Source organism: Gossypium hirsutum, chromosome A10 (genome assembly GCF_007990345.1).
Source record: "Gossypium hirsutum isolate 1008001.06 chromosome A10, Gossypium_hirsutum_v2.1, whole genome shotgun sequence".
Classification (NCBI taxonomy): domain Eukaryota; kingdom Viridiplantae; phylum Streptophyta; class Magnoliopsida; order Malvales; family Malvaceae; genus Gossypium; species Gossypium hirsutum.
The window spans coordinates 19,057,515-19,129,603 of record NC_053433.1 but is presented as its reverse complement, the minus strand read 5'-3'; the positions used below and the strand labels follow the sequence as shown (position 1 = coordinate 19,129,603).

General features: G+C 34.7%; 4 protein-coding genes and 2 pseudogenes across 4 annotated transcripts; 4 read left to right on the top strand and 2 right to left on the bottom strand.

Annotated features, from left to right (window-relative positions):
* Positions 1–14,545: 14,545 nt before the first annotated feature.
* On the top strand, positions 14,546–19,507 carry LOC107900632 (U1 small nuclear ribonucleoprotein 70 kDa). The gene is made up of 10 exons (XM_016826302.2): positions 14,546–14,771; positions 15,044–15,158; positions 15,235–15,314; positions 16,194–16,269; positions 16,383–16,447; positions 16,536–16,598; positions 17,846–17,927; positions 18,012–18,162; positions 18,387–18,455; positions 18,666–19,507. Exons 1-10 carry the CDS (start codon positions 14,664–14,666, stop codon positions 19,282–19,284), a joined length of 1,428 nt encoding a protein of 475 aa, XP_016681791.1. The 5' UTR covers positions 14,546–14,663; the 3' UTR covers positions 19,285–19,507.
* A 499-nt stretch (positions 19,508–20,006) lies between these two features.
* LOC107900633 (protein LIKE COV 3-like) lies at positions 20,007–22,440 on the bottom strand (annotated as a pseudogene).
* An 11,869-nt stretch (positions 22,441–34,309) lies between these two features.
* Positions 34,310–36,821, top strand: LOC107900635 (uncharacterized). Its single transcript, XM_041078948.1, has 2 exons — positions 34,310–34,780; positions 36,144–36,821. Exons 1-2 carry the CDS (start codon positions 34,671–34,673, stop codon positions 36,346–36,348), a joined length of 315 nt encoding a protein of 104 aa, XP_040934882.1. The 5' UTR covers positions 34,310–34,670; the 3' UTR covers positions 36,349–36,821.
* A 1,474-nt stretch (positions 36,822–38,295) lies between these two features.
* Positions 38,296–39,339, top strand: LOC107900238 (uncharacterized). The gene is made up of 3 exons (XM_016825925.2): positions 38,296–38,675; positions 38,771–38,904; positions 38,997–39,339. The coding sequence occupies exons 1-3, from the start codon at positions 38,500–38,502 to the stop codon at positions 39,068–39,070; spliced, it is 384 nt and encodes a 127-aa protein (XP_016681414.1). The 5' UTR covers positions 38,296–38,499; the 3' UTR covers positions 39,071–39,339.
* A 1,119-nt stretch (positions 39,340–40,458) lies between these two features.
* LOC107900636 (splicing factor 3B subunit 4) lies at positions 40,459–43,255 on the bottom strand. The gene is given in 12 exon segments (XM_041078947.1): positions 40,459–40,670; positions 40,673–40,867; positions 40,870–41,034; positions 41,037–41,123; positions 41,230–41,323; positions 41,497–41,583; positions 42,210–42,275; positions 42,372–42,434; positions 42,531–42,587; positions 42,676–42,764; positions 42,888–42,936; positions 43,019–43,255. Coding segments are annotated over 12 exon segments (1,080 nt in total). The 5' UTR covers positions 43,124–43,255; the 3' UTR covers positions 40,459–40,647.
* Positions 43,256–66,373: 23,118 nt separating this feature from the next.
* Positions 66,374–68,395, top strand: LOC107897531 (scarecrow-like protein 15; annotated as a pseudogene).
* Positions 68,396–72,089: the final 3,694 nt, after the last annotated feature.

The window sequence follows — 72,089 nt, the reverse complement described above, 5'->3', positions numbered from 1 at the left end:
CTAGGTCTTGGGAAACCCAAAAAAACTAGGATGAGTATTCAATTAGCCGATAAAACAATCAGATTTCCTAGGGGGATTATTGAGATGTACTCGTTAAATTTGACAAATTTATATTCCCAGTTGATTTCATTGTTCTAGACATAGAGGAGGATAGTAACGTTCCGTTAATTCTAAGGAGGCCCTTTTTAGCAACCGCAAGAACGATAATTGATGTGGGTACAGGTGAACTCACACTTCGAGTGGGTGATGAAACAATCACTCTTCAAGCTCGTAATTCGAGTAACACATTGAAAATTGAAGGTGGTTGTATTAACCATTCTACTAAAACTAACCATGTGGTGCAACCTATTTTGCAGGAAATAAGTTCGAAGAACCTACATGAGCCATGTTCAAGCAATAACAAAGGACCTATCTATGAAGAATGATGGCTACAAATCGAGGAACTAGATGAGTGGCGGATACAGAAACCGAGAACACCCGATAAGCCAAAACCAAGCCAAGAGAAGTTCAATACATCACCAAATCAACTTAAGGTTGGAGACAAAGTACTACTAGATGCAACAGATCCTCGCATTACCACTTCTGAACCTAATGAAGAAATTCCTCTCATGGTACTCAGTATTTTCCTATATGGTACAGTCAAGGTAATTCAACCCAAATTCAAAACTTTTAAGGTAAACAATACTCGTCTTAAACCTTATATTGATAAAGTTGATAGCAGGGATGAGGAGTGTAAACTCCTCGAGCCACCATGATCACACACCAGAGAGGTAAGTCAAGCTTAGACTATAATAAGCGCTTCTCGGGAGGCAACCCGAGCACTAACAGTAATGATTTATTTAAATTCTAGTTTTTCACATATAACCTACTAACAGAGTCTTGAAAAATAGGGTTTTCCCATCCACACGGCCAGGTACACGGGCGTGCCTTAGGCCGTGCTCACACCATAAGAGGAGACACGACCGTGTGATACGGTCGTGTGAAAACAGGGTAAAAAGTTTTCCCCAACAAGGGATGCGATAAGTCACTACGGCCATGTGATAAGGCCGTGGGCGAAACTGCCAAACCAGCACGTGCGTGCGGCACACCTGTGTTTTGAAATCGTGGGTAAACTTGTCAATTTAGCACGAGCGTTTGACACGCTAGTACCCAGCCCCCGTGGTCGACACTATCAAACTAACACGGGCATGGGCTATCATACACAGGCGTGAGAGAAGTAAACGAAACAAGACACGGCCGTGCGACATGGCCGTGTGCACCTACACACCCAAGGAACACGGGCATGGGGCGAATGTCAAATGCGCCTAAATTTAAAAATCGTGAAACTCACGGGCAAAAATTAGGGCACACGGGCGTGCCCCATGGCCGTGTGCCCCAAAATCTATATAAACCCCTCACTATTCATCGTCTCCCTCCCCAAAAATCCCTAAACCTAGCTGCTGCAACTCCACACACCCTACTTGCCACTCCCTTACGCCGCCTACAACACTGTTTTCAATGACCCAAGCTTCTCCCTTTTGCGTTTGTTTACTTTTTTCACTCTATTTTCTTTAAATATTTCGCCTATTTCATGATTTCTCTGATCCATTTGACTTTCTTAAGTGAATATTCATACTAGAATAATAATATTCATGCTTGTCATTAAAGAATATTACCATTTTTCATACTACATTCATCCATTTTTCTCATTTCCATGGATTTTATACTTACCCACATGCACTCATGCATTAGATATTCCTGTAGCATTATTCTCATAGTCCTATTTTAATAACTTAATATATTTGCTTTAGTTATTTTAGTTTTATTTACTTCACCTAGTACATAAGTCTCATGAAATATTCCTATTTAGTTTTGTTTTTTCATCCTATTCTTGGGACATATTGGTTGAACTTTGACTTTTCAATACAGATATACAATGTTATCCTCACATGGTAAGAAGACCGCTGTCCCCACCTCGAAGAAGATGAAAGGAGCAGTGTCATCCTCGGGTCCTACTGCTGAGATCCGTGACCCTTTCCTCGAGTTCCCCTTGAGACCCTAGAAGGAGCTATTTCAGATATTACGGGCCTAACCCCTAGGTGTGGGCCGCTGCATCGACTGGGCTGCACTTGAACAAATTCAAATGGCTGACACGGTCTGAGCCCTCCTGACGATGGAACCATGGAGGCCCTTCTTTGAGATAATCAAGTCGACATACCTCGAGCTCACCATGGAACTATGCTTGACCTTCCATCTCTAAGTCGTCATGACAAACTTCGACGATCATAGAACGGTCCAGTTTTGCATTGGTGGTCTAATGCACCAGTTGATCGCACCGAAGTTTGGAATTGCACTAGGGCTGTACACGGAGGAGTTCATGGACGACAATGAACTCGACACCCTCCACCGGCACATCCACTACTCCCCTTCAAAGTGTTGGCAGGACCTCGTCCTTACCTCAGCCTCCTATGATCCTAGCCGCTCTAAGGCATCGGCCCTCGCCCCATCCCTGCGATACCTGCAAGCCATCTTGGTCCGCACTCTGACGGGACGACGAGAGAGCATCAGCGTCGTCAACACTCAGGATGCCTATTTCCTTTGGAGCATGGCGAACAGGCATGTCATTGACCTTGCCTACTTCATTGCCCTCGCCATCCGCCATCAGACGAAGCGACATAGGAGATGGGTCACTCTATCGGGCCCTATGTGACTCGATTGGCATGACACTTCGGGCTCCTCAATATAGAGGCACAATTATCCTCCCCACTCTCATCGGCCAGATGTCCCCATAGGGCATCTCAAGCATGCTAAACATGAGGATTATCTAGAAACAACGTGGCACCTACCCTTCTCAGTACCGCCTCGTCCAGTCCGCCGAAGAGGAGAACCCAGAGGACATTACTGATGATGTCCCTCCACGTCATGAGGACCCACCGTCTCACCCACCATCCATCCATTGTCTAGTTCATGTGGCAGCTTCATACTCTAACATCTCTGAGCACCTTACTCGATTTGAGCAGCAGTGTTTTCAGCGTTCTGATCACATTGATGTTGCACTTCATCAGATTTGTCAGCACCTTCACATCTCATCGCCACCACCACCTCGCAAACCATCCGGCGATGAAAATGTTTAAAAACTTTTTATTTATTATTTTTATTCACTTTTCTCTTTATTTATCTTATTTAAGTACTTTTATTTCATTTTCCTTTATTATTATTTTAATTTTAGTTTTTATAATTTTTATTGAATAATTTATAGTTTCAGCTATTTCAATACGAGTAATTATGCTTCCTTATATTTCCTAAAAAGTTCCTAATTCTATCACAGTTATAAAGAGCTCTAAAGCTCATCATCGCATAGGAACTAAAAACTCTACTGGCAAAGGTTCTCCATGACTGCCATGTCCTGCTCGACCACGACGATAGTTACCACCAGATATAATATTCTTTTGGTGCAGGACTTATGGACTAATGAACCTCTACCACCACCGGAGTATCCTCCTCCAGTCTCATCATTGCCTTAGCCGATTATTCTCCATAACTCCAAATCAAGGAGTTCATTCATCATTCAGGAAGTTTCACTTTTCTCTCTATCTTATGAATATTTATCTATATTTTTCAATATATCTATCTTTGTACATTGAGGGCAATGTACATCTTAAGTGTGGGAGGTCTTTCATATCATCATTAGAAATCCCTAAATTTTGTCTTATTCTCATGTGAATCACTCATATCACTATTAGAATGAATTTTAATTAATTTATGATTTTTATTGATATGTCTTGAATTAAAACATAGACATTTATGCATTGATTGTTAAACTTTAAGACATTAGGGAATCAAGCATGATAAGTTGATTTTTGAAGAATTATAAACTTTTAGGTTGTTTGCCTAAGTTTAGGTATTATTGTGAGTTGAAATTTACAAGTTTAAACATCAAAAAGCCATAATTTTTATGAGATCTTGAGCCTTTAGAGTATATTTTATTTCTTTCATGCTTACTTTTATTATAAGTGCGTCAGTATTGATTTGTTATTCTAAAACTTGCTTGATTATGCATGTCAATACTACACCATTTCATTTGATATGTCAAGATGATAAAGGCACTTAGGTTTAACCCATTCACTCCACGAAAGCCTACCTTCATAATTAACCCTTAGTGAACTCTTTTGAGCCTAACAAACAGTTAATTGATTTACCCTCAATATTAACCCATAACTCATTATTGTTGAAATCCCCTAATTTGATCCCTATTTTTGTCAAGATTTGATTTGAACTAATTGCTTAGCTAGGTTTTGCTCTTCTATGTATTTGACTTGTTCTTAAAAAAAATACGTCAACACATATTTGTAGTAATTTGTCATTTTTTAGCATGAGTGTTAATTTTATATTCTGAGAAGAAGCTCACTTGTATTCAACTGATGACTGGTTATTTTTCTAGCTAGGTAATTTTTAAATTCAATCTCGATTCTAACCTTTTCTTTCAGCTTGTGACATAACCCCAACCAAAGCCACATTACAACCCTCTAAAAACCCTTTTTGATTGATGTATCAGCTCAATTTATAGTGGTGGAGATTTGATTTTCAAGCAAGCCTATGGCAATAGCTTTTCATATTGACTAATGAATGCTTTAATTGATGTTCTTAAACACCTTAAGTGATTTGAGTGAATCTTCAGTGAGGATGTTAAACTCTGTGATATTTTGATCAAAGGTAATCACTTAGATAAGGGGAGACACCTATGTTTTCATGATAAAATACTCAACTTGGAATGTTTGAAACTTTGATGTACCTTTAGTTGAATTTTTAATGTATGAATACTTATGGATTATTTTGATATATTATTGATAGGGATTATAAATTGAGAATAATTTATGTTGATTGTGAGTTGAGGATTTTGCTTGAGGACAAGCAAACGCTTAAGAGTGGGGGTATTTGATAAACCGTAATTTATACATATTTTTATCCCATGCTCAGCACATTTATAGATGGTTTCTCCTTAAATTTGGTGAATTCGGTGCTCCTAATCCTTTAAATTCATGTTTTATACTTAGGTGAGTACAAAAGAGTAAAAAGAGCGAGAAACGGGCCAAAAATGGAGAAAATGGACCCACATGGGAAATCAACACAGCCTGGACTTCCTCACACGGCCGTGTCACACGACCGTGGCTCTTTGGCAAGATCGAAGCACGACTTACACGGGTAGACTACACGCCCGTACCTATTCAACAGCCTTGACCACGGGCTGGAGTAATACCACACGGGCGTGTCCCTGCCGAGCCTAAGTATAACCCTATTCGGAAAAGGCCAATTTTGAGGGCTTTTAGGCTTTCTTTATGTTTATTCTTCCATTCAAATTTATATTATTTATTAGATTCATGAGGAACTAATTCTCCTGTGGGGGATTAGCAAGTGGAGGTATGAATAATTAACTGTTTTGTAAGGATTTCTTAACGGATTAGCTATTCAGGAAAGGAATAATCTAAACCCTAAGCCTGAAAACCTTAGGAAGTCATCAAGGTGGGAATTAACCTAAATTTGGTATAGCCTATCAGTGAACATCTTAACCCTCAATCGGTCTGGACTGTGAGGTAAGAAGATCGGTAGTTCTTAATGACCTAGTAACTACCAAAGCAAGCTAATCACCCATGTCCAGAGTTGAAAACTTTATTATTGAAAACAATTATGTGCATAATGAATAATGAAGAAGCCTTTATATATGCTAGCTAAATAAATCTAAACAAATCTCTTAAGTATACTAAAACTCTAATTAACCTAAACAAGAAGTAGTTTTAAACTAGACTTTCTTGTTGATATAAAACTCCTAAATAACTTAAAATACTTAATAATTATAAAAAATTCAAAATAATAAAATAATAAGAGCTAATAAATACAATATTGGGCTCATATATAATAACAATTAAGCCTAAAACCCGAACCCAATATGATCTAAACTCGAATTAAAAGCCCGAATCTCGTAATTCTCATTATAATCCTGTCCAAAAATTCTGCTCACGTAGTCTTCACTAAAACGATCATAACTTGAGCTCCCGAACTCAAAATCAAGTGATTCAAAGTGCGTTTCGAATCTAAGAGATAGGTTTTCAAATGCCATAAGACATACTAAACAAGAAATGCCTAAATCCCATCCAAAAAGTCATTGCAAGTCTGATGATTTTCCAAACTTGAAAATTGGCGGCTTCGGTGAATGGAATTTAATAAATTTCACCCCATCCGTACATGTATCACAAACAGTGCCTTAAGTTATCTTTAGGTACCTCAATATTCACAACTTTAGTCAACCAAATAATCACAAATTCAATAATTTATCATTCATATTAGCATGCTCATTTCCTTATGTTCTCTATATCATTTGGTACATTTGATTGCTTAATACATATTTACAATGTAATATGTAGAACTTATTTGTCTAATAATCAAAAATTTTAAAATCATCTATCTTCATGCCAAATTTACTATAAATACAATCAACCTATGTACATACTCCTAACCAATCACTTATATTTCTACAAGCTCAAACACACAAATGACAAGAAAAATTAAAGAAAAGCATTAAAAATTAAAAAAAAATTCTATGTTATCCCCCCACACTTTAGATAACTCATTGTCCTCAATGTGTAGCCTTGTGGAAGATAAATAAAAAATTACTTGATTGATCGTGATAGTTTCGTGAGCTATTGGTGGGTACCTCCTCCTTTGATCATTGATAGCTCAAAATCATTGTGCTACTTCCATGTGGAGTTCCTACACAGAAAATTTAAACAAAAATAAAACAACTATTAGTTTACTATTTACTCTTAGTCTTAACAATTTAAATAAATGAAAAATCATCTAAAAATCAGTACAATCTTTAAAAGAAAAAACTAATATTTCAGTCATCCTCCTCAAAATCCATCTCATCATCTTCCTCCCCCTCCTCATCTCTTTCTTCTTCTTCAGTCTCCTATTCCACTTCTTCTTGCTTTGGATGTGTCGGCCCAAACATATCTAGTGTATAATTAGAAACCATAATATTATTTTATTGTGCGAATTCCTGAAAAATCGGGCCTGACTCCTACATCCAGTGTATGATCCAGTCTAGCTTGGGATAACTGCTCTCACCAATTTCCTGTTAAGAGGTCAATTTTATTTTTCTATGGACGAAGTCAAAGTGGCCATCATCTATTGCTGGCATTTATTCCACTCTTTAATTTGTTTAGTTCACAGCTCAGTGTACTGTGTATATAAAGTGTCGCCAATTATGCTTCGAGATGGCTTCATTGATTACTCTATAGATGCCACCGGAATGCCTACTCTCTTATATAGGGTCGTCACAAAATAAGGAAAGAAGGCTCCCACTCTCTGGCCACTAACACATCCTTCATATTTTGGTATATCTACGTTCCGATGCATAATTGTTTTTTCTACAAAAAGCGTAAAGCAAAACCACTCAAAAAGTATTAACATTAGAAACATTCAAAGCATGATCTCTTCTAGTGCATAAAAATTGGATCCACATTTTTGCTTCAGGAAACATTATTTCTTGATTAAAGGTTGGAATATCAGTATCTGGGCGACATTTCCATTCACCTCTTTCCAATTGTTAGAAAGTTTATAATGTTATCCATATTTATGTCTCAAAAATATTCCAGATCAATTTCTTCTATAAAATCTTTTAAATAAAATGGAGCATTACAAAATTCGCAAATAACCTGAGGGGTAACTCATACATCTTTCCTTCGTAGAGGTATTGTTTCTAATGTATGACCTTCAATTTTTTTCTAGACTCATCGTCCCGTAAAAATGCTTAGAGACCACGGCAGGTTCTTTTAGGATCGTACAAAAATGTTCCCATCTGTGATATCTAACTAAAGGTCATATCTCCTGATAGAGAACCATCGATGGTTCAAATCCTCTCTCTTGAATAAACAATTTTCATTGAAGTTCTACAAAATATTTTTCAACGTTTGGACTAAAAAAATTAGAGGGGTTCGAAACCATTGAAGGTTCTGGTTCATTAGTTCTTTTAACCTTTTGTGAAGGCATTTTGAATATTGTTTTAATTCAAAAACTAATAAACTAGCAAGCAAAGTTTCCAATGGAACAGTAAAAAGTAGAAATTTAGGAACCCTTAATCTTGGAAAAAGATATATTGAATTTCTTGTAATATTTGTTTGTGGTTGCTCCTTTTAGTGCTCCGTTTTCCACCGGTTGTGGTTGCATTTAACTAATAGCAAAAAAGAGTTGTAAATTTAGGGTTTTAATGCAAAAGGGATTTTGGATTTGAGAGAGTTTTGAGGTGTTTTGAATGTTAAAAACTAAGTTAAAATGTAAATTTAGGGTATTTTTAAGTTTTAAAATAATGATTTTAAGGTTTAAAACTAGGTATAATGGAGATTAACCCGCTAGGTTGAGCAAATAGATTAGGTCAACCCTGCAGAAAATTGCAGCGATGTCACAACATAGGGGTTTCGTGTCGCGACATCCCTGACAAGTTGTCATTGTAACAACATCGGAGTTCGATGTTGTGACACACTATATAATTTTAGATTTACGGGTAAACTGGCCTTGGAATCGCGACATACAAATTTTGCGTTGTGGTGTCAAGTTAATTTTTTCAATTCTACTAATTCTGGTTATAGCATTTCAACGCGGGACTACCGCGTTGCGACCTTGGTTCTGTTTCTACCCAAATTTCCAATTTTCAAAGTGTCACAGTTCCTCTACAACATAAATTTAATAAAGATTAAATTCTAGACTAGTTAGTTAAATATATAATAATTTATAAATATTTAAATATTAATTAAAATAATCAAGTTTTATTGTCGAATTCATCCGACAGCACCATTAATTCATTACAATGTTTGTCGTGCCACTACACCTTCTTCCTTTTATCTCTTTCCCTGAACATGTTCTTTTGACCCGTATGGATTAAAAGAAGTACGTCCCTTGATTCGAGATTATTAGGGTTAAAAGTAGATAATTCATTACAATGTTCCCCTAAGTCCTTTTTGTTTTCCCCACTCTGTTGGTAGCCACATTTAAAAACTTCTGTTTCACCATTAATCTTCATTATTAATTTATTATTTTCCAGATCAATGGTGGATTCTGAAGTGGCTAGAAAATGTCTACCTAACAGGATTGGTATCTCTCGATCTTCTACAAGGTCTAGAACTACAAAGTCTACCGGGATGATAAAGCTGCGCACTTTGACTAACACATCTTCTAATACTCTTTTCAGATGAACTGAATATCTGTCAGCCAACTGTAATGTTATTTGGGTGTTCTTGATGTCCCCTAACCCGAGTTCTTCACATATAGATAGAGGCATTAAATTGATACTAGCTCCTAAATCACATAGGGCTCTATTGAAATGAATGCTCCCTATCTCTATGGGAATTGTAAAACTTCTCGAGTCTTTCAACTTTTGAGGAGCTTGTCTAGAAATAATAGCACTACAAGAAGCACTCATGTTAACTTATTCTTCTACGTAAATTTTCCTACACCTAGACATGATTTCCTTTAGAAATTTGACATACTCAAGAACTTTCTCAATTAATTCAATCAAAGGTAGGTTGACATTTAATGTTTTGAACAAGTTTAGAAAACTTACAAACTCGCCTTCATCCGTTTTTGCTTTTCTTCTAGCCTTGAAGGGAGCGGTATCTTTACCATGACAGGGTCTTTAATTGTCCCTTTCTCCGATTTAATTGTTAGTGCAACTACTTCCTCTAACTCTGGTTCATCATCAGCTTCTAAGGGTTCTTCTTGAAGATCATCAGTGTTCTCCTTATTCATCTCTTGAGTTGGGTTCTCTGGGCTACTCAGTACTTTACTAAATCAGAGCGCTATTACTTTCACATGTTCCTTCCCTTCTCTACGAGGATTATTTTTGGTGTTACTAGGAATACTTATGCCAATTTGTCTTTTTATATCACCCATCATGCTCATCAATTGGCTCATCTAATCTTCAAGCTTAGTCAATGTTCTTGTTGTATTGGTGCACTTAAACTACACCTACTTCACGTTTGTTCTCATTGACTACATCCCCTGTCAATTGTATCCAGATGTTGACTACATATAGTATGGCCATTTAGGTTGGCCCTTTCCTAAGGTTTCTATAAATAAGGAGGTTGATAGTTATTATTTTTAACTTGGTTAGAGTTATTGCCTCCTTCTTGGTTTCCTCCCCATCTCAGATTCAGGTGATCTCTCCATTCGGAATTGTATGATTCGATTAAGGATTTCACCCCTATTTTTGATGTAATTCACATCTTCGATGAGATTATTAAGGCAGTGGAAAAGCATTTTGTCTCCTCCATAGACAACCAGTGCATTCTTATCAGCCTCTATTCGATTGATTCTATCCATTAATTGCTGATATTTGTCATCCTTCTAGACAGTTGACCGCCTCTGGACGTACTAACATCCAGAGTGTGAATACTGCAGCAAAATATATATATAAATGAAGCGGTGTCCGCAAGTGTACGAGTCAGGTTGTACTATAGTTACAATGAAGTAGATGAGTACTCCGAGGATCGTACCCAAGGCAGGCTAGTACTAGATCAATTTCAACCTAAACACCAAAAGATCTAATTAGTACTTAAAATAGGTTATATTACAAAAATATAAATAATAAGGATTTTTGGGGTTTTTATAATAATAGTAATAATCATAAGAAAAAAAATAATATTGGGAATTTGAAAAGTAGGATTGATTAGATCTGATTATGGGTGATTAGCTCACTTCGGTAATCTTGATCAACTATCACTTCAGGCTCCATGTTAATCAACTAGTTGACACCCTAGCAGGAACTTCCAATACGTTCACTAAAATAACGAGTCTGCAAAGACTACTTATCTTTTGACCTCATAGTCTAAACCGGTTTCGGGTTAAGGTGTTTACAGATAGTCCATATCAATTTTGGGTTAATTCTTACCTTAATAACTTTCTAGGGTCATCAAGCCTAGAGTTTAGGTTCTCCATTTCCCGAATAGATGATCTATTGAGTAACCCTGCAAAATAATCGTTCCATCATATCTCCACTCATTAATCCCCCATAGAGGGATTAGTTCCTCATGGTTTTAGTAAACAATATAAAATTGATGTAAAACATAAACATAATAAACAAATTGAAAGTATAAAGTTTAGGAAAAAGCCTTATTTGTATTAAGAACAAAAGTGAATCTACAAAGTTTGATCACATCCACAGACCAGATTTCCCGAGATAAAATAAAGAACAAACTAAAATAAATCTAAAACCTAAGAAAAGAGAAAAACTAAACTAAAAAATGACAGAATCTAAGCTAAAGTAATTGGTGTTCATAACATGTGCCAAATGAGCCTATTTATAGACTTGATGTGGTCGTCGTCCTTAACCCTATGTTAGCTAATGTTCTCGAGCTTTAGGTTGGATTCTACAGACCAAAACGCACATTGGCTCAATTAATTCCCATCCAGAGCTAATGTTGTGGCACATCAGGACCTATGCCGCTACATAAAAGTCAGTATACTCTTCTTTAGGATGTCTTCAGAGGTATGTCATCACAACCTTAGGCTATGTCACGACATCAAAGGCATTCTTGGAATTCCTCTATTCTACTCCTTATGTTGTGACATCAATTCCTCCATATTGCGACATAGTGACCAATATCAGTTTAGCACGCCTTTTAATGGCCTCCTACAAAATCACAAGGTTCATTAGCTCACCCTTAGGCCTCATTCGGCCCCTAAGGTCAATAAAAGACTCAATTTGCACACTTTATTGAATTTAATTAAACTTACTAAAACATCATTAAAAACTAATGTTAATGTTAATTTTCAAGCTCCTAAAGTGCAAAAATTAATTTAGTCTACTACATCAAATTACAGCAGATCAATAGCCTTTACTGTAAATGGTCTTTGGTCGTATGTATATCATTCAGTTGACCATAGGCAGGAATTTATTATCATACTTTCTATTAATTTGTACGCATCCTCGTACATTCTATTCATTAGGGCACCTTCTATTACTCCATCTAATCTTGACCTTGAATAAACATCCAACCCATTGTAGAAAATCTGCAGTTGTAACAACTCAGGCAATTCGTGGTGTAGGCATTTCAAAATCAACTTTTTAAAATATTCACATGTTTCATGAAAACTTTCCCCCTCAAACTATTTGAACATCAAAATTTCCCTTATTAGCTAGATTGTCTTGCTAATATGGAAGAACTTTTATAGGAATTTCCCTACGAGTTCGTCCCATGTCGTGATTGATTTTAGTGTCTGCGAATCTAGCTAAAAAAATGTTTAACTGAATTAATGAAAAGGGGAACAACCAAAGAAGAATAGCGTCATCGGTGACCTCATTGTATTTGAAGGTATCACAAAGTTAAAAAAACCATTTCAGATGCTGACTCGAATCTTCTATCATTGTTCCTTAAAACTACCAATTATTCTGGATCATAGCTGGCTTAATCTTGAAATTATTGACTGTGATAACTAACCTTGTTATACTCTTTTAAACCATATCCAAATTTGGTAGCACATATTCCCTTAGAGTCCTATCGTTATGCGTCATGTTTATATTTGCAAGTAGCTGTAGTGGTGGTGGTGGTGGATCTTCTAGATTGTTATTGTTAGCCTCGTCGAACAGGAATTCTCACGTTATGGTAAATTGCCCATAACAGGTAGTGGATTCTGTATTGGCTATTATTGTTACTGTCGACGATTCCTTCGGATTATTCTTTCTAGATCTATGATTGGCTCTATAGGTGTTCCCCTACTCCGAGTCATACACTAAACCCAAAAAGACAATATTAGTAGAAAATAAGAAAAAAATCGTAGTTATAACCTAAAAATTTCTTAATTATTCTATTAATATGAAAAATTTAAAATCAATATAATGATATTGCCTCCCCGGCAATGGCGCCAACAAATTGACCACCTCTAAACGTACCACTGTCCAGAGTAGAAATCTTGCACAAAAGATATAAAAGACGGTATCCACAAGTATACGAGTCAAGTTGTAATATAGTTACAGCAGAGTAGGTGAGTATTCTAACGATTGTACCCAAGGAAGGCGAACACTAAATTAATTCTAGTCTAAACATAAATAGATCTAATTAGTACTTTAATTGGATTATATTACGATAAATAAAAAGAAGGTTTCGGTGATCTATACTAATAACAATAATAAAAGAAAACAAAGAAATAAATAAAACACAATAGATCAAAGAGCAAAATATATCAAATATGGTCGTGGATTATTAGCTTGCTTCTATAATCATAACCAACTGTCGCTTTTGAGTTTTCTTGTTCAATCAACTAGTCAATACCCCAGTAGGATCTTCCGATCTTCCACTTACATATTGAGTCGACAAAAACTACTTATCTCTCGACTTTAAAGTCCAAATCGGTTCGGGGTTAAAGTGTTCACAGATAAGCTATACCAAATTTGAGTTAGTTCCCACCTTAATGACTTCTTAGGGTTTCCAAGCCTAGGGTTTAGTTTCTTCCTCTCTTGAACAGTTGATCCACTTAAAAACCCCTAAAAATAGTTAATTAATCGTATCTCTACTTGCTAATCCCCCACAGGAGGATTAGTTCCTTATGGATATAATAAACAATATAAACTTGATAGAAAGAATAAATATAAAGAACAATTCAAGAGAAAACTAGTTTAATCTGCTACACCGAATTACGACAAATCAGTAGTCTCTCGAACCGTACCGGCTCGCAACCAAAGTGTGACAAAATTACTCACATAGGTTCCATAGGCATAGGGAAACCGAATTACATAAATATATCATTTGTGTTATTTGTTTTTTTGTTTGCATAGTTTTCGTAGTGCCGAACCGTAATAATCATTACAGTCTAGTACGTCCATTGCAGTTTTCATCTTAATCAAACAAACAACTTAAGGAAGCAACAAAAATTATTTCTTTAAATATGTAAAATTGAATCAAAATTAAAGCTTCAAATATACATAAATTCAAGTTTCATGTGTATAATTGCACCAAATTGAAATTTATGTATCAAATTACACATTAGACCAAAGTTGATATATATATATTTGATAAGCATGATAAAGTAAGTCTTTATGTAGAACAAAAAAAAATAGATTAGGTAAAAATATGCTTTAGGTTCCTACACTCTTTATAATTTGTAATCCAATTCCCTAGTTTTATTTATAATAATTTAGTATTCATACTTTTCAAATTTTAAAATTCAAGTCTAATTATTAATATTGTTAATAGTATTTTTTTATGTGTGACATTTTAAAACTAAAAAAATTACTTATTTCGTAGTTATGTAATAAAAATATATTTTATGATGATGAATAATTTTAATTGTATTAATAATTTTAATTTTTTGAAAAATAAAAGTATTAAAATCCTTGCAATTTAAAAATAAGGAAACTAAATAGTAACAAGAATTCAACTATTAGATAATTAATCTAAGTATCTAAAACTAATATAAATAACTTAATTTAAAATTTGAAAAGTTAATTCATATATTTTGAATGAAATCGAATTTTGCACATCATTAATACCACCTTACCCTCGTTAAGCTGACCCGACCCGACCCTATGTAAGAGCTATTTAATAGATGTTTCTTTACCATTTTCTTTCATTAATCCCTCGATTTGTTTGGGAAAAGAAAAAAGACCCTAGCTAAGCCTCCTGTGATCCTTCTTCAACATGGGAGATTACAACGATGCCTTCATGCGCAACCAAAACGCCGCCGCCGCCGTTCAGGCTCGCGTTAAACCCCCTCAGAACCGCGCCAATATTCAGCAGCTCAAGCTGGTTCGTTGTTTTAGGGTTCTTTTTTGGTTTGAAGAGTGTGATAAGATGACTTTTAATCTCGACTCGTTAGATTAAGATTATTGTATATTCTTATTTTCTGTTCACTACTTTCTATTTTCAAAACTTTTGATGAATTTAGTTTTCTTTTTTGTTCTTCTAAATGAAGATTTGCTGGGATTTTTGGAAAATTAGATGCGACTAAAAAAATATATGGTGATTTTGATTTGTTTTTGGGTAAAAGATGGTAAAATACAAATTTGTTTACTTTGCAGATTGGCCAAAGCCATCCTACTGGTTTAACAGCTAACCTTTTGAAGCTTTTTGAACCACGACCTCCGTTGGAGTTTAAACCGCCTCCTGAGAAGAGAAAATGCCCTCCGTATACAGGTCTTTTTCGTGCATTTGGAGTTTTAATTTAAATTTGACATTTACTGACTTGTTTTGCTTCGTTTGTCTTTGTTAGGAATGGCACAATTTGTGAGTCACTTTGCTGAGCCAGGAGATCCTGAGTATGCCCCGCCTGTTCAGGAAGCAGAAACACCTGTAGGATACTTGTTCTTAAGGAGAAGTTGCTGTGTTTTTGTTTCTGTGAAATGCTTTGCATGATAAAATTTGTTTTGATGGTGTTATGTTTTCTTTTGTGCTTTTATCAAATTTGGAATTATTTTTTGAGTAGTATGATGTCATTGAGATTTGAGATGTTTATGGCACGGCCTCTATACTGAGATCACTCAGTTAATTTTCTCCTGTTTGTAACTAAACCGCCCATATGGTGAGAACACTGTAGTTATGTTCTCATGTTTGTGTGTGTTCCATGCGTTGTTTAAACGATGACCTTAGTTGGGCTTCGCACTATTCAGTGAAAACGGATTTAGCTTGCCTAGACCTAAACCAATTTAGTTATTCAGTTGGTTATGATGTTTTTGGTTATTGATTAATTCAATATGTCGTTGAACAATAACTGAATTACTCGAATTACCCAAAATATATGACATATATTTTAATCTTTGTCAGATGTTCACTTATTTTTGGCATTTTAATTTTTTTGGATGATTATACTTATTTGAATTATGAAAAATTAGGATTTTAAGATGCATTACTTAACTGGCCTAGTTATGAAATATTTTGGCTGGTCAAAGTCTATTTTCTTAATAATTTGGTATGGTTAACTGAAATAAAAAAAAATGTAAATTCAGTTGATCTAATTCGGTTATAGTTTACACAAATTAACCTAATGAACATCCCTAGATTTTGTACACTATAAGCTGGTAAAATTTTGGTAGAGTGTTGTGAAAAGAATAATGCGCACTATGTTATGGCTTTGGTGTTATATGTTAATTTGGCCACCTACTTTACTTTTACGGAAGGAAAAGGTTAACTTATATGTACCTTTTGTTTTTTTATTTTTTATTTGGGATCTAGGCACAACGGAGAGCAAGAATTCATAAGTTGCGACTAGAGAAGGGCTTGGAGAAGGCTGCTGAGGAACTGAAAAACTGTGAAGTCTCATTTCTTTATGTTGCTTATTAGTGACTGGCGAATTTGTTTAATGCACGTATTATGATTTGTATCTTGATTTTTAATCCTTTTTTTTCTTTGTCTTTAATGCAGATGATCCAAATAATGACCCAAACGTTTCAGGTGATCCATACAAGACATTGTTTGTTGCTAGACTTGTAAGTGAATTTGCATAATTTTGTATCTAATTTCATCTTTTAATTATTCCTGCTGAAGTTAGTTACTAGCTTGTATTATTTGTTGCAGAATTATGAGACATCCGAGAGTAGAATTAAAAGGGAGTTTGAGTCTTATGGACCGATTAAGCGGGTAGGTATTTTGAGCACCCTCATGCGGGTTTGGTAAGAGGTTATGCAGCTGTTTATCCTCTCTGTTTCCTTAACAAAATATTTAAGTTTGTTCGATCTAAATTTCTAGTTTTAGAGTTTGCCGTGTCCAGTATTTTCTAAACAAGCTAAATTTTTTTCGTGTAAAAACTGAGGCTTCTGACATACATACATATTTACTAAAGCTTACTAAAAAAAATTCTTAACATGTTTGTATAAACTTGGTAAGCTGTAATTCATCACTGTCACAAGATTCTATCTTTAGATGGTACTACTAAATTGCAACAAATGGTGCTACTTGTTGGCATCTATGAGTATGCTGAGCTTTGGCCTTCCCTGTAGTATATCATATTTGAGTATATGTTCAAGTTGTCAAAAGTAAAACAGGTATCACTGGTAAGGGTGAATTTTTTTGTTTCACATGGCCCCTTGATAAGTTACTTGAATATGGTAGGATGTAGAACTCATCTCCAGAAATAGTTGATCTTTCCACTCTTTAGGTTTTGTTCTACCATTAAGAAGCATCCTATAAAAGGTATCCCTGGTAAGGGGCTCATTATGTTGTTTCTCATTCCCCAATATTTTTACAATCCTATTCCAAAGATGTTACTTTATTCCTGCAAAGCAAAGCTGAAAAATTATGTTGAGCGGAGCAATTGTGCATTGTGCCTTTTCGCCTTTATTTTCGAGCATCAAAAGGTGGCTGACATCTGCTCTTTTTCGTGCTGTGGGTAAAAAAAAAATTGGGAGTATTAGCATCTCTTTCTTTTGTTATTTAAATTTTTAGCCCATGCTTTTCCTGCTAATAAAAGCTTTACTTTTGGCTTTTAAAGGCTATCAAAAACATATCAGCAGTTGAGAAGGTGTTCTGGTATTTTCTAGTCTATAACTATTTTCAATTTTTTTAAAAAAATATTTCCTGGTAAGGGGAGTTTAGTTTGTTCAACAATTGGTAAATTTGCCATGATACATCGGTTTATCCGCAACTCTAGCAATGGTGGTCCGCATCTCACAATGGCAGCTCTATGATTAAAAGGTGAGCACGGCTTATGAGGCATAATGCCTGCCTGCCGTGCCATTTAGGATTTACTATTTCTAACGTTTTTCTAGTGCTAGCTCTTAGCTGTGGAGATGAAGCATCATCAATTCTAAATATCTGATTCCCACGAGAATATTTTTCTTCGATACATTATTCCAATTGTTTGTTAAATATTTCTTTTGTTGTGCCAGGTTCGGTTGGTTACTGATAAATCCACAAATAAACCAAGAGGCTATGCTTTCATCGAGTACATGCATACTCGGGATATGAAAGGTTTGCTTCGATTGATTACCTTTTTTCTTTTGAGCTAGTAAACTTTTGAGAGCAGTATTAATTATGTTTTCTAACATCTCACAGCTGCTTATAAACAAGCTGATGGGAGGAAGATTGATGGCAGAAGGGTTCTTGTGGATGTTGAGCGCGGTAGGACAGTCCCTAATTGGCGCCCTCGTAGGCTAGGTGGTGGACTTGGAACTACCAGGATTGGTGGTGAAGATGTTACTCAAAGGTATTTTGGGGGGTGGCTATGCATCATTATATTGTAATGCTGTTGCATTAATCTTGGTACTTGCTTTAACACTGGCACCTTTAATTCACCTGCTTCTAGAGAGATAAGCTGAACTCCAATATGTTTGCTTGGCTGATGTTCATATATTTTTCCACTTGGTGTTTGATAACTTGAAGTCCACTATTACCTTTATTGAAATCTAATGCCATCTTTTTGCTACTCAGGGAACAAATCCAGTCAGGACCGTCTCGTTCTGAGGAGCCACGGATTCGAGAGGATCGACATGGTGACCGGTAAGGTTTAGCTTTGTTGTTCTACCAATTTGTCTTCACATTATCTGGTAAATTCTTAAAAGGCTTGCTGGCTGAATACTTATTTCAGCATAAATATGAAATTATTCATTCCACCTTTTGCTGTGAAATGTTTAAGAACCATTTCCAGGCTTTTGCTATGGTGTCAATCATAATTAATTATAATTATCTAATTTACCTTGGAAATCATAGGGACAGGGAGAAGTCCCGTGAAAGAGGAAGGGAACGGGAGAGGGAGCGTGAAAAATCACGTGAGCGCTCCCATGACAGACCGAGAGATCGCGATAGGGAGGATAGACACCACAGAGATCGTGAAAGAACTAGAGACAGAGATAGGGACAGAGAGAGAGACCGCAGTGGTCGTGATCGTGACCGAGCACGTGAACGAGGCCGGGATCGTGGTCGTGATTATGAGCGCGATAGAGAAAGAGACCGTGACAGGGACAGGGACAGGGACAGGGATTATGATGCTGGTGACTATGACCGTGACCGTGGGCGTTCCAGGGATAGGGATAGGGAATCTGATTATGACCGTGTCGAGTCCAAACATGAGAGAGATCGGCACAGTGAGAGGGATTATGATCATGGTGAGCCAGATGAGGATCATGGGTGGTTTGAGCAGCATGATCATGGGCATAGGCGGTCGGACCTAGATGACCAACACTATGAATACTATGATCATCATCGAGGTCGAGGAGAATATGATCTGGATGCTCATGGGGATCGTTATGATCAATATTCTGACCGTGACCGTGATCGTGATCGTGATCGTGATCGTTATGATGGAATGGAAGAAGATGATTACAGGTGATTATGGTCATAAGACAAATCAAGCTCGGGAAATTGAGCAGCTACTTTCTCTGCCAGTGCTCCTAGTTTAGTTTAGATCTCAAGGAAACTGTTTTCAATCTGCTTTCTATTTTGATGTCGCTGGCTACTTCTGAGTTCAGTAGTGTTTTCTTTGGAGTTGGAACGCTATATGCTTGTTTTTATATTTTTTGAAAAAGTTTTTTTATGACTTTGCTTTGGTTTAAGCTCTATGCTACTGATCTATTGTCTGCTTCCGTTTGGTTTGAGGTGCTTGAATTTGGCAATTTATGTTTTAGTATACTGTTGTCGATTTGATCACAGTACTCTTATGTGGGTAACTTATTGGGTCCTGCATCAGACTCTGGAAATTAGTATCCTGCTACTCTCTCTCTTTTTATTTTTATTTTTTGGGCTATCTATTTTACCTTATATATGAAATCAAGTTTCGAACAACATTTTTACACATTGATCTACAATTTAGTAAAAAGGTTAAAAGTAACTAAGATATTATTGGTAATATAGAATCATAGAGTATTGTATTTTGTCACTAAACAAATAATAAATTAATTTTTGTATGTTAACATTGCATGACATTGATATTTCCTTATTTAATTATTTTGATATCTTAATTTTTAATTGTATAAATAGATAAAATTCGTAAATATTAAATTATTTTTTATATAATGTACATAGATTAATTTACTTATTTTTAAATTAAAAAAATGTAAAATGTAGTTTGATTTTTATTACAAGTACTTTTGTAGTGCATTTACCAATATTATGTACATTTATTGTTATTATAATTTATTCTATACAACTGCCCAAGAAGTAAGAGCACTGGAGCACACAAAGCGACAAAAAGATTCACTAGAAATATAGCCATTAGCTAGCCGCTGTAACTTGTAGAATTTTCGAGTCCAGCAATCTCAATGGCTTCATTGACGCGTGCATCCAATGTGGTCAACATGCGAGGAACGGACATGCCACCAGAGATGACAATTTCTGCACCAAATAAATGAAAATTCAAACCAAGATATTACATTTCTCCCATAAAAAGCAATACAAAACCATGTGTTTTTTGTTGCATATGTTGGCCTGAAAATCGTACCAATTCCTTCTCGAACAGAGAGGTTAGGCCTTACAATACCATTGGAGCTTATGAGGAACACGTCTCCAGTGTAAAGGTGGTTGGAGGGTACGTAGACACAGTTAAGTTCTTCTGAACCTGCTGAACTCCCATGAAGAATAACTGTTGAAGTGATGAAGCCAAATCCATATTCTCCAATCCGCGGATGTCTAATAATTGCCACTTCTTTGAATGCCTTCGATTTCTGATCTGGAATTCATATGTATATTTTCATACTGCTTTTAAACAATACTCACACTCCTTTTAACACCCTTGTATTTCTGGATATGAATATGCAGATGTAACCCTCAAAAAAAATTAAAATAACCCATATACTAACATCAGAATCCACGTAACATAGATTAAAGAGGTTCCTGAAACTAGTGCTTGTGTTTTAGTTGCTTAATTACCCGGTGATATTGCTGTACTTATTTGTTTGGAAGCTGAGTAAATATAGCTAATGAGCGGCATTTTCTTGATTAACCATTCTCCCAAACTAAGAACAGATGCTCCCAACTATGAGGACATGAACACACCAACTATGAAGATGAATGTGATAGAGATCACAAATCCAAGACCTGTGAAAGCATTGCTTAACGTTAGAGCTGGCAAACCCCCCCCCCCCCAAAAATACCCAAACCAATACCAAGGAATGAAAAAGAAACAACAAACCAACCAAATATGCTGATCCCAAGATGCTTATAGACTGGGGAGAAAAATCATCGACAAAGTGAATGAACCACCAAGTTGTGTAGAATGTAATTGCTATAGGGAGTAAAATGACGCTGCAAAAACAAAGTCAGCTAGCTACCAATCAAAATACATTAGCAATAATGTTGGTTTAATAGGAAGACAAGATATATATATATATATATATGGAGCTTACTCAAATCAAACATATTTATAGAATGTAATCGATAATCGCATTAGATTTCAAATTCAATTTAAACTGATCCGCTAACTCTGGTAATTTTCCCATGACTAGTAGTTTTAGGACTGTGCCCTTTTATGTTATCCATGCGAGTTTCAGACATGGGTATGTATTTGGTGTAGTTGATATATTTTTTGAGGCTGTTTTCTTTAATTTAGAAGATCCCCCACTTGAGTCCAAATTCAACACATACTAATTATTTGAGTTTAGCGGCATTACTTTAGGACTAGATTGAAATTACAGAATCTGTTATTCTGGTGTTGCCAAAAGCAGTAGAAACTGGCAAAAGTTACGGATTTACTCTAACAAAATTCAAAATCATGCTTTCCTTAGCTGAAAACTTGAACAACCAACACAAAATTTGGTAAATGAGTTGGCTAAATACGCAAGTAATAGATGTTTTAAAACAAGAGAAGAACTAACCATCCAGTCATAAACTTTTTGGAAGCCCAGCTACGGATGACTCTGTAGAATGCCTGCAAAGAAGAAAATAAACCAACTTCAAACATCTTAAACTTTACTGCAAATCTGAAAATTTTTCATCAAACTTGATCTAATTTGCATCTGTTACTGTCCACATATCTTAATTAGTAGCAAAACCTAAGATAGTTAACAAAAATACCTTTATTGGCGAATCTCCTATAAGTTTCAATCGCGAATCATATCTTTGCTTCTGAACCAAGTAAAGAAGATTCTGAACCATAGAAAACTTATCCTTCAATGAAATTCAAGGAGATCGAATTTGAGACAACTTTTTATTCTTCTACACTAACTGAACTTAACCGCTAGATATTGCTGCAATTCAATATACATCGAGAACTCTCTTGATTTAAAGCATTTAAGAAAGTATGCGTATCGAATAAGTAATTTAAATAAGAAAAAGATGGAATACCTCTTTGCTAGAAGAATGAGGAATGGAAGGAAATGAAGAAGAAAATTCGGCACCATATTCACAGTTATTTACAACAGACACTGGAATCAAATTTAATTGCTGCTCTTCTCTCGTCTCCATTTTTTTCTGAGCTCCGTTAACGATTGGTTGAGGAGGTGCCCTCCCCTTTAAGCGACGAACTCTTTTTCATTTTAAATTTAGGTGGGCCACTTAGAGCCTATTAACGTCATCTTTATGAGTAAGTCAATGTCGAAAGGAAACTGGTCCGCATCATGTTACACGTGTCTCTTTTTCATTAAATAAACACGAAAAATCACTACACAGATTTTAATGGAATTAATTCAGAGATTCTATTTGTAAATTTAAGACTATTGTAATCGTATTGATTGACTTGTTTACAATTTTGGTGACATTGTTGTGACAGATTTTCTTCACAAGTAAACAAACTTTAACATGCTAAGTGTGATTATCTTTTCCTAAGTGTTTGACATGCCTTTTTTATTTATATATGACTTGTTGGGAATAGTAGCAAATTAATTAAGGAAGTTTTGTAGTTGATATTTAGTTGGTTTGAATTGTCCATGTCCTCCACGTTTAGTAGAACTATGAGAGCACAATCGAGTAACATTAGTAACATTTGTGAGTGTGAGTAACATTAGTAACATTTGTGAGTGATTTTATGTAGTTTGGACCAAGTTTTTTTTCAGTTTATTTCATTATAGTTGTATAGTAATTTGGCTACAATGAGAATGAGTGAGGTTAGGCATAAATTATCTCTTGTATTGTGGAATTGTTGTGAATTACTCTCCAAGCAAGGTCCCAAGACATAGATTAGATTCGAACTACGTAACTGATTGGTTGTGTTATTCATTTTACTTTTTCAGTTTTAATTTGTTTCTTTAATCGCAACTCACATTACAAGTTAACTAACAACTCAACGTTTTCAATTGATATCCTAGTTAAACACTAAATTTACTTGATAGGGTCCTGCTGTTGGTTGCTGAATAATGGAAGGGAGTTCAATTTCTAGACCATCTATGCTTAATGATTGAACTATGTCTATTGGAAGGCACATATAAGAAGCTTTATAAAGTTTATTAAGGAGAAGGCTTGAAAGGTTGCTCTAACATGTTAAGTGCCACCTACTAAAGAAACTAATGGAGTTTGAACCACCACTTGGTTAACAAATAAAGACAAATCATTCAATTACAACTCAAAGGCCTTGAACACTATTTTCAATGTTGTAGATCCTCGCAATTTAGGTGCATCTTCGAGTATGTTTTTGTTCATGAAGCTTTGACAATTCTCAAAACAATAGATGAAGGCACCACTTTTGTGAAATAGTCGAAGCTTTATATGTTAACCACCAGGTTTGAGAATTCTCAAAACCGCTAGTACTTGTTCAACTGTCGGTAATCAATACAGATTCGCATCAACCCGTCTTTTTTTCTGACAAATAGTATTGAAGCTCCCTAAGGCGATATACTGGAACGTATAAAACCTCAATCTAGAAGATCTTGAAATTGAACTTTTATCTCTTTTAGCTCCATTAGTGTCATACTATATGGAGTAATAAACAATGAAGTTGTACTCGGGTAAACTTCAATTGCAAATTCAACCTCACGATCATGAGGTAATCTTGACAATTTTTCTAGAAACACATTCGGAAACTCACATACTGTTTGGATCTTATCCATTTTGCTTTCATTCGAGTTCAAGTTAATAAAATATGCAAAATATGCGTCATAGTCTTGATTTAGAAGCTTCTCGAATCGATGAAATGATAAGAGTAGAATCACTTGACCTTATGCCTTTGACTTCAATGGTCTTGCCTTCATAACTTTAAATAGAGAACTTCTTTTTACAGCAGTCCAAGATCACATTATGTTCGGTCAACCATTCCATTTCTAGAATTACATCAAAAATTTCAAATGGCATAATCAATAGATCAACTGAGAATGATTTATTCTAGATTTCTAATGGACAGCGCCTGCACACTTAGTTAATGAGCACAGACTATTCTAAAGGACTTGAAACAACTATTTCCACGCTTGACATTTTAGATTTCAATTTTCTCGATTTCATGAAGCTAGAATTAACATATGAATGCGTAGAGCTAAGGTCAATTAAAGCATAAACGGGTATAAAACATAAAAGAAATATCCCTGCTACAAAATTGGTAACATCACCCTTCTCTTTGGTTCGGACCACATAGTCTCGTACAGGAGCTCTAGCTTTAAATTGTTGTGTTGTCGAATTAGTTTCTTTTCCTTGGCTACCCTTTGCAACTAAGTCACCATGGGTAATTCCCTGACCTCTACTTGCAGGAGTACATCTCTAAGTAATAGCAGAAACATCATTAACATTTTTTGTGCATTCTCAAGCAAAATGCTCTAGGGGTTTGTATCGAAAACACGCCCCTATATTTTTTTAACGTTCACTTCTATGCCTCCTTTTGCAAAGCTCACAATTCAGGATGCTTACATCTTCTATCAAACCCCTAGTACTACCTACGGATACTGATGGTTGTCTAGCCCAGTCTTTCTCTAACCTGATATTCTATGGAGTTGATCTGTAGGAACCTTGAGATCTCTAGCTTGCTTAGGTAGGGGGTTGCAAACTAATGGTCCCGACTCTTTTTTCTAATTCTCGGGAATGTTCAACTTTCTTATCCAAGCCCATGGCTTGTTCAATGATTTTTTTCTCATTCAGTTAAATCAACAAATACTTTAAGCTTCTGTAAAACTAGCTGAACTCTAAGCTCATTTCTTATTCCCCGAAGGAATCGCTTGCAACTTTCCTCATTGGTGGGCACTAACTCGAGGGTATACTTTCTAAGTTGCAAGAATTCTCACTCATAGTTTACTACCAGCATATCACCCTATTTTAGCATCATAAATTCTTGCTTTTTATCTTCTAGATACAATTCATCGACATATTTTTTTGAAACTTGAACTAGAAGAACATCCAAATAACTTGATCGGGTGATTGTTAACCACTATTGGTATGCTTCTTCCTTTAGAAGAGATACCACACAAGTGACACACTCAAGCGGTGAACATTCTAGCGGTTGGAAAACTCACTTGGTTGATTCCAACTAGATTTTAGCTTAGGAAAGTTAAACACCTTTCGATCCTTTGAATTCTGTTTCTCCATACTTTCACAACTCACTTATTGGGGCTCGCCAGGTTACAACTATCAGTGTAGTTTGTGGAGCAGCTCCAATTACTCTTTAGAGTACATTTGTTATTTTGCGGAGTAAATCTTAGTCGCGTCGACCCTCTCAACGAGGTCTGTCAGCTCTATTTCGTCGAGCATAGGTTTGATCAACACTGTGCTCCTCAATCTCACCTCGATTCTCACCTTCAATAGAGTGGTCACTGCTTTTCATTTCTTCTTCAATATTTATCAATTTCTTAGACTTTTTCAACTATAAAACAGAAAAATCCATAATCAGCATCCAAATCTTGACTCTGACTCAACTTGACCTTGGCATCTACCTCTAGACTCAATTTTGAGCTCGACTAGTCCGAGTATCAACTAAACTTGTAACTTTAATACCACTAAATGTAACACCCTATACCCAACCCAATTTTCAGGTTTGAGCTACGGGATGCCACATTTGTTATCGGAGCAATTATGAACTAATCACAACTCAATTCAACAGTTGATACATATGTATTGTCTACTAGACATATGTTCCAAGGAATTTTAATTAAATAATAAGATATCCATATGTATGACAGGTATATAACCAACAACTTTTCCTAAGTTGTCTCTTTTCTTTGAAAGGTTATATTAAGAACTCTTGTTTTGTTAGTTATCTTTATATCTCCACATCTAGTGGTGAGAAGAATTATTACTAGTGAGAAATCAAATATTTAAGTAATTAGTGTCATAATCCATAGAAATGATGTAATTTATACTTAATGTTTAGGTGTACGACAAGTACACAACCAAGACCTTTGATACCTCATCGATAACTTAAGTTATCTTCACTCCTTAAATGGTTCTCTTGGTAATTATTGTTCTTCTCTTATTTATCTTCATTTTTTTCACTTCTGGTAGTGAGAAGAATTAATATGACCATTCCTTTTACGATTATTATAAAGTCACTTACTACGTCCACGTGAAAGACTATGTTTTTATATATTGTTATATTTGCTCCAGGGAAAGGAGCAAACCTAATACAATGAGCTTTATTGTTTTTTTTTCCATTTAATGTCTCATTGTTTAATTCAACCATAAGTAAACATGACATTAATTCATAATGTATCTTAAAATATTTTTCATGGTATTGTTTCTACAATAGCACATTTAAAGTATGAAAAGTTGAAAAAGTTTTTTCTAACAAGTTCTCATTAGTACTATTATTCCCACATAATTGAGAACTCGTCTCAAATACTGCAGATTTATAATCATTTACATATTTAAAATATTGCAACTTCAGGTGCACCCAATCATAATGAGTTTAGATAAATTTACCATATCTTGATGGTCATACATTTCTCTTAAATTAATCCACAATTCAAGTGAATCTTTTACAATCAAAACTCAATCTTTCTCAATCCTTTTCAAAATCAAAATATGTAGATACTCATAGTAAGAGTGATTCATACCAAATATAATCTTTTCTTCATTCACAATCTCAATATGGGATCCATTATAGTGAATAACTTTTAAAACCAATACAATATCCATCACAAAATTTGATACTTCAGATATTGAAATATTAGCTCTTTTAGAGCTTTCAACTAATTTTGTACTACCAAATATTGCTTATTGATTTTGTTTTAGTACTAAATAAGAAAATATTGCATTAATGTTGGTTTTGTTTCAGTACTGAACAAGATAATTTCCACTTGTAAAGATAATATTCATTGTTACAAAACATTTGGGCATACAATGGGTATATGACCAATGATATTTCATATCACATTGAAAATGTAAATTATCTCTATCCTTTGAAGGATATAATCATGTGATAAGTGACATAATCCTTTGAAGAGTTATCAAATTCATGATTATATCCTTTTAAATGTATTTTTGTTTGCATTCACTTCAAGGAATGCAACATATCTTGTAGGACGGAAGTCCTAATGAATTCTTTATTTAAAGGGAACCAATATTATAAAATCTTATATCAAGTTAATAAAATTAAAATTTTATTATAAACATAATGGTGGATCTAAAAAAATTAAAATGTTATTTAAGATAAGTCTAACTTCTTAACTACATGAATTGAAGTTTTAGACAACTTAAATAACAACTCTAATTAACTAGGTGGAATAGAACGGTTTAAAAAAATTGTAGTTGTATCGTAATACCTTTGATATTACTTGTAGGAAGTGAATGGCTCAAGGGATAGTCATCCAAAGCAGCAATAAAATGCACCACCATGGGACATTCAATCAATATTCCATCGAATCTATAGCATCTTTGAAATTTTGGAACACCATTTGCTTAAACTGGATCTATGACATCCAATCCTGGAACAACCCATTTTAGTGGTGTCGAAAATAGTGATTTTGGGACCACAATTACGAAGAGTGAGTTATTATTTTAATATTTATTTATTGTCTAAGGTATTATCTTAGAGTCTTGTTAAAGTTTCGTTAAGAAATTCTGAAGTTTAAATGGTTAATTAAGTAAAAATGACTAAATCATCAAAAGGTATAAAAGTTGAATTCTATTAGTCAAAAGGGCTAAATGGCTATGAAATCTTAAATTAATGGACTAAGATGGTAATTTATACCAATTGAGTTTATAGCGGATGGCTTTGATGAGTAAATGCATGAAATTTTGTTAGTTTTTAAAGGACAAATTAGTAATTTAGAAAATAAATAACATAAACTAAACAAATAAAACAAAAGTAGCCATCTTCAACCTTTAATTTTCCTTGTTTCAACTGGAAACCATAGCAAAGGAGGAGCTAGGTTCGGCAAGTCATTTTGCTAATGCATGGTATGTAATTTTTGGTCATTTTTAATGATTTTTATGTTTTTGTGATCATATTAGCTTAATTTATTTAGCTCAGGGTTAATTTGCAAAACCATTAAAGGTTGAGGGACTTGCCATGGTTGTTTTTGAATAGGTTTTGGAGTTATTTGATAGATTATTAATCTTGGTTGAAAAACAAACATGTTTTATAAAGTGATTTTTGGTGAAATTGTATTTAAGGATTTATTTGTGAAAATAGTAAAATTTCATGGTAAAATTATGAAATGATGATTTAAGTGGGTTGATATGAGTCCCTAAGAAATTCGGTTAGCTTTTATGGAGGATTAAAATGGTTAAATTTCAAATTATGAACTTAATGACTAAATTGTGAAAAGTTAAAATGTTAGGGGTAATTTTGTAATTTTACATAAATATGAATTATGGATTGAATTGAATTGAATTGAATACTTGAAGTACTTAATTGAATGAAATTATCTATTTAGATCAAGATAAACAACAACCAGATTTAAATCGAGGAAAGACTAAAGTTTTGGATTCAATTGCAACTCTACTTTTACGACCAAAGTTATCGAGGTAAGTTCATATAAATTATGACCATATTAATGTTAGTTAAATTGATTATTTTCTATATTGTGTTAATATAAATGGACTTGAAATTGCATATGCATCGATGTTTGAGTAATTGATGGACAACGAATCCCGTTTGAACCTTAAGTATTCTTAGGATACGAATGACATGTCATTAGGGATTTCATGTTTCGGGTGCTAATCTTGAATGTCCTACCGATGGTTGAGGTCCTGCATTTTCTACGGATTCTCCATAGCTCGAGCAGCATCGTGCAGCTATCATTCTGACTCACAACTCCTGTGAGCAAGCCCATTTCACAGCTCGCGTGAGCATTATTGAAAAGGAAAGGTTACGGTTATATGGAAAGGCACACTATGTGTGAGCATTCCCAAGTATCCGATGTAATTCTAGATGGTTCAACGGGTAAGTAAAGGAAATGGCATGGTAAGTACACAAACAGAATAGTTTATGATCATATGAAAAGGTTGATGAATTAAATGATGTGTATATGAAACTTACTTACTATATGATTGAATTCATTTGTATCATGGATAAGCATACTAACTTGTGAGTTTGATGTGCTTGTATAATCTTTTACTAGGCTAATGGTCTTGGTAATGACATTATGCATATTTTATAGTTTATGCTAAAGAAATGTAAGTTATGTTTGAGTTTATACAAGCTTACTAAGCACTAGTTGCTTACGTAGTTACTTTCCTTTGTTTTATAGATAATCGAAAACTCGACCGGTTGGAAGCTCGTCAGAGACTTATCACACTATCCAACAACCATTTTGGTAGTTTTTGAGTAATTTGGCCAAGGTTATATTTGGCATGTATAAGACCTTTTGTAATGGTATTTCTTGAATGTGTGATGGATGTTTTGGTATGTTTATGCTTTGAAGTTTATGTTTGGTTTGATAGATTTTAATGCCTTATCAAGTTAGGTCATTTTAGCCACTTTTAAGTGCTTGTATATAATATCTTTTTGGCATGTTTGTGATGGCTTGTAAATGGTCATATGTGATGTCATTTGGTGGATAAAAGAACTAGGTTCTATGCTTGAAATGTGGCTATGTTGCTTTGATTTGATTAATGACGTTTTGATACAAATATGGTGCCTTTGAATGACATATTGGTTAGATGAAATAGGATGTTCGAAATGGTATGTTTATAAGTGTTTGAATGATGCTTAGGTTTATTGAATGTGTGCACAAATGGAATGGATGGTTAGGTGTGTTTTAGCCTTGAAATGACATCTTTTTAAGGTTAAATATGGATCACATGGCTTGTAACACAAGTTATCACACAACCACGTGTCTTTTGTAAATTCCTAATGCATTAAGTCAGTGAGTTATATGGTGTAATACCCCGAAAATTTTTACAGTAAGATATTATCCTTGATATAGTAAAATAAGAAAATAAAGTGACAAAAAGGGAAATTTTGAGTTATGTCAATATTAGGAGTATATTATGATATATTAATTCAAGAAAGGACTAAATTGTAAAAGTAAGAAAAGTTTTGTTGCACAAGAGTAAATACTCAAAATTTGAGGAGTTAAAGTGTAAATATGAAAAAGTTGAAGGACCAATAGTGTAAATATTTTAAGGGTGGAATGATCTAGAAACTAAGGAAAATGGATGAATTAGGACCAAATTGAATAGGTGAAGAACTATGAGGGACTAAATTATAATTTTACCAAATTAAATGATGACTCAAGGATAGAATTTTAAAAGATACTAAAGGGCAAAATGGTCAATTGAAAGAGAGATAAATCTAGAAAGTAATGATAATGTTGATGATATTTTAAAATTATTTAATTAGATAAATATTATTTTAATGAGATATTTTATTATTTTATTTTTATTATTTTATTATTATTTATTTAGTATAAAAGGGAGAAAAAATGAATAATTTTCATCATCTTTCCCATGCACTAATTTGAGAGGAAGAGATAAAGAAAGAAAATTTTGCTTTCTTTACAATTTGGTCCTTCTACAAAAAATTTACCATTTTCACCAAAAAATCAAAAGAATTTCCATAGCTACCAAGAGAGAAAAATGTTAAGGAGACTATGGGAAGTTAGAATATCAAGTCGGATTCAAGAAATGGAAGCTGAAGGAGAGAGAAAATCAAGATGAAGATTGAAATAAATAGAACAAGGTAAGAACATCATGATTTCAATATATTTTTAAGTTTGATATTATTTAAAAAGCATGGGATTGATGTTAATGTAGAGTTTCATTACATATGGTCCTATGTTCTTGATATGTTAGTGAAGAGAAAATAAGAGAAAGTGAAGAGAAATAGTGTAGAGAAAGAAAATAAGGGTGTTATAAACATGGTAATTAATATCTTGCACTAAAATAGTTTTAGGCAGCAACAGTGGTCTAACTTTGAAAAATCACAAAAATTTCAAAAATCGAATTATAAGTTTAATAAAATATGAAATTAAATTTTATCGAGGCTAGTTTTTCATAGAAGAAACAATGTAAGCAATGAAATTGTAAATTGTGAGATATAACAAATTTAGTTAGACAATGTCAGAATGATTTCGGGTTCCCTTGTTCTGAATTTGGAAAATCATAAAAAATTGGATAAAAATAATTAGGGGCTTAAATTTATATGCTTAGAATTATGAATGAGCCTATTTTCAATATAAATAAACGGGAATATCATTTGAATCTTGTACAAGGAGATAATTAATTTTTAGTGAAGAAGGGTCGGAACTGTCAGACAGCAGAATAGGGGTGACTTTAAAGAATAAACTGTACTTATTGGATAAATCAAAAATTTTAAAAATTTTATGGTAAGAATATATATGAGTCTAGTTTCATGGAAAATTAGCGGATCTAAATTTTAAGTTATGTAGATCAAGATAAAAATAATTAAGTGACTATGACACAGATGGACAGCTTTGAATAAATTTATAAGTAAATAGTGAAATCATAGATAATGTTACTTATAAGAATGATATATACATTAAGGATGTGGAATGGAGAGGAGGAGGAGGATGAAAATAAGTATATGAATTTTCAGCTAGCAAGGGTTTACATTTAAAATGGATAATTTGTATGTTTTAGACTCAGGGACTAAATTGAATAAAAGAATAACTGTAGGGGCAATTTTGTAAAAATGTCAAAAATGACCAAAATGAAGGAAATGAATTTTTTTATTGATTAAATTAATAAATTGAATGAAATTATTAATTTGGATCAAGATTGGGTAAAAATTGAGGAAAATGAAAAAGTTTACCAAAATGCCCCTAAATCTTGATATTTCTGCATTTTTGCCAGGTAAGTTCGTGTAACTTGAATTATATTCTTAAATGCTTGAAATGTATGTTATTGATGTGAATATGATTTGAATGTTCATTATATGAAAATTGATGAAACATTGATATATTTGATAAAAAAAGGGAAGAAATCCCGGTTGAATGAAAGGAAAATTCGATGGATCTCTGAAAAGGAATTGACGGTAAAAATGATCTAGCCCGGACGGGTGACCTATCCTGATATAGCCCTCCGGAAGAATACGTGTAAAATGGATTTAGCTCGGACGGGTAATCTGAATTAGGGACTGAATTTAGCCTGAACTGCTAATTCAGATCCAAACTCATTAGAGTAATTGTTGTTGCAGGGGATTTAGCCTGGACTGGTAATCCCGCTGTAAGGATGAGGCTTGCGGGAGTGTGTTTTTTGAAATGAAATATGTAAGACCATGGTTGAAAGATATCATGGCAACATGATATGAAATGTGTAAGACCATGGTTGAAAGATACCATGGCAACATGATATGAAATGTGTAAGACCATGGTTGAAAGATACCATGGCAACGTGACATGAAATGAAAAAGACCATGGTTGAAAGATACCATGGCAACATGATGGGAAATGAAAAAGACCATGGTTGAAAGATACCATGGCAACGTGACATGAAATGAATAAGACCATGGTTGAAAGATACCATGGCAACATGACATGAAATGAGTAAGACTATAGTTGAAAGACACTATGGCATCATGTCAAAGATAAATAAGACCATGGATGGGAGATGATATGACATCTGTTGAACAATTGATATTCAGATAATATGTATCAGATGACGAATGATTATATGAAATGGTTGTATGAAATGTTTACAAGAACTGATCATGTGGAAATATATGTACAAAATAGTTGTATGAAATAATTATGAAGATAGATAAACGAAATAAGTATAAGTACATGGAATATAATTTATGTTAAGTTTGATATAAACTATTACCGGAATAAATATACATAAAATATATGGAAATGATGGAGCATGAAATATTGATATAATAAAATGAATGATATATACTTATGAAGAAACGGTAAGAGAATGATATGTTTTATGACATGTATATATATGATTATCTTTGATATGTTGATACAAGGAAATTATGTAAGTAAAGACAATTATTAAACTCAAGTGTGACATGTCGAGAAAATAAGTATATCAATGTTGAATTTATATGATATATGTACTAGTATACTAACAATGTTGTTGTTTGATGCTTAGACAAGTGCCAAGCTATTGATTGAATGGTAATATATTTATTTATATGATGCATTGAATCGGTAAGTATTTAATTAAAATTTTTTTAAGTGATCTACAAATTCTAGTAATGCTTCGAAACCCTGTTTCGACGGTGGATATGGGTTAGGGGTGTTACATATGGCCTAACACACGACCTGCGACATGGCCGTGTGTTGCAAGTTAGAGAGTTACACGGTCTGACACACGGCCTGTGATACGGCCATGTGACTCAACTCAGTGAGTTACACAGGTAGAGATACGGGCTGGGACATGACCGTGTGTCCCTTTATTCAATTTTTACAAGGATGTGTGACCCCTGTTTTCAAAATTTTTAACTTTTTCTCAAATTTTTTGTTTTGTTTCAAATTAGTCCTGAATTGCTTCTAAGCTATTTTTAGGGCCTTGAAGGCTCGATTAAGGGACAAAATGCATATGATTGATTGATTTTTAATTAAGATTAATTTATTTAATAATATGATGCTAAATGTTTTTCAATTTTTTGGTAATACTCTATAACACTAATCAGGTGACGGAGACAGGTTAGGGATTTTACAAATGCTGAATAAATTTAAGATCAAAAATCAAAATTCATACTAAGATTAGTTTTTCACCTTCCTTGAAAAGATAAAAATAAAATAAATCAATCGACCAAAAATATATATATATTTATAAAAGAACTTGTTGCAAATCTCTGTATATAAATTTGATATCATATAGATAAACAGATTTTTATAAAACTTTTGACGCATAAATTATAAAATTCTCATGGTGGTCGAATTACTAAAGATATTAAAGTCATTGAATGTCATAGATTTGATTTTTTTTTCTTTTCTTTTCTGACGATAATAATATTCATAAATTTTTTGATGTAAACTAGTTGTGGTGCGAGTTCAATTCCTAATAAATACATGTAAAAGAAAAAGCAAATAATATTTTTCCAAAATCATAATTCATAACAAAATTATATTTATAAATATGGAAAGGGCTAGTAGTAATGCAAAAACGACCGAGTTGAAAAAGACCAATCAGTTTGGGCACCCGGTGGCTCCATTGTGGATGTATTGTAGTCGGAATCAGGAGGTGCGGATCCTCTCGAACCCGAATCAGTGAAAAATCAGTTACTCTTCCGCACCCGAAATGAGCCAAAATTCACTGTAAACAAAAGCCAACCTAAAAGTTCACTACTTGCTTCCTGCGTTTGATTCATTTAATCATACACTCCGATCGCAACTAAACTCTTCCAATTCAAATTCCGCCAAAAATCAACACAATTCGAGCTTTTACTGTCCTAAATTCATTAGCAGAGAGCCCAAAGAGAGATCGGAGTAGAAAGACATCCAGTTTTGCGACATGATAACTCGGTCTAAACTCGTAGAGCAACTCAGAGATTACCAGATCCGATCTCAAAACACGTACCCTCGTCTTATCTTTTTCTCTCCCAAACCCCATATCGCTTCCCGGTACGTTTGCTTTTTATCTTCTTTTTCATTGTTGTTTGTTTATTTACTTTGTTTTTAGAAAAAAGTATATTTTAACGTGTCAATTTTGCATTTTTTATTGTATGATTTTTACATGATTGCTTGTTTGATTGATTTGCAATCAGTATGATTGATTTTTTTTTCTTATTTTTGTCTTGATAAGAAGATTAATTTGATGAAAACTATTTGCCTTTTCTGTAATGTTCGAGAATAATTGAATTTTTAATATTAGGAATTTGGTATTGTTCCAACTTCCATGATCATTTTACTGGTTAGTGGCTAATATTAAGTTGAAGAGATGATAAATTGGATAGGATTAAGATGTTCTTCAAATGCATTGTTCTCGCTTTTAGCTTGAACCAGACTATTGAATCCTGTTCAAAGTTTACGGTTTTATTTCAAGAATGGTATTTGAAGTGGATGTACTGAACTGGTGGAAGTAAGATCATATTTTAGCCACCGCTGAAATTGTAATGGTTAAGTCGTAAAGTGACCAAAGAACGACTTTTAAGTTAAATACCTTGATGTTTTTGGGAGAGATTTAACTTTGGGAATTTAGGCTTGTCAAGTTAGGTTGACTAAGAATTTCCTCAAATACTGAAATAAACTATCCAGAGTTACTGTTTTGTGAAGTAGTAAGATGATCAATGCATATATTTTCTTCAAGCTTTTAACTTTGTTAAAGAATCATTGGTTTGTCACTTTCCGTTGATGGATTCCATATTGAAGACTCAAAGAGTATTGGGTCATTTCTTGTTATCGTGTTTTTAGCTTCTGAATCAGAGTCAAAATAGTAAGGTCAATGATAGTTCTAGTGTTGGAGATGGAAGATTGTTATCTTTGTTAAGCATATTGGTTTTTTGGCTGGTAATAAGAGTTTGTATTCATTGATAAGAGATATATCTTGATAAGGAATGACTATAGCGATTTGTTAATTCTAGATGTAGGGAAACAATTAGTTTGATGACTGTCGAAGCAGAGGTTCATAATTGAGATGGCTAAGACTTAGATTTCTGTTGAAACACAGATCTTTCTTGATGATTTCTATAGTGTTTTTCAGTATTAGGCTACTGATCCATCTTTCAATGTGCCAAAACATACAATTCATTCTTAATCTTTCCCATTCTCAGGTTTCGTCATAGATATAAAAGCATTGTGGCCTATACTCTGAGAAATATTCATTCTACTCGTCCCTATAAAAAATACTTGTTCATTTTATTCACAGAAAATTTCCTTATGTGAACTTTGTAACATATTATGTCTCCTTCTAGCATTTCTCTGGCATGCTTTGGTTGTAAATTAAACTTCTACATGTTCTTGACAAGATTCTGTTCACTTCATGCAGGGCTGATGTAGCTGTGGCTACTTTTTGGGCCTTCACATTTAGTGTGTTAGTCATACTATCCTACTTGTCCCTTTATTTTAGTAACTACTGGCTTTCATGTATCCCAATATGCCTTGGTATTTTCCTTCCCATACGCTTGAGAGGTTGTAGGCAGGCTGTGGTCAAGAAGAGAGAGAGAAAGTTTCTATTACCCTTGTCCATGTGATCCGTTTTAAGCGCTAAAAGTAGTTTGATTCATTATTTGAGCTGCCCGTGGATGGCTTATTACTTGTTTTAACAAATGGGGCGAATTCAGACATTGACAAAATTGATCTTGGTCGGTGAAGACTGTTGCCTACCTTCTTTTAAAGTAGATGGTACAACTTATTGTTCATTTTTCTTCACAAAACTATACTTGAAGCCCATGGTCATTTGCCATACACTTTGAACCTGTAACATTTGACAGTTCTGTATACAACAAAAAGAACGATATGCCTATAAAATGAAAGCAAGAGAGAGAGGGAACATTGAAGAAGAAAAGAAACCATTTTCGGATTGAATTGGCAAGGGAGGTTGAAAGAAAATTTGCCATTCTTTTAAGTGGTTGTATGAAGCAATATGCTTCAATTTTCTTGAGGGTTGTCCTTGTTACCGAGTATTAATAAGTATAATTTCATAACCTTGTTGATTTTTCTTCTACTATCCTCTCATTTGAATACACTGTTTTAGTTTATAAACTTGTGGATTTCAGTCTTTTTTGCTTCACAGTTGAGATTCAAATATGAGAACTAGATGGAATATTAGAACCAATATTGCTCCACAAATTGAACGGGAAATGGATTAATGGCCCTCTTTTATCATCATGTGGCTGAGGCTCCAGACATATCCTTTTTTCTGGCATTTTATTGTCGCAGATGTCTTTTAATTGCACCAGACTTGTTTTTTCTCCACTGGAGTTTCACAACATTGTTTGTATTTCTTTACCATTTATTAACTTAATATATAATATCTTATTATCAAAATTTTCAAATTAAAATTTTTTAATTATTTTGATTTAATTTTTTTAATATAATAAATAAATTTACATATTTATATATTAATTAATCAAAATATTTAAATAAATATATAAATAATGTATAAATAATGTACCTATATTTTTGTAATTTTAACATTTTTAGTTATTTATTAAATTTTCAAATATGTTATAAGTTGCATTACCCGTAAATATTACTCTAATATCTTTAATGGTTATTTTAATTTATTATATTTCATTTTGTTACCACTGCAATGATTAAATCTAAACACGTCTCACTTTTGACTTTAATTTTATTGCTGTAATACCCTAAGTTTGTAGGAATTGATACTAAGGAATTGCTAGTATTAGAGATTAGAGACCATGCTTGACGGTAAAGCCTGGAAGGCGTCAACCACTAGTATCAACCCTCTAGTGCATTTACAATGACAGTGGCTTATCTCTAATGAAGGAAGAATTCCTAGTATCAATTTTGATTTACAAGGTTAAAATATAATACAAAAGAAGCAAAGCAAAGGAGTTGCCGATCAATGAAAGTGAACACAGAGTCAAGCACTCAAGAACAGAGGTCACGCTTAAAGGCAAAGCCTAAAAAGGCACCAACCACCAATATCAACCCTCTAGTGCATTTACAATGACAGTGGCTTGTCTCTAATGAAGGAAGAATTCCTAGTGTCAATTTTGATTTACAAGAGCAAAGGCCTCCATTAACGGTAATAAATGTAAGTCCAAACTTGTAGGGGTTAGGAGGCCCTCCCTCCTTGTCCTTCGCCATTTCCTCATTGTCACATTTTCCTTTCCACGGCAGTGTAGCTCCGTGTACGAGACCAAGTTTTGTGAATGTTTTGTTTAATTCGGGCAATAAGTTCCATCCAGCTAAACCATGTATATTGGGCCTTCTTTTTCGAGCACCAATGAGTCACTTTAATTTCTTCTCAATTTCCAATGGGCCTTGTCGTTTTTGTTTCCGTCAACAGACAGAAACTCACCTTTCCTTTACCCTTAATTTTTTAATTTCGTTTATCATAATCCTTTTTCCCTTTAATTAATGTCCGAGATTGCCTACTTCATCCATCAGGCTTGGTTCACACCGTTCCTTGTCGAAATATTAGAGGCCTAAGTGTCGGCAACTAGTGGTTTCTGTAGAACCCGTATATTTCATTGGCCCTCCTCGAGTGCCATCTGGGTCATGGACATTCATCAGAAACTACATTTCCTACACTCCACACCTGTCCATTAACATTTTCTACGTGTCTTAACATAACAAGAAAGAAGGTTTCTAGTATTGTCCTTTTAAGTAAACAATGTTCAATAATTTCACAACCCGAAAGAAGGTAGGCGGAAATGAAAGCCATCCGATCGGTTCGAGCTCAGCCACCAGCAGTTTTCACTCCATCTCTGCGAGCTTCTTTAAGTCATCATAAAAGTTCAGTGATCAGCTTCAGGCCAATCATCACAAGTTGTTCCAAGCAACCAGAAAGCATGGAGCAGAAAGACGAAAAGCCTGAACAAAAACCTGGGTTAGAATATATTAATTAAGATGTTGCTTCTCTTTTTCTTCCCATGTCTACTACTACTACTAGTGGTTTTGAAACTGTTTGTTTCATGTGTTAAGGGATGTCATGTCTGAGTCATTCGGAGAGGGATATGCTACGAGATCAGATGAAGAAGGATTTGGAGGAATTTATGGAGAGAACGAGAGTATATCTGACATAAAAAAAAACAAGGAGATTCATGGAAGTCACCCAGGTTAGTAGTAGAGTAGAATGGTTAGGTAGTAGTAAGTAAAACTTGTTTTAATTGAACTGTATTTGATTTGTGGGTGGGTGCAATGCATGAAGCTTATGACAAGACGCAGGGGAGTGAAGTGAAGGAGAAGGAGAAAGCCAGGAATCAAACTCACGCTTCCTCTTAACCCATGGATGGAAAACCCAACTATGTTCACAAGTACCCTCCTCCATTTTGTTTCATGTGCGCCTTACCTTGCATTAGTTTATTATCTTCAGTTTTTTACTGCAGTTCTATATATGTAAGGGTTATTACACGGCTTAAGCTGTTACCAAACTTTCTCCTAAACAAACATCTTTAGCTGTATCTGTGAAAGCCCTAAAGCCTTCCTCCATCACCCGTCTATTGTTTTTTTTGCTCTTTTTACGTTATAAATTAATGGTTAAATTTCAGCTCTATCCTTCTAATTTCCATGTTCCGCTCAAATTTTAGATTTTATTTTTATATTTTAATTTTGATATAATTTCACATACTAACTTCTAAATGAGCCCAGCTTTTCGATTTGATCGAGTTGAATTTTTTTCAAACTCAGACGTGGTTTTTCATTTTTTTAGAAAATGCTCCAATTTTAATTTTTTTGATTTAAATATTTAAATCAAAATATTAATATAAACTTTTTTAATAATACTATTCTAATAGAAAAATATATATTTCAATGATGATTTCGAATGGTTTTTTTACTAAAAATTAATTATTATTTTTCACATTATTTTTATTACTATATAATTAATTGTTTTTATGTTTTAAAATACCATATCAAAGAATTTAATCGAAAATTTTAATAGTGTTGATTTAGTCATCTTATTTTTATTTTTAAATTTAATTTTTTGATAACTCAACTTTTAATATAAACATTTCTTTTTAATTAAAATGTTTATGTACATGTATTTAAATACACAAGCTTTTACTTTTTTATTGAAATTTTACAATAATGAGATCTTTATATTATTCTTACATTATATTTTATATAATGGAATAGTTAACCTAGATATGTTATTATAATTAAAATGCTGACATGTATGTATTTTTATTTTTATTAATATTATATAATAATAATGAAATTTCAATTTTCTTTGGGAATTAATTTTTCATATAATTTAGTACTTTAATTTTTTAATGTATTTAACTTATTTTATTTTAACTGTGAATTTTTAAGAATAGTTAATATTATTATAACTATTTATTAAATTTAAGATCATAGCAATATTATTTTTTTATTATATAATTATCAAGTAATTATTATTCGATGATAAATTTAATAAAAGAATTTTAAATGTATTAACATTTAAATTTAAATGGAGAAAGTAAAAAAGGAAACCTTGCAAACGAAAGTACTGAAATTAAATAAAAAATAATGAAAAATATGAGAATCTAGAGTATATTTTGACTCTTAAATGGTTACTCTAATTTACGTGAAGCATGGCGGAAACCATAAAAGAATTAAAGGATACTTGATTGAACTCAAATTACATATGTACGTTATTTTACACATTGAAAGAAGAAAAGGCTTTGATCTGCAATGAAACGATCATGCTTGGTGACAAAAAATGTTTACCAATCATTGAACGAACGATTAAATTTAGGAGTCTAATTTTCGGATATTAATACATCAATAGAGTACGATCCACATTTATCATTTCTATTACCGCTAGAAATAAAAATGCACTACATTTGCTGAACGAAGAAAAACAGTAGTTGGATAATTCAACTTGCAGAAGGTGGTGGGGAGGGGGTGGCATTGACATTTGGAGCATAGGAGGCCTTCCACCCATTTGCTGTTGCGGCCAACCATGTGGTGCTCCCATTCCCATTGGTGGCGGAGGCCTTGAAAGACCAGATACTGATTGTGGGGTGGGGTGGTGGCATGTTGGCAGAGGTGGCCTGTACTGCATTGCAGGAGGAGGCATGACTGGAGGTGGAATTGTTGTCCAAGATGCTGTGGCTGACCCTGCCAAGGTGATGTCCGGCAAGCTGCATTGTGGGTAGGGAACATTTTGAGGGGTGGAGGCCGTGCTACTGGCATAGGGCCAGGAGGAACAGTGCCATTTGGAAAAGGTCGTGGCGGCACCGGTGCTCCTATACCACCATTGGCTGGGGACCAGAAGGAAGTGTTGGAGGTCCACTCGCAAACAAGTATGGGCCTGCTCTTCTGGAACTTGGATTGCTTGCTGCCAAACCCTCTCTGTGTTACAAGGAAAAGTTTCAGTCTAAATACCAAACCAATAATAGTAATAGAAATGGGACTACAAGGTAAGATCAGGTGTGGTAAAAAAGGAAAAAATGAACCTGCTGGGGTGCCATGACGCTCCCCTTTGGTGTCTTTCTTATATGCGTAAGAAACTGTTATTTGACGGTTACAGAGGTACTGGCCGTTCATTGCCTGTAGTCGAAGAGAAAGTAAACATATTTTGCAAGAAGTAAACATATTTTGCAAGATATATGAAACAAGTCAATCATGTAGACTGTGATCACATCACATATTCACATTGATAACAACAATAAAAAATGCTATTCTGAGTAGCAAATAACATGCAAGTGGCATTGCAAACATACCTCAATAGCAGCATCAGATGCCTCAAATGAATCATAGCTGATGAATCCAAAACCGCGTGAATTTCCAGTCTCAGGATCTCTCATTATCTGATATCAGAAAGTGATCATCAGAACTCACTGACAAAAAGAGTGCATAATAACCCAAATGATGGGAAACATTGAAATATTTTAAATATCTAGTTAACTTCTTATTCACTTTCTGAGCACACTATCGACGACTTTCAAGAGATAAGCAGAACGAGACTAGGATTCAGTATTAGTTTTAGTATCATTCAGTTCTCCGGAAAACAAAAAATAAAAAAAAAATGAAAAAGAAAAGATATGCCAGTCCATCTAGTAGATTATGCCATCACATGACCATGCAGATATATTCAAAGCTGATACAAACTTAGAAAATGTGGCTGCTCAGAACAAAAACACGCCACCCTACTCTGTCAATATCACAGGTCCGTTCAACTTCATCTCATCATTAATCATGAATAAAGTTATGATGGAAAACACTTTAGTTCAACCCACAAACTTCATATTCTTTAACTGGTGCAATAGTTGATTAATTATATTTGAAGTCAAAAAGCAGCAAAGCATCAATAACTAAACAAGCAAATGAAGACATGTAGGCATGCACTTCCACATATGGAGAAAGCTGAGCTAATTTATCTATGGTTTACCATGAGATAGAATGAAATAGTAAAAAGAAATCAGCAAGCAAGTACCTTGGGATTTGTAACAATGACTCCAAATGCACTAAAAGTATCGTACAAAAGTTTCTCTTCCACGTCCTGCAAGTATAACCCAAGAATCATTAAGTTAAAACAGGAAATCTAGGACTTCATGTCATTGCATCTCTATGCTTCTAATAGTATACTAATACTTACAGGGTCAAGGTTCCCTATGAAAAGGTTTGCTCCAACATCTAAGCTCTTTTTATCTTGAGACGCCTGAAATCAATCAAAATAGAAAACCATAAGAGTCAATGAAAATAACGTTTCTTTTAGCTAAAAGAAATGCAGCATTGCTCCTGTCGAGTTCCATACCTTATTTACACGTATGGGCTTGCCATAAAGCTTAATCATGTTGAGTACCTTAATAGCCTATAAATCCAAACAAATAAATCAAATTATTTCAAATAGTAAAAAAAAGAACCGAAAGGCTGAAAATTCATTAAGGACTAAGGCATACATAATCAGCATCTTCTTCGCTTCGGAATTCGACAAATCCATATCCTTGATGCAAGTTAGTCACTCTATCTTTCGGCACATAGACATTAACTGAAATGATAGAAAGAATCCCATGCGTTTTCAATCAATTCAAAAGAAATGTTCGAACTAAACTTAAACCTCAGAAGCTTTAACAGTAAAGCAAATTCAAAAACTTATGATTATTAAACGTACCAACAGGACCAGCTTGAACAAATAACTCCCATAATAACTCCTCAGATACCTAAAAAAAGCAAGTAAAAGATTTCAATGAGTACAACAAAAAGGCATGAGGTAAAAGAGAGAGGAAGGAAAATAATGAGAACCTGAGGATCGAGATTGCCGACATAAGCAGTGGCGTCTTGGTTCCTCTCGGCGGAGTGTTGACCAAGCAAGTTCGCTCCAACTCCTGGAGCGATTCGCGTTGTCATTTGCTTTGCTTTTCCCTCCTTTTTCTCTCCTGATTCTTCTTCCGCTAAAACCCTGATTAGACTGTTTTTTCGAGTTTTCTGGAGATCTCTGCCCTAAGGGATTACAAGAGTGTCTCAAGTGAAGACGGGCGGCGTTCGTCGATGGCCTACCTTGGCCCAGTTTTCAGCAATGGGCTTCTCAAGTTTCCAGTGTCGGCCTTGTGATTTTGAACACCTCGTATGAGGATTGAAATTTGAGGCCCAATTTTAATTTTTTATTATTTTCTGCTAATTAAATATAACAATGTTCATATATCCTTATTTTATTCGCATATTTAATCTATAAACTTAAAAAAAAATAGAAATATATATTATACAGATGATCTGTTAAGATAAACCTTAACATAATTATGGGACGGTTATGTACTGAAAGAGGTTCTCATGGAAAAATAAGTGACTTGCAACACAAAAGGTTAATTATGGGTTTTATAATACTTTATGGCTAAGTAAAAAATAAGGAGGTTTTTATGAGGATGATTAAACAAGATGTAAGCTTAACATGAGTTTTTACCTCAGTCTAAATTATATGAGAATGTTGAGTGTATCTCAATTGTTTAAGAGTACATAAAGGTATTTATGTCACGGTCGTGGATCAAAGTTCGTTATCATTGTACACAAAATGTCTCATAAAGGTCAATTAATTAAATAAGACTCATTTAACCCACCTGAACTGGCTTGATACGTGAAATACATAAAGAAACCTATCTACTTGAAGCATTGGTAGCCAGTGAAACAATCTAGTAAAACTAGAGTTACTAAGGTAATTATTATAAACCTTAAATGATAAAATGTACAGAGTTTAGAACCCTTAGGGCTCTCATATTATAGATAGATACTAATCTCAATCATTGATGTAATTCAATCTGTATCGCTGGATGTGGGGGGAACTCAACTATAAATAAAGGCATTCCCCCTCATTTCTAATCATCCCGTTGTATCTTTATTCATAGTAATTGAATATTGTTGAGAGCATTTACTCAAACACCTTGTGAGCTGATTTATTATGGCTTTTTTCTATTTTTTTCTTCTTTGTCTTTGAGTTTCTTCCGTTTTATTTTTGGTGCAGTAAAGAATTTCTATCGAGAATTCTCACTTTTCGAGAGCAAAGCTGACTTAGGCGAATTTGAACCTAATAAATAGCCTAAGGTCGCATGGATTGCGAGACTAAATTTCTAGCCCCATGACACCTACAACTTCTTGTTGGTAATTGGTTGAAGCTAATGTCCTTATTTAGTAAAGGTTATCTTGTCATTTTACACATTGGCAAGTATTATTGTTGCCCTTGATGGAGATTTGGCTAATTTCATCCATGCGACATTTGTCTCTTGGACTGGTTCAAATTTTTGGGTTTTAGTGATTTTTTTTGTTGGGCTTACACTTTATGGTACAATTATCCCTCCTTATAATAGCCACCTACGATATTAGAATTTTAAACCTTAACTTCGAAGTGAGAAGGGTGCAAGAAATAATTGTGAAGTTTCAAAACCCGCTTACTATAGAGCATGTTATGGAAGCGAAGTTGAAAGCTAACCTACAAGTGGTGCGGACTCTTAGTGAGGACCTAATGTCATACATTTGATAAAAAGACCATTCTATATCATGAGAGCGTAATATTTGAAGCCCAACTTTGTGTTTGCCCTACTGATTTTACAAAGACTCTTTTTTTATCAATTATGGATGCTCAATAGGAAAGGTTCAATCGCTTACACCTAGTTATGTTTGATTTGCAAGCTGAAACATGGTATCACATTTATTAGGATGCTATTGAAACCACTACCTATGCTAAGTAACTTGACCTTCTACAGTTATTGTATTGGATCTAGTGCCCTAAGTGTAGTATTTTTGTCTATATATACTTGTAATTTTTTTCGAACAGATTAGTTAATAAAATTATTCATGAATTACATTAATACCCTTTATATATTGTCATCATGTGGTTTTTGCATGTAAAGCAAATATTAGCTCATTTGTTGTCTAATGTTTAACTAATACTAAGTGGTATTATGTAGTCGGATCCTAATACGAAAAGAAACTTATATTAGTAGAAAAACCTAAATATATTCTTATCATAATCGAAAATGAGCAAATTGTTTTAGGGGCAGACTACTATCAAAAGATAGAGGCATAGATGTGATTGACTAAACCAATAGTACATTGGAGTGGACCCAAAAAGAATAGATTCTGAATCCGTTTATAGATTTATTCACTTGTAACATTCAACGTGTGGCATACCTTAATCTTAAGTAGATGACAGACTATATATGCGTGATTCGTATACTTTGATGTAAGTAAAAGCTTGAGTTCAAATAAATAAGGAACCAAAAGCTGGTGCGTTAGGTATACAACTTCTACAGAATGTAGCGTCATTCACAATAATGGAATTCATAACCCGAGGTATTGGTAAATGATATCCTCTCATCGACTTTATATGGGTTATTCGTCTTTGTGATGAATAACTTGATTACTATTTGATAATAATTAATTTTTTATGAAGGAAGATGTAGTGGTTATCATGAGATAAAAAAGGATGATTTATTAGGTGTCCGGTCACACCTAGAAAAAAGATCAGTGGCGACTCCCTTTTTTAATAAAATCGAAAGTTGATTTTTAAATTTTCAAATAATCGCCTCAATTAGCGATCGAAAGAGAAATTTTTACGTCGCTACGGCTGGCGACTCCGCTGGGGACAGATTTTTGAGAGTCGAGTTGAATTAAACGCGTGTTGTCAAAATTTTCAAAGTTCCTTGTTCAAATTAATATTTAATCATGATCCTTAAGTTTTGTTTTCGAAAAAATCATACATACATATCTCCTAATTTGTTTTATCTTTCGTTTTTCAGCTTTAAGTTTTATGGTTTTAGTTTTGTAGTTTTAAAATAAATGAAAGGTTTGCAAGTTTCTCCCCACACACCGTGCACATACATTTTTGTTGTATAACATGAGCTCTATACCCGGGCTCCGTCCCTGTTAGGTGAAAGTAAACGCTACGCCTTCGTGAGTTAACTTGTTCCTCCACACAGGCTAGTGAATACTTTCGGGTTACATATGACTTATGCTTTCGTGAGTTAACTCGTCCCTCCGCATAGGCATAAGTAAATGTAATCCCTCGAATTGATCTCGTAAGCCTATGATAGGCCATGACCGAGGCTCTGTACTAATCTTAGTAGATGACAATACAGACGATTCGAGTACTCATCTAGAACCAAAACCGCATATAGTGAACCATATGAGCCATCCAACTAGAGCCGTGCCGAACCTCCGTCCGTTTACTGGTCACCGAAATAAGTACATGGGAAAAACACATCTTACCTTCTGTTTCTTTTACATTTACGCTTTCTATGCAAGGGAATCGAGTCTATTAGACTAAGTAGCTTAATTTATTAGATTGTCCACAGTTTTTCTTTGTTCATATGTGTTGTGCTAACCAAGTTTGTTTATTTTTATTCTTATTTTACATCATGCATTATAGGCATTATATTAGGAAGGTGTTGACTAGAGATCGGTTGCCAAAAAATGGGTTTTTAATGGAAGAGTCAATTATACAAACAACCAAGAGGAATGCCGCGGTTCGAGACTGGTCTCTAAAGACTCAGAAAGAAAGAAGGGATAGTCTAGTGGAGGGATGTATTGCCAATTTTCCCGAGCACGTAACTGTAAATGTTCGCCAGAATAACCTTGAAGATTTGGTTCGGGTGTGGAATCAGTAAGACTCGGATACTAGGGGTATCTTCACTGAAAGATATGGGGACATAGCCGACTTGATTACTGTCAACGTAGATGAACGATTGATCCTAGCCATGGTCAGATTTTGGGATCCAGCCTACCAATGTTTTACTTTCAATCAAGAAGACATGACCCCGACTATAGAAGAGTACGCTGCTTTGCTTCGTGTCGAAAACGTACAACCCTATAAGATATATGTGAAATAACCTAAGCCAATGACCTTCAAGAAAAAGTTAGTGAGATTGACAGACATGACTGACACGTGGGCTGAAAAATAGATAAAGAAAAAGAATGAAACCATTGCATTCCATGGTATTCCCTACGAGACTTGATTCTGAACCATCCCGACATGTTGAAAAGGGTAAATCTGTTTGCTCTGGCCATTTACGATTTGATCATTTTCCCGAAGGTCCTTAGACACATAGAAGTTGCGGTGGTAGATTTCTTCGAAAGATTAAAACAAGGAATCAATCCCGTCCCAACTATCCTGGGCGAAACCTTCAGATCACTAAGTAGCTGTAAGAAGAAAGGGGAAGGTCGTTTTATCGAATGCGCGCAGTTACTCAATGTTTGGATTCTGAGCCACTTATGGAAAGTAGAGTGCACACCGTTCCATATGTTTTCTAAAACATTCTCCCCGTTAGAAGCTTATCTCAAGAAAGAATGGCCAAGGGAGGTCACTGAACAACACTGGGTCTTAGTCTTTCAGAATCTTCACGCCGAGGACGTAACTTGGAGAGCACTGTGGATACTCCCGTCAGTTCTGCTATACAAGGTCGGAGATCAAGATTGGGTGCCACTACTCGGGTTATGGGGAGGAGTTGGATATGATCCGTTAATGGTTCAAAGACAATTTTCTTCACTACAATTCGTACCCACCACCGGAGGATTAGCACAATCAGAGTTTGCTTTTGCGGGTGAAGGATATATGAAGAGGGTCCGAGATACTGCAAAGTCTTGGAAGAGAATTCATCACATGGAATTAGCTCTATATGCTGATACCCTCACCCAAGATTACGACATATGGAGAAAGCAATGGGTGAACAACCAGCAAATCTCGTCGACAAATTACACTGTCCAGAATCCTTTCTCGGCAGAAGTGCCATCTGAGCTAGAAATAGCAAGACAGGAATTTGAGCGCGAAAAGGTCAAAATGTTGCGGGACATTAGTATTCTTCAAGAAGAAAATTACCAGTTGAAGATCAACATCCAGATCGAAAGGTCTAAAACCGAGAAAGTACAAAAGGAAGTTGAAGTCGTAAGAAATGACTTAAGGGACCTTCATTTGAAAAATAAAAAGTTAAGAGTCACTATCAAGAATAGTGGGTTGGGTAAGTCGTCAACAGAGTGGAGAGAAGAATTAAACAATGCTAAAGGCGGGATGGAATTTTGGAAAAAGAGGGCAGAAAATGAGGAGGAAAAGGCTACGCTGGTTATGATAGAATTAAGAAAGAAAAGCGTTGAACACGAAGCTATGTTTACCAAATGGACAACCAGTCAATCTGAACGTCAAAGCTTAAGAGAAAGAGTACGGGATCTAGAAGATGCGTTGCGAGCTCGTCAGCAACAATTGGATACTCTCTTAAAAGCCTTGGAATAAAAGAATGATCAGTATGATAGAGACATTCATGCTTATAAAACGGACCTCCAAGAAAGAGAAATGCAACTTGGCTTTTTAATCAACAAAATCCGTCAAGCGGCTGTGCACATGGTACAACTATCAGATGAAGCAGAGGATCTCAATTGCCAATTTCCGCCGAGCCAACAATCGAGCATATCGGAGTTCTTAGAGCGAGTAAAGAAATATAGTGATATAGCTAAGAAGTTTGTGTAATGGCTGAATAAAAAATGGCGAAATGTTTTGTAATGAACTCTTTTGATGAATGAAATGCCTAATAAGGACTATCTCGAGATCAACACCAATTTCTCACATTTCTTTCATGACTGACATTCATTCAACATTTATTCATTCACTCATTGCATATACATATCCCATAATCATTCGCTAAGGTTAGAATCATATAATTCGCAGTTGCAACACTTCAAATCTGGAACCACGCCATTCGTATAAACGCGTCGACAAGCTAGAGCAATGGAGGCTGAGTTCAATGAAAGAATCGAAAGGATAGAAAGAGTCTAGAAGGAATTACAAGAACAACTGGCTAAGTCACAGCAAGAAACGAGGGATTTTATAGTAAGATCTCTAGAGGAATCACTTGAACAAAAGGATCAAATGACTAGAATGATGGAGATGATGTCAGTTTTGGTCAAAGGAAAAGGACCCATGCAGAACCCCGATAGTATGGAACCTCAATTAAGAATTAATCATGACCAGGATCCACTCTATCCCTCAGGATTCACTCCACCACATGCCCACGTAGCACAAAGAGGGTATACTCAAGGGGAATCCACAGGCTTGGAACAACGACCTATGCCATTTGCTCATCTAGGGCAAGGAACATTTATGTCAAATCCCGGAGCAACCCCTGCCAATCCTGTAGTTCCAGATTTAGATGATCCAGTCGAAATAGCCAAGTTGAAAATAGATGATCACGAGGCTCAAGAGAGGTATAGGAGCTTGGAGGAAAGACTTAAGGCAATAGAAGGCACTGAAGTCTTCTCTGCACTAGGTGCTAAAGAACTCAGTTTGGTACCTGACCTAATCCTGCCTCCGAAGTTTAAAGTGCCGGATTTCAAAAAGTACGATGGGACAAGATGTCCAAAAGCACATCTTGTCATGTTTTGCCGAAAAATGACCGATTACGTGAACGAAGATAAGCTACTTGTACATTGTTTTCAAGATAGTCTAGTAGGATCGGCTCTTCGGTGGTACAACCAGCTCAGTAAGGAAAAGATCCAATCTTGGAAAGATTTGGCGTCGGCATTCTGTGAGCAGTACAAGCATGTATCAGATATGGTGCCTGATCAGATGACTTTACAAATGATGGAGAAAAAGTCGTCAGAAACTTTTAGACAGTATGCGCAGAGATGGAGGGACATCTTAGCCCAAGTGGAACCCCCACTAACGAAAACAGAGATAACTGTCCTTTTTATCAATACCTTAAAGATACCGTTTTATGACAAACTAGTGGGAAGCACCACAAAGGACTTCACGGATATTGTAATATCCGGTGAGCTTATATAGAACGCCGTCAAGAGTGGTAGAATGGAAGGTCAAGAAAGTTCAAAAAGGGTAGCGCCCATGAAGAAGAAAGAACCAGAAACCCATATGATGGGAATGGAAAGCCGTTATACCCCTAATCCGTATCCAAACCAACCCCGACCTCGAAATTACCCACCTTCGAATTTCTATTATCCTCCTCAAACCCCTTACTACCAAACACCGCCTTCTTACTCTTCTTACCCCGTTTACACCACAAGTAACCCGAGACCAACCGCCACATTCCCACAAAATACAATACTCGCCCAAGGTCAACCCAAAAACGAGCAGAGGCCAGCAAAACCCAATTCTGAGAGGCCATAATTTACCCCTATTCTTGTGTCATATGGGGAACTGTACCCAAAACTTTTGGAAAAGCAATTGATATCTCCGCATTATATGGCACCCTTGAGGCCCCCATACCCGAAATGGTACGACCCAAATGCTAGTTGTGCATACCATGCGGGAAACCAAGGACATTCCACGGAAAATTGCCTAGCCTTTAATATGAGAGTTCAAGGACTAATTGATGCGAGTATCCTACGATTCGATAGTATCAGTAATGCAACTGGGAACCCGTTCCCTAACCATACTGAAGGGAATGTGAGCACAGTAGGGAAAGAAGATGAATGCCAAGTCAGAAGATTTGTTTTAGAAATAATGACACCTCGGCAGAAAATCTGAGAGGTACTGGTTAAGAATGGATTGCTCTGTCGCCCCGACGATAATCTCAGAAAAGAATGTCAGGTTTTTTGTGATTTTCATGGAATTGTAGGGCACTACATTCAATCATGTGAGGAATTTAAAAGGTTACTGCAAGACCGGATAGATAATAAGAAGATTGAGATCATTAATGAAGAAGAGGCCAATGAGAGAGAAGTATGTGCCTCTGACAATCAATCGTCATGTTTTCTGTATAGCGCCGATTGACCATTCGTAATTTATTACGATGCAAGGAAGGAGTCGGTGAAACTAAAAATGATAATCGAAGTACCGTCTCCTTTCCCGTACAAATACGACAAAGCCGTACCATAGAAATATGACATCAATATCGTCACACCGAAAGATGAAAAGCTCAAAGCCATAACTGGAGATGTTGGAGAGATAAGTCATTTTACCCGAAGTGGAAGATGTTATTTGAAAGAGGTCGAACCAGTGAAGAAGAACAGTGACTGGAAGCAAAAAGGGAAAACAGTGATGCATGAGGCTGAAGTCGAGCAAGGAATTCCACCCGTGCAAGAAACTAAAAAGCCTGTGGATGAGAAAGAAGCACAGGAGTTCTTGAAATTTATCAAACACAGTGAATACAATGTGGTGGAACAATTGAATAAGCAACCAACATGAATCTCGATTTTATCTCTGCTGCTAAATTCGGAGCCACACCGGAACGCTTTGCTGAAGGTGTTGAATCAAGCTTACGTGGCAAACAATATATCCGTGGAGAAGCTGGACAGATGGGTGAACAACTTGAATGCGAATAATTTCATTTCTTTTAGTGATGACGAAATACCACCCAATGGTAGAGGCTCCGTGAAAGCACTACATGTTACGACTCGTTGCAATGGCTACATAATACCGAATGTGCTTATCGATAATGGCTCGGCATTCAATGTTATCCCTTTGGCCACGCTTTCAAAAATTCTGATAGATCTATTCTATTTAAGGCCCTGTCATTCCACGGTAAGGGCATTCGATGGGACAAGGCGTGAAGTTATGGGAAAGATTGATATCCCTTTAGAAGTGGGCCCTTACATTTACAATGTCGAGTTCCAAGTCATGGACATCACACCCTCGTATAACTGCCTTCTGGGAAAGCCCTGGATCCATTCTGCTGGAGCAGTTCCATCCTCTCTCCATCAAAAAGTAAAGTTCATCATGGATGGTTGTTTGGTCACTGTCGAGGGAGAAGAAGACATTATCGCATCTATCTCTGCTGATGCGCCATATCTTAAAGTAAGCAAAGACGCAGTGGAATGTTCCTTCCGATCCCTTGAATTTGTCAATACCACTTTTGTAGCTGAGGGAAATAGAATTTTGGTGCCAAAACTGTCGAGAAATACCGGAATGGGTGTCAAGTTGACTCTAGGAAGGGGAGCTCGAGCGAGAAGAGATTTAGGGAGATATCTGCAAGGAATAGTCAGGGCTCTAAAACCAGTGCACCACAAGGCCCGATACGGTTTAGGGTTCCAGCCGGATATGCGTCAAAGAAGAAGACAGTGGAAGAAAGACCAGGAAAGAAAGATCGCGAGAACCTTAGGCTGAGAACCAGAATGGGAGCCTATGGAATTCCCTCCTTTGTTAAGAACATTTACGTCTACGAGAATGATATACCCGAGGTAGGACAATGCACAAGGCACAATGTTAATGATCAAAAAGGGTTTTCAGAACATCAGTATAAATGTCATTGACAAAGGACCTGACACAAGTAAAGATGTCTCAAGGATACGCCTTTGTCCCCCGGGTTTCATGTTGAACAATTAGACTGCCGATGACCTTCTTGTAGTTTATAAGTCTTCAGAGTAATGCTCAAACATTAACATGCTATTATGTCCTTAGATATAATAGAATTCTTTTGTAAGAGCTTGCATTCGCTCTTTATCTTTCAAATGAATATCAATGAAGATGCATTTTGTCATGATCTTTCGCATTATCACTAATTTCATAATCATTTTCTCATTTCATAGCCTGTCCTCACATTTGCCTCATGTCATGCCATAACATTTCGTTTGTTGGTTCCAATACTTGGATGCCCCTCTATAGTCTCCTTTTTCATTCAACTTTCAGGTGCTCAGATGTCAATAGCATGAACAAACCCGTTACAAGTCTTGAAATCGATTTTGAGAAAGCTATTTGTTTAGGAGAATTCGAAGCCGAAGAAAATACTGAAAACTATGTCTCGTCTCCTGACTTGCTAAGAATGGTGGAATAAGAGGATAAACAGATTTTGCCTCATCAAGAATCTGTTGAAACAATAAATTTGGGAACTGAAGAAATGAAGCAAGAAGTGAAGATTGGGACCTCTATTTCAGGGGGCACCAGGCATAATTTGATTACTTTGCTCCACGAGTATAAAGATGTATTCGCATGGTCATATCAAGAAATGCCAGGATTGGATGAAGATGTAGTGGTTCATAAGCTCCCGTTAAAACCAGAATGCAAACCCATTCAGCAAAAGCTAAGACGGATGAGATCTGAGATGTTGTTGAAGATAAAAGAAGAGGTCAAAAAGCAATTCGATGCGGATTTCTTACAAGCTTCCAAATATCCAGAATAGGTGGCTAACATAGTCCCGGTGCCAAAGAAAGACGGCAAAGTACGAATGTGCGTGGATTATCATGACCTGAATTGAGCAAGTCCTAAAGATAATTTTCCCTTACCACATATTGATACGTTGGTAGATAACACAGCAAAACATTCATTGTTTTCTATCATGGATGGATTCTCGGGGTATAATCAGATCAAAATGGCCCCTGAGGATATGGAGAAAACTACATTCGTAATAATGTGGGGAACATTCTGCTACAAGGTGATGCCATTTGGGCTAAAAAATGCTGGGGCAACATATTAGAGGGCTATGGTGACTTTATTCCATAACATGATGCATAAAGAAATAGAGGTCTATGTCGACGATATGATCGCTAAGTCCCGAGGGGAAGAAGAACATGTGGTGAACCTCAAGAAGTTGTTCGGAAGGCTGAGAAAGTTTCAGCTAAAACCTAATCCAGCCAAATGTACGTTTGGGGCTACCTCGGGAAAGTTACTAGGCTTCATTGTTAGTGAAAGAGGTATCGAGGTTGATCCAGATAAAATAAAAGCCATTCAAGAGATACCACCTCCGCGCATGCAAAAAGAAGTCAGAGGATTTTTAGGGAGGTTAAACTACATCGCCCGATTCATCGCTCAACTTACCAACCAATGCAACCCAATCTTTCGGCTTCTTCGAAAACATAACCCGGGAGAATGGAATGAGGAATGCCAGGTCGCCTTTGATAAGATAAAACAATATTTGCCTAGTCCTTCAGTGCTAGTACCGCCAACTCCGGGAAGACCATTGATATTGTATTTGACTGTGTTCGAAAATTCAATGGGTTGCGTACTGGGGCAACACGACGAGTCAGGAAATAAAGAAAATGCGATCTACTACCTCAGTAAAAAGTTCACTGAATATGAGGCAAAGTATTCATCCATTGAAAAATACTGTTGCGCTCTGGTTTGGGTAGCTCGGATACTCAGGCAATACATGTATTATACAACATGGTTAAAGTTGGATCCAATAAAGTACATGATGGAATCACCAGCACTCTCAGGAAGAATAGCACGATGGCAGATCCTTCTATCGGAATACGACATTGCCTATGTAAGTCAGAAGTCGATAAAAAGGAGCGCAATAGCTGATTTCTTAGCTGCTCGAACGACAAAGGAATATGAGCCCTTGAGATTTGATTTCCCGGATAAAGACTTGATATGTATTGCAGAAAAAGAATACGAGTCATCAAAAAAGAAGTCATGGAAGATGAGCTTTGATGGTGCATCGAACGCATTGGGGCATGGGATTGGAGCAGTCTTAGTATCGCCAGAAAGGAACCATTACCCACTCACTGCCAGGCTGAACTTTTTCTGTACCAATAACATAGCAGAATATGAGGCTTGTATCATGGGACTTCGTGCAGCAATTGGACGAAACATCAAAACTTTAGAGGTATACGGAGACTCAGCCTTGGTGATATACCAAATCCGTGGAGATTGGGAAGTGAGAGATTTGAAACTGGTTAAATACAGTGATCTAGTGGCAGAATTAATTAAAGAATTCGAAGAAATAACTTTTAATTACCTCCCACGAGAAGAAAACCAATTGGCTGATGCCCTGGCTACTTTGGCTTCAATATTCAAAGCAATATGAGCCCTTGAGATTTGATTTCCCGGATGAAGACTTGATATGTATTGCAGAAAAAGAATACGAGTCATCAAAAAAGAAGTCATGGAAGATGAGCTTTGATGGTGCATCGAACGCATTGGGGCATGGGATTGGAGCAGTCTTAGTATCGCCAGAAAAGAACCATTACCCACTCACTGCCAGGCTGAACTTTTTCTGTACCAATAACATAGCAGAATATGAGGCTTGTATCATGGGACTTCGTGCAGCAATTGGACGAAACATCAAAACTTTAGAGGTATACGGAGACTCAGCCTTGGTGATATACCAAATCTGTGGAGATTGGGAAGTGAGAGATTCAAAACTGGTTAAATACAGTGATCTAGTGGCAGAATTAATTAAAGAATTCGAAGAAATAACTTTTAATTACCTCCCACGAGAAGAAAACCAATTGGCTGATGCCCTGGCTACTTTGGCTTCAATATTCAAAGCAAACAGAGAAACATAAATAATGCCTCTTCAAATGAGCATATATGAAGTTCTTGCACATTGTTTCAGCATTGAAAAAGAGCCAGATAGATGGCCATGGTTCCATGATGTCTTAGAATATATCAAGAATCAAAAGTATCCCGAACAAGCAAACGAGAACGACAAAAGAACAATCAGAAGAATGGCCGTGGGATTCATTCTTGATGGGGACATCCTGTATAAAAGAGGAAAAAATCAGGTGCTCTTGAGATGCGTAGATGCTGTTGAAGCCAGAAAAATACTTAAAGAGGTCCATGAGGGAATTTGCGGGACACATGCCAATGGTTTCACTATGGCCAGGAAGATTATGAGACTCGGATATTACTGGCTGACGATGGAAAGCGACTGCATTAATTTCACATGAAAATGCCACAAATGTCAAATTTATGGTGATAAAATTCATGTAGCCCTTTTGCCTCTTCACGTCATGACTTCTCCGTGGCCTTTTTCTATGTAGAGCATGGATATTATAGGGCCAATTTCCCCAAAAGCTTCTAATGGACACCGATTCATTTTTGTGGTTATTGATTACTTCACAAAAATGGATAGAAGCCGCATCGTTTGCCAATGTGACGAAGACTGCAGTTTGCAGGTTTTTGAAAAAGGAAATCATTTGTCGATATGGTTTGCCTGAAAGAATCATTTCAGATAACGCATTGAATTTGAACAACAAGATGATGAAAGAAGTGTGTAAGCAATTCCAAATAAAGTATCATAACTCCTCACCCTATTGCCCAAAGATGAACGGAGCTGTTGAAGCAGCCAATAAGAATATTAAAAAGATTATTAGGAAAATGACCGAGACATATAAAGACTGGCACGAGAAGCTACCATTTGCTTTGTATGCATATCGTACATCTGTGCGGACATCTACGGGAGCAACTCCTTTCTCTCTGGTCTATTGAATGGAAGCTGTGCTACCCATCAAAGTTGAGATCCCCTCTCTACGAGTCTTAATGGAATCAAAACTAGAAGAAGCAGAATAGGTTCGAGCTCGATATGACCAGTTAAACCTTATTGAAGAAAAACGTCTGAAGGCAATCTACCATGGACAGATGTACCAGAAGAGAATGATCGTAGCCCATGACAAGAAAGTACAGCCAAGAGAATTCCATGAAGGAGAACTCGTGCTGAGAAAGATTCTTCCAATACAAAAATACTTCCAAGAAAAATGAGCGCCAAATTGGGAAGGTCCATACGTCGTAAAGAAGGCATTCTCGGGCGGAACTTTGATTCTCACCGAGATGGATGGGAAGGAGTTACCGAATCCAGTGAACTCAGATGCTGTAAAGAAATATTATGCTTGAAAAAGGAAACCAATATGAAAACTCGAAAAGGGCATCTTAAAAAAAAAGTGATCAAGGTGAAAACCCGAAAAGGGCGTCTTGATTAAACACAAAAGATTAGGATGAAAACCTGAAAGGGCGTTCTAATGAAGCAAGCACTGGCTTAAAAAGCAAGGCGTTTTGAACGGTGGGTCAAATAGTGAGACTACAGTATTTGAAGCATTTCTGAAAACTCGAAATCTTCTACGCAAGAAGCCATACTCGAAAAAATTCTTGATTGAGGAACGTGGAGGAATTCATGCATTGAATATTTAGAGCATTTGTTTTCATTGAATGCAATCCCTTTTCTCTTTATGACACTTTTTTTACTATCATTGGTTAACTTTCTTTGTTTGCTATATTTGAAATAAATAAATGTGAGGTATCCTTTTGTCCCTACCTGACCATTTTCATGCATCTCATTATGTGGTTCATTTATATGATAAATAGTGAGATGACATACTCTAAACAAAAGAAATTTTAAGCATTACCCGGGTAAGAATTTGAGCCTCAACGCAAGGACAAAGCTCAACCAGGGGCAAAAGAGCGATATCTGAGAAACACAGATTATTCGTGAAGCTTGAGGATGGGTACAGAGCCTAAAGAGAAAGTTAAGAGTCAAAGCAATGAACACAGATCATCAAAAATCATGACGGAAAAGGACATATGACAAACAAGCCCAAGGCGCATAGCATAATCATGTAGGCATAAAGGCATTTAAGACCAACATGTGCATATCATGATAACATCAGGCATGACATATACAGGTATTCCAGTAGAGCAAGAGGATATGATGTTAGTTGTACTGAATCAATGAAAGACACCTGAGTTCCACCAGACGACATGTTCTGGTATTTTGATGTTTATTTCTGTTTTTAAAAAACAAACTCATATTGCAAGAGGTGAGTTGAGCCTCGGGTCATACGCTGAGGTATTTTCCATTTATGTTCTTTAATTTCTACGGTTCAAAAAAATCAGCTCATATTGCGAGAGGTGAGTTGAGCTTTGACTGACATGTTGAGGTATTTTCAATTTCTACCTTTCAAAAATCAACTCATACTGCAAGAAGTGAGTTGAGCCTCAAGACACGTTGAGGTATTTTCAATTTCTGTCTTTCAAAAAAATTCAACTCATACTGCAAGAAGTGAGTTGAGCCTCAAGACACGTTGAGGTATTTTTAATTTCTGTCTTTCAAAAAATCAACTCATATTGCGAGAGGTGAGTTGAGCCTCAAGACACGCTGAGGTAATTTCAATTTCTGTCTTTCAAAATAATCAACTCATATTGCGAGAGGTGAGTTGAGCCTCAGGACACGCTGAGGTAATTTTGATTTATGCTTTTCAAAAATCAACTCATATTGCTAGAGGTGAGCTGAGCCTCGGGGCACGCCGAGGTATTTTTAATTTCTGTTTTTCAATTTCTGCTTTTAATTTCTGTTTTTCAAAAATCAACTCATATTGCAATAGGTGAGTTGAGCCTCAGGGCACGCTGAGGTATTTTCAATTTCTGTTTTTCAATTTTTGCCTTACAAATTCTGCTTTTCAAATCAACTCATATTGTGAGAGGTGAGTTGAGCCTCAGGACACGCTGAGGTATTTTCAATTTTTGTTTTTTTTAATTTATGTTTAAAAAAATCAACTCATTTTGCGAGAAGTGAGTTGAGCCTCAAGACGCTGAGGTAATTTCAATTTTTGTTTGTCAAAAATCAACTCATATTGCGAGAGGTGAGTTGAGCCTCAAGACACGCTGAGATATTTTCAAATTCTATTTTTATCAAAAAAATCAACTCATATTGCGAAAGGTGAATTGAGCCTCGGGACACGCTGAGGTATTTTCAATTTTTTCTTTTCAAAAGAATCAACTCATATTGCGAGAGGTAAGTTGAGTCTCGGGCCACACGTCGAGGTCCTTTCAAATTCTGTTTTTAATTTCTTTTTTTTTAATTTACGTGTTTCAAAAAAATCAGCTCATATTGCGAGAGGTGAGTTGAACCTCAAGACGCTGAGGTGTTTTCTATTTCTATTTTCAATTTCTGTTTTAATTCAAAAAATCAACTCATATTGCGGAGGTGAGTTGAGCCTCAGGACACGCTGAGATATTTTCAAATTCTATTTTTATCAAAAAAATCAACTCATATTGCAAGAGGTGAGTTGAGCCTCAAGACCCGTTGAGGTTTTTTCAATTTCTGCTCAATTTATGTTTTTCAAAAATCAACTCATATTGCGAGAGGTGAGTTGAGTTGAGCCTCACATGCTGAGGTGTTTTCAATTTCTGTTTTTCAAAAAATCAACTCATATTGCGAGAGGTGAGTTGAGCCTTGGCTTACACGCTGAGGTATTTTTCAATTTCTGTTTGTCAAAAAAATCAACTCATATTGCGAGAGGTGAGTTGAGCCTCGGGTCACACGCTGAGGTGTTTTCAACTTCTATTTTTCAAAAAAATCAACTCATGTTGCAAGAGGTGAGTTGAGCCTCATGACACATTGAGGTAGTTTTAATTTCTGTTCATCAAAAAATCAACTCATATTGTGAGAAATGAGTTGAGCCTCGGGGCACGCTGAGGTATTTTCAATTAATGTTTTTTCAATTTATGCTTTTCAAGAATCAACTCATATTACGAGAAATGAGTTGAGCCTCGGGTCACATACTGAGGTATTTTCAAAATCTGTTTTACAAATTTTGTTTTAAAAATCAACTCATATTGCGAGAAGTGAATTGAGCCTTGGCTCACGTGCTGAGCTATTTTCAATTTCGGTTTTTAATGTCTAGTTTTAAAGAGTCAATTCATATTGCGAGAAATGAGTTGAGCTCAGGATCACATGCCGAGTAAAGAATCAATATTAGAGCTGATTGAAGACACCAGATTTTGTCTCCCTGAAGTTACAGTGGAGTTGATCGAGGATATCAGATCTTGCCTTTCTAAAGTGGCAGAAGAGAAGACCAAAACCTTATCTCACTGAAGCGATAGAAGAGCATATTGAAGTTGTAGATCTTATCTTTCTGAAGTTACAGTGAAGCGGATCGAAGCCATAAATCTCATATCCTTGAAGTTACATTGGAACAGATTGAAGCTACAAGGCATATCTTCGAATTTGCAGTGGATTGAACCAAAGCTACAAGATGCGGTGGACTGGAAAGAGACTACCTGGATGAGAAGAGCACCAAAAAAGTCCATACTTAGTAAGACCGGGCAATATTGGCTTTTCTTTGTGTCTTTGTTTTCTTTCCGTTACACGATAATAAGCAAAGAGGGGCAGCTGTTGTAGGCCAATTTTAACCCATTTATATCAAAACCCAATTTAGCCTTACCTAACCTACCAAAATTAAACCCAAAACCCAAAATCTTAACTACCCAAAGCCCAATTTACATCAAAACCCCAATGGCCCAAACCCTAAGCCCAAATCAAAATAAAAAACCCTAGCCCACAACCTAAACTTTTCTCAACTAAATCCTAGCCTTTGCCACCACCAACTCCACTAGCCACACTTGCTCCATCACCAACTCCACTAGCCACACTTGCTCCACCACCACTTGTACCTACAAATGAAGACATAAACAATAAAAAATATTTTGTAAATGGCTATATAAGCCTTCTCATATTTTGTATTTAGGGGAGGAAGAAGTTTTGGGGGAGAAAGTTATTGTAAATGATTTTTGAGAGGATTTTTGAGAGTAATCAAGGAAAAGAGTTATTGTAAAGGCTAGTTTTTGGAGAAAGTAGTTTTTTTGGAGATTAATCAAAGATCAAAGCAAAAGAGGTTTCTTCGTCTATTCTCGTTTTAAGTTCTTTGTTTGCTTATCATTTTTTCTTTCAATCTTATTTTGTTTCTTTTATCCGAAAGTAAAAATAAAAGGAGGAAGCTTATCCATTTTTACCGAAAAAGTTTTTTTGAGGTCCGGCTGCCGTGTACGATGGCACCAATGGCGGCCGGCGGCGGTCCGGTGACCGAACGGTGGCCGGCCTTGTGGCCAGAAATCACCTACTCTCTCCCTCTCTCTTTTTTTTGTTATTATTATATTTCTTAATATTATATTATATATATTCTTTTAATATATTAGGTATATTCTAAATTCTATATTACGTATATATATTATACTATTTTATGTATATATCTTTAATACTATATTATTTATATATATATTTTACATGTTATCTTATGTATATATTTTAATTATATTATGTATGTATTTTTTACACTATATTATGTACATATTTTTAATATTATCACGTAGTTATTTTTTATATATGTATATATTTATGTAGTATTATTAATAGTATTATTTTTAAACATCATTGTTATTTCTAATATATATATTATGTACACCTTTTTATTTCTATTTTATTTTTTTATTTGTCAATATTAATTATTATTATTCTAATATTTTGATATTTTAATATTTTATATTATTCACATCACAATATTCGCATTTTTTACAATAATATTCTTAGATTTTTTTTACTATCATTTTAGAAACTTTTTACATTTTAATTTTAAGAATAAGGCAATGTACTGATTTTAACATTAAGTCATTGATTTCATCGCTATGTTGGGTGAAGTTAGTCGGCTCGTGTTAAAAATGGGATATTCTTCTAAAAAATCAAAAACTTACAGCTTCTCATTTCCTTCAATCGGATCACAATAAATGTCAAATTGAATTCGTATTTTTGAAAATCAAGATAACACGTGTTTAATAAGATACCAATTTTGGGCGTCGCGAGGGTGCTAATACCTTCCTCGCGCATAACCGACTCCCGAACCCAACGTTACTCTGGCTTTTGACGTAGACCTAAATTCGGCCTTCATTTTTGTGCAAGAATAAGTTTTCTTTTCTAAAAAATGATGATTTATTAGGTGTCCGGTCACACCTAGAAAAAAGATCGGTGGCGACTCCCTTTTTTAATAAAATCGAAAGTCGATTTTTCAAATAATCGCCTCAATTAGCGACCGAAAGAGAAATTTTTACGTCGCTACAGCTATAATATGAAGCTTTTATTTATAAGCCTGCTTAACAAACTTGTCTAGTTTTAAAATTTGTAGTCGGGTTTACTCTTAACTCATTATATCTTGGTTATCTTAGCTTGAATGGGCATTGTCATCCAGATGTGCAGACTAAATGGGGCATTTTATAGCTTAAGAATGATAAATATGTAATGGGATTAGAGTCTCTATTTTTGTTTTATTATTGCAAGGATATTGAAACTATCCATCATCAAGGGTGTAATTGTTTCGACTCGAAATTTGAAACTCAATATTCAACTTGAACTCGATTAAGCTTGTTTATCAATTTTTGTACTCAAACTCGAATTTAAACTCGAGCTCAACTTGATAATTAAACTTAGAGTTAATGATATATATTTAGGTTAATAACGTAATGTAATAATATAAAAATATAAAAAAAGTTTAATAAAACTCTTGAGCCATTTGAATTAAGTATAAACAAACTCAAATTTGACTTGATTGATAACTCTAACTCAACTCAATAATTACCAAATTGTGGTCAAATATTTTTTAACCGAACTTAAATAATTTACGAAAATTAATATCTTATTTACACCCTTATTCATCACCATGAAAATTAATGGTTTCACTGTATATATACGAACATTGAACAGAATCCTCGAGAGTTGCAAAGAACTTCGAAAGTTAACAAAAAGGGGGAAAAAAAACAAAAGACTCTCTTAAAGTCGATTGATAATCAGATTCCATGATGTAGTCAAATATCATTATGAATTTTCTAAGTTGTGAATCAAGTGGACTATCTGAGTTGTTCCTTTCATCATTCTAGTTGGGCATTATATATATTCACAGAGACCCACCAAACACTTTTAAGTCCTTCCTAAGCCATGTTCTACAAATTACGTACACCTTGCGGTATGTATATTTGTTACCAGAAAATCGTATTTAAAATGTTATATATTAATATAATTTTTTATAAGTTTTATATTTTTATTTAAATTAATTTTATTTTTAATATAAAATCATATTTTAAATTTTTCTCATATTACCAAAATCCCACGTATTAAAGCGCGGAAGAATCGCAACAAAAAATTATAAATTAATCTTAATTATATATGAGATTAAGAAAGGAAAAGGTGGGAAAATTATGATTAAGAGGGAAAAGCAAAAACAAACATATCCTTGAGGATAAGCTGCAATTGAGTTGAGCCAAATTTGAATAATAGGATCTAATACTTAATTCGAGTTTGATTAAATTTATTTATTAATTTTCATATTTAAATTTAAGTTTATTTGTACTTAAACTCTTTCTATATAATAAAAGTAAAAATGTAATTTCATAATATAAAAAATTAAAATAATTAAATTATTGAGAATTATGGTGCTCGAATTTAGCTTAACCAATATCTCTAATTGATTGAACTCAAGCTCAACTCAATAATTATTGAATTGAATTAAGCATTCCAACTGAATAGCTTGCAAGCACCAAGACAATTAAAAAAATCCTATATATTAGAAAAGCATGTGAAAGATTGTTGGTTAGATAGGAAAGATTCATCTTAAAATATATTTCCTTTCTTGCCGAAAGCCTCTTGCCTTTTTTTTCTCTTTCTTTCTTTAATAAAGAAATCGTTCCTCAAGATATGATCAACATTACAGATGTTAGGATTTGAACATCAAACTTTATTAATATCATATCTTAAAATTAATTCGATCTAAATTCCGAATATTATTGCCAATTCTTTTAGATGGTAATGGGAGACCATCTTTTTATGAAAGATATAAATCAGAATCTTAATTCCATCTTTTGTGAGCTTCAAGCCTCCCTCTTCCCCTGCCGCGTTTGATCCATGTGATTTTGAACCTTAATACCTAAGTATTTTGACCCTAAATACTACTAACATTATTCTTTGCAAGTTGCAATGAATATCCTGTATTTGTGGTAATATTTTCGTTTTATTTAATTTGTAAGAGGAGAGTTTCAGCTTAAGAATATGTTGAACAATTATTGGCTCTTTTAGAATTCAGACATTAATTGAATCATATTGGGTTTTGTTTTGTTTTTCCCTTATATTTGAATACAATTATATGAATATTCTTTATATTAATTATGCATATGTCCATTGAATTCAATGTCTACTAAAAGTTTGATCTTTTCTTTAAGAAAAAACCTAAGATAATTCAATTAATGTCCGAGTTCTAAAAGAGCATGTAATTGTTCAACATTTTCTTAACCTGAAACTCTCCTCTTACAAAATCAACAAAACATTGAATCTATATTGGGTTTTTTTAATTATATTCAATATAATTTTAAGAATATTCCTTATAGCAATGATGCATATGTCGATTGAATTCATTGTTTACTAGAAGTTTGCCTTTTTACTTAAAAAAATGAATATATATATAATTTTTATACTTTGAAATATATTGATATTAATCTCTATGTATCTAAGTAATTCCCATGCAATCACGCTTCAAATTCTCTTGCTTTCTACCAGATATAAGATAAATTTAAAAAAAAACACATACACACATGTAAATCCTCTATTCTGGTGAAGTAATCCATGATTAAGCAATGAATGCTCGTATTTAAAGCAATCATAAAGGGCACTAAGTAAAATAAAACAATAAACATTTCGCTGGTAGCAAGTAAAAAGATTCCAAGTTACTAGAGTTTACTTTTATAAATTTATTCTAACTCATGCGTTTCAGATATCATTGATATTTTAGAAAATTTAAAGGAATACTGTCATGGATGGGGAACATATTCCATTCTTTGCACCTAAAAAAGGTAAAGCTGTGATAGGTGAGCGTAGTTTCTACGAGCTCTATACTGAAATTTAGATGGATCCATCCATGCACCTCCGACGAAAGGACCCAGTGTTGAGGCCTGCCTTGCTCCCGTAACCAATCATCTCACACTTCCATGTCCCACTTTCAGAGATAGGTCGTCTCCTTACTCGTCACTTGGCTTGTCACCAAGATTAGTTTTTTTTTTTTCTTTTTCATATGTAGAGGAATCCATTTACATTATGAAAATTTTAAAAAAAATTATATCCTTTCATAATTTTTTATATTATTAAAACTTTAATATATTTTAATAATTTAATTGTTGAACTTAATGATCCTAGATTATGTATATCAAATTTAAAGTAACTTTTTAAACTATTTATTTTATGTAAAAAAATTATTTGTTAAATTATACATTAATATAGATAATATTTTAGATTAGTCTTATAAATATATTGAATTAGTTCGAAATTTTACATGTTTGAAAAGTACAATTATATTCATAAATTCAACTATTAGGTTGTTAACATATATAGATAATACTTTATCTTGAAATGAATTTTGACCTCATTCCTTCAGTTGAACAAGATCAAATGGTGACTTTCTTTAGAAACTAGTTTTGACCACCTTTTCTCGGTTGAACAAAATAAAAAAAATTGATATTTTTTAGGATTTCTTTTTCAAATATTTTTCGGAAATTTTTAAAATTTCTTGGAGTTCTTTGGAGATTTATTGGGATTTTGGAGAAAACTTTTAGTTTTCAAAATCTTCTCCCCAGATGAATATTTGGACTTCTGAACTTGTGAAGTTGTAAAATGATCCCCTTTTATGATATTGGTGAATCAAGTGAAAGAGAGTTAAACCTATTGTAAATATAAATCTAAGAAATTTATATTTTCCATATATATGTACATTATAAAATTATTGTAGTTGTTTACCTTTGTTGGATTTCAGAGTATGATGGCTTTAAAATTCATTTCAATCAATCTTAATTGCAAAAAACGACATCGATTAATTATAAATTTGAGATGAAATCCAATTTGTCATGGGGCATATTAGAGTTGTGACCATCTTTTAATTTTTCTCTTTGTGGCTATGGTTTGGTCGAATGTCTATTTTAAAATATGGGTTCCTCTCAACTTCCTTTTCCACATATTTTTCATCCACTACAGTACAAATATGCAATTCTTTGCTTAGGACCAACCAGAATTTATTTAATTTAGCCTAAGGTTTGGTTTGGTTAACAGTTAGTAGGCACAATTAAGGATAGTTATTGATAACTATACAAACACATGCTATAGAAAACCAAAATAATAAAAAATATGACATGACGCACAATTAATTTAGACACAAATAAACACGAGTATGTCAAGAATATCAAAAGTACTAACTTGCGTGAAAAACTATAAAATATTAAAAGTACAAACATGTTGTGAAAAGTTTTTTTTATATAAAAGGGGGAAAAGTTCAATATTTAATGCATTGTTTTGATTAAATTTAAAGGTAAATACATTAATTATATATATTTGGAATCATGTTCATTTATGGTCTATAAACACTAATTAATTTGTCACAAAATTTCGAGTTTAAACTTAATTTTCAAAAGTAAAAGCAGTATTCTTATGTGAAATACAAATCTTTATATAAATAATTGGTAGTCAATAATTGATGTCACCTTCTATCCGTCTGTGTATGTTGGATCAATGTTGGAACTTTAACGAATTAAAAGAGGAAAAAAAAAGTGAGAATCCTACAATAATAAAAACAAACTAAACAAAGCAAAAGCTTGAGGTTGAAGTTTCAAAGTTGATAAAAGACAGCTCTGACTTGTGTTGTGTCGAACATGTACATATAATGTCAATCGTCATCTTCATCGATGTCATGCCCTTTACCCCCATAAAACCTCCCCATTGACCCCCTCATCTTCAATGCAAAGTAAACCTTTAAAAAAAACCCCAGTTCGCCCCACTCCCTTCAAACCCTAAAATTTTAACCCCCAAAGCAGAAAAGCTAAGAAATCAAAGGCACAACTCTTTTGCTTCTTCTTCTTTTTATTTCTGTGAAAGGGATGAGAGTCCCTGTTTGTTCCCCACAAGCCAACCATTACCCGATCCCAAAGCCTGACATCAACAATAACAATATTACTATCACAGCCGGGAACATCACTTTCCTTAACAGTAGTGTTCCAGCGAGCTCATGCGAGCCAACATTGGAACTTGATCTCCGTCGAAGCCCAAGTTCGGCGGTAACAGAAAATCCGGTTTTGAATCCTGCCGATAATTCTAATTGTTTCTCAGTATCGGGTCCTCATCAGCAGCAGGCGGGTCTTGAGTGGGACGAGCATGTGCTGCGAAACATGGATTGGGATGCCATCCTGAAAGACTTCGGATTAGATGATGAATCTGTGCCTGCTACCAAAACTATTCCTCCTCAGGTCATCAACCCTAGACTCGACAATCACATCCAAAACGTCCCCGAGTTAACGTCCTGCGAGTTGACTCATCACCCCTCCATTCTGATTTCAATCTTTACGAATCTTACTCGGGTCTTAATCAAAACCCATCTCATAATAATTACTTTGATGTTTCTAATACTTGTAATTTTCATAACGTCGGCAACTTCAACTTGGGCTTTGATTTTCTAGAAGAGCTGATAAGAGCTGCGAATTGTTTCGACACCCACGACTTGCAACTCGCGCAAGTGATATTGGACCGGCTCCACCAACGGCTACGATCTCCCTCGGGGAAACCGTTACAAAGGGCCTCTTTTTACTTCAAAGAAGCTCTCCAGTCTCTATTCACCGGGTCAACATGGCCGAATCCGGTTCGTTTATCTTCATGGAGTGAAATCGTTCAAACTATCGAAGCCTACAAGTCCTTCTCTGGGATTAACCCTATCCCCATGTTCAACCACTTCACCACCAATCAAGCTCTCCTGGAAGCACTGGATGGATCAGCACCGTTGATTCACATCATCGATTTTGATATTGGATTTGGAGGCCAATACGCTTCTTTAATGAGAGAAATGGCTGAAAGAAACGATCATTCTCGCAAGTTCATTCGAATAACAGCCGTGGTTCCCGAAGAATATGGCTTTGAGACAAGGCTTATTGAAGACAACCTTAACCAGTTTGCTCAAGCACTTAGATTAAGGTTTCAGATTGAGTTTGTTCTGCTCCCAACATTCGAGACCATGTCTTTTAAAGCTTTTAAGTTCATTAACGGAGAAAAAACGGCAATCCTTCTATCTCCGTCAATATTCCGATGTCTGGGTTTACAGGTAACGGCCTTTGTGAGTGATCTTAGGAGGATTAGTCCAAGCGTCGTCGTTTTTGTAGATAGTGAGGTGTGGATGGAGTCAGGGACGACGACGTCGTTCCGGAAGAATTTCGTGAATTGTTTGGAGTTTTACGCCATGATGTTTGAGTCATTGGACGCTGCGGGAGGGGAATGGGTGAGGAAGATAGAGACATTGTTATTGAGGCCGAGGATATTTTCGGCGGTGGAAGCGGCGGCTAGGACGGCGGCGCCGGCCTGGAGGGAGGTGTTTTGTGAGGCGGGAATGAGGGCGGTGCGTTTGAGTCAGCTGGCGGATTTTCAAGCTGAGAGTTTGTTACAGAAGGTGCAGGTTCGTGGATTCCACGTGGCGAAAAGACAAGCCGAGTTGGTGCTTTGCTGGCACAAAACTGCCCTGAGTGCCACGTCAGTTTGGAGGTGTTAACTGTTAACGGATAAGTGTGTATATTAACTTTTTACGGTGTTTGGGATCTTTTTTATGTTTTACTATTTTCGAGGTATCGTGGCAAAATTACTTTAATTTTTTTTCAGAAATTATAATATAATTTTGATATAATAATAAAATTACATTTTTCCCTTTAAAACTTTTTTCTGTTTTCATATTTGTTGTTACTATGAAAAGGCTGGAAAAGCTCTGTAGTCTTCCTTTAGATATTGGGGTGAGATTAAAAATAATAGTAATGATGAAATTAGTAATTGAATATATTTGTGAATTCAAACGGATAAGAATATAATTTATATAATATTAATATTAAAGATATTATTTATTTAATACTATAATTTTAATAGAATAATACATATCATAACATTTTTAGTCATTATTTATTTAATACTTATTTACATTAATAATTATTTGATAAATGTTTTCAATAATATTTAACAAATAAAATTTTAAAAATTCCATTTTATGAAAATATTTTAATTAATTACTTGTTTTATAAAATGCTTGAAAGGGCTAAATAACAAGAATAATAAAAAGAAACATAGATAAAACTAAGGGCTAATATTAGGGTGAATATTCGATCAGTTGAGTTGAATAGAGTAAAAAAATTTTAAGTTTCTCAAGTTGATGAATCTTATTCTAGCAGCCGAATTCAGTTCAAATTTTTTTTCGAATCGAATCGAGTCAAAAAATTTCGAGTCGAGTTAACGAATCTTATTATTTTTATTAAATGTTGCTTTTACATGAACCGATTATTTAACTAGTAGACAAAGTACAAGATTATATAACTACATAACAATATAATGGTTTTGACTTTTAACTTAATGGGTAAACATTTATCAAAATGACGTAGTTTTGCCTTTTAACTTAATAGTTTTGACTTTTAACTTTAGAAATAGTAGACATTTATCAAAACGACATAGTTTTACCTTTTTTTATTCGGATTTTCAAATAACTCAAATTATGTAATTCATATTCGAGTTAAACCAAAAACTTAATTTTTTTATTCAAGTTGATCTGAATAATTCAATTAACTCAAATAACTCGAACTATTTAATTCAAAATTTAAATTTTTTATCAAAATTTTCAAATCGAATCAAATTTTGCTCACATTTAACTAATATAACATAAAATAATTGGATGCACTACATAATATAATAATTTATTCTAATTAAAAATTTAAAATAGATTTATTCAATCTCATTTTGTAAGAGTTATCCAGAACACCTTAGTTATAATTATTTATATTTAGAAAACTGTGAAACATAGGAATTCTTATTTCACAAGATCATTATAGAATCATCTTTGATAAAATGATAACAAGAAGATTGTCCTACAAATCTACCATATAAATATTCTTACAATTTTAAAGGAAAATAAAAGGGAAATTTTCTCCTAACCTTATATGAGTTTTCACATTATAGTCAGATATCACTTTGCTAAATCATCACTGATGGATTCGATTATAATTTATTTGGATATGTGTTATTTATAATTATATATACTTGTAATTTAAAAAAGGTAAAATTTCAAGCGGTAATGGTTGATTACCCCAAGCAATGAATAGTTTTGGAGCACTCGGAATATTCTCAAGGTCAATTTTTTTTTATTAGTCCATGTATTAAGCGTTAGTTGTGAATTTAGTCCTTATAAATTAATTTGGTATTTTTTGGTCTCAATCTCTTTCGAATTTTGAAATTTCAATCGCAACCTAAATGATAGTAATTAAATTCGTTAAGTTAAATTCTATAATTTTTAAAATTTTATGCGACAAACATATTATCACATGTGTAATGTAATGTTAGCATGCTATTTTCACATAATATTCACACAAAAATCATGTTAGTTTACATAATGGAGATTCATATTTGTGAGATTATAAATGCAATCTTCTTAGTAATTATAATTTAGATTTGAGAGAAAGTTTAACTTCCCCACTAGAAAGTTTTGGTTTTCATTCTAAGAGCTCGCTCTTTTAGCATCCGATAGTTCAAAAATAGTGGAGAAGATTATTCGGTCGAAAGTAAGAAGGATGTAGATACTAGATCCAAGATTTAGCAAGACTCCCTAGCTCGGAAGTATAACTATTAGATTTGATGAGATTTATTGCTATAGATATCACAACCAAATAATTAGTTTTATGAAAAGTTTTTAAAGTTCCACTATACCATAAAACCATTTTTCATTTCTCCAACAACCTTTCATCGATCAGTAACCTTATCTTAATGGTTTATTCATGGTTATATTATGCTTAATATGAATGGTTAAGAATGTGATTTTAGGTTGTGTTAATGGTTATAGTATTTTTGTAGGACTATTTATGGTTATACTATGCGTCTATCAGCACATGCATACACTAAACCAATTGTTTGTTAACCCTAACCTTTATACTATATCCTTGTACTAATTTCTATTTTAGGTTTGTGTTAATGGTTACATTATGTGTCGAATATGCATGGTTTTAATGGTTTAACATATGTATGGATGTAGTATGTGTTTATACATAGTAAAAATGTTTTAGCCTTTTAGGAACATTGTTTTAATGGTTTTATCTATGCATAGATATTGTAAGAATAGTTTAGGGTTTAGAACATATACCATTTGTTCTTGATGCTTTAATTAATTGACAAAGTAACAATGTTACTATTTGCACATTATTTTAATTGTAAAAATTACTGTATGATGGAAGGAATACAATCTTTGTAAATGGAATTGGTACTAGGACCCTATACTTTTCTTTATCATTCTCTTTACATTTGCCACTAATATTAGATTCCATTATAGACCTAAAATGATTAGCACGAGGCCTCTTTTGAGTTAAGCAACCTCAGAGTTCTATATTTGTTATGATACTTACCATCATAGGCCCAAAACTCGAATGGGCATGTGTCGAATTTTATCGTGCTCACGCATCAAGCTCATAAGATGGGTACCTACATTCTCTTACGAAGTTACACATGAGATTAGGCATAGGAGCGCATAAACACGTGTTAAGTCTAGAGTAGGATGCGTGCTGACAAGCATGGAACCTACCTAGTATGTCATATCAATGAATAGTACTCATATCATATAAATAAAGAAGCTTCACCATTCAAGAGAGACAGAGAAAAACACTCAACAATTTGGTGCGGTGAGAGGGAGAATTTACGATATTCAAATCTTCAGTTTGCAAAAAATCAAAATGGTTCACCCCAATGAGAATTTTCCCATTAATTTTTTGACAAGACAACCTGGAGTTTATGGTGTTGGTAATCAGCCCAGTGAAACAGATTTATTTGTTGGTTTGTTTGCCGATTGGCCAAAAAATTTGGGTAATTCGGTCATATAAGATCCTCAAATTCTTTTGACTTGAATATCCCTTCTGGCCAGTGATTATCACTCTTCTTCAATCAAGAGGCATCCCCACAACAATTTTTTGCTCTTTAAGAGCAAATGAGATTGATGAGGGAGCAGATGACTTTGCAAAATGTTAGGTTTGAGCAACAGGAAATATTTCAGCAAGAGTTATTAAGGCAGAATGAAGAGTTGAGGAGAAAGGTAGACTTGGATAATTCTGATCTCCATGATAATACCATCATGCATGAAAAAAGCCTTGGGATACATGAAAAACCGTGGCAGAACGAGATGGATGCTCTACGTAGAGATGTACAGGCTTTGCATCCTGAGATCCTGATTGGTTGTTTTGTTCTAACGATCCGCTATACAAAAAAGCATCAATGTAATTAAAGATGTTTTGGGCAAGTTCTAGTCAATAAATTTTGCAAGCCATACAACTCTTTTTTTTCTTTTACTTTGTTGCTTAATTTGTAAAATCTATACTACTATTTAAATT

Coding starts and splice junctions, on each gene's coding strand:
- LOC107900632 (XM_016826302.2), top strand. CDS start 14,664: ATGGGAGATTACAACGATGCCTTCATGCGCAACCAAAACGCCGCCGCC. Junction 16,270..16,382: donor TGCTGAGGAACTGAAAAACT/GTGAAGTCTCAT, acceptor TCTTTAATGCAG/ATGATCCAAATAATGACCCA. Junction 18,163..18,386: donor GGTGAAGATGTTACTCAAAG/GTATTTTGGGGG, acceptor TTTGCTACTCAG/GGAACAAATCCAGTCAGGAC.
- LOC107900635 (XM_041078948.1), top strand. CDS start 34,671: ATGATAACTCGGTCTAAACTCGTAGAGCAACTCAGAGATTACCAGATC. Junction 34,781..36,143: donor AAACCCCATATCGCTTCCCG/GTACGTTTGCTT, acceptor CACTTCATGCAG/GGCTGATGTAGCTGTGGCTA.
- LOC107900238 (XM_016825925.2), top strand. CDS start 38,500: ATGAAAGCCATCCGATCGGTTCGAGCTCAGCCACCAGCAGTTTTCACT. Junction 38,676..38,770: donor AAGCCTGAACAAAAACCTGG/GTTAGAATATAT, acceptor TCATGTGTTAAG/GGATGTCATGTCTGAGTCAT. Junction 38,905..38,996: donor GATTCATGGAAGTCACCCAG/GTTAGTAGTAGA, acceptor CAATGCATGAAG/CTTATGACAAGACGCAGGGG.